At 50.1% G+C, this 70,127-nt stretch overlaps 2 protein-coding genes across 4 annotated transcripts; one reads left to right on the forward strand and one right to left on the reverse strand.

Annotated features, from left to right (window-relative positions):
- The first annotated feature begins 4,630 nt into the window (after positions 1-4,630).
- Positions 4,631-27,010, forward strand: FGD2 (FYVE, RhoGEF and PH domain containing 2). Of its 3 annotated transcripts, none has more exons than XR_006384715.1 (16): positions 4,631-4,862; positions 8,015-8,249; positions 9,806-9,886; positions 10,584-10,732; positions 12,202-12,358; positions 12,582-12,720; positions 13,242-13,300; positions 13,529-13,675; positions 14,399-14,491; positions 20,938-21,017; positions 21,102-21,132; positions 21,532-21,624; positions 22,218-22,352; positions 25,070-25,216; positions 25,776-26,183; positions 26,277-26,361. XR_006384715.1 is itself a non-coding variant. In XM_044250298.1 (16 exons), exons 1-16 carry the CDS (start codon positions 4,780-4,782, stop codon positions 26,490-26,492), a joined length of 1,992 nt encoding a protein of 663 aa, XP_044106233.1. In that variant the 5' UTR covers positions 4,631-4,779; the 3' UTR covers positions 26,493-27,010. The 3 variants fall into 3 exon arrangements, 2 of the variants coding, with proteins under 2 accessions (XP_044106233.1, XP_044106236.1); XM_044250298.1 differs by having other exon boundaries at positions 25,776-25,922; positions 26,277-27,010; XM_044250301.1 differs by having other exon boundaries at positions 22,221-22,352; positions 25,776-25,922; positions 26,277-27,010.
- A 27,982-nt stretch (positions 27,011-54,992) lies between these two features.
- Positions 54,993-55,243, reverse strand: LOC122900789 (60S ribosomal protein L39-like; the record flags this gene model as incomplete). Its single annotated transcript, XM_044239814.1, has 1 exon — positions 54,993-55,243. A coding segment is annotated over one exon (162 nt), but the record flags the coding sequence as incomplete, so codon positions are not given.
- Positions 55,244-70,127: the final 14,884 nt, after the last annotated feature.

Consider the following 70,127-nt stretch of genomic DNA (forward strand, 5'->3'; position numbering starts at 1 on the left):
ACACAATAGGGGCTCAAGAAATACTTGGTAACTGCATGGGTGCCTTAATAACGTGGGGAAGAAGACATCAAAGTAAACAGAGACGCATACCAGGTCTCTCAGGAGGAAAAGGAATGCCAGTGGTAGGTAGCAAGGAAGGCTTCCTGGAGGAAGTGAACAGGCTGTTTCCAGGGAAAAGGAAGTGATTGGTCAAGGCAGCATAGCAAAGGTCTTTGGTCAAGAGCAAGAATGTTGGGGCACCTGGGTGGCTCAGTTATCAAGCAGCTGCCTTTGGCTCAGTTCATCATCCCACGGTCCTGGGATCGAGCCCTGTATTGGGCTCCCTGCTCGGCAGGAAGCCTGCTTCTCCCTCACCAACCCCCCTGCTTGTGTTTCCTTTCTCGCTGTATCTCTCCCTGTCCAATAAATAAATAAAATCTGTTTAAAAAAAAAAGAGCAAGAATGTTTGTAGCCTTTACACATTACTCTCCCATTTAATGTGCACACCCACCATGAGAGGGTGACTCTGTCATGATCTCCATTCCACACATGAGGAAAAGTGGAACTCAGTTACTGGCCTTTGCAAAGCAAATAGGTCGGATTTGACAAAAGAAGCAGAGTAACAAGCAGTGATAGAGAGTGTGGGATTTGACCTTCTATGACAGGAAAGCTACTTAAAGAGCATTTTAAGCTCTTTAAGCCTTTCTTTTTATTTTTTGACAGAGAGTGGAGTGGGAGAAGGGCAGAGGGATAAAGAAAATCCCAGGCGGGCTCCGTGCCCAGTGGGAGCCCAACCTGGGGCTCGATCCCATGACCCTGAAATCATGACCTGAGCAGAAATCAAGAGTTGGACACTTAACCAGCTGAGCAACCCAGGCACCCCAGGGCAGCTCCTTAAATAATCCATGCCTCTGAGTGAGTCTAAGCTCCTCAGCTGGGCAGTGGGGGCGGGAGGTGGGTGTGAAATGGGGGGAGCAATAATGAACTGAACCAGTGAAAAGCTCTGGGGGTCTGCAGGAAGGGCAGGCTGCCACCTCCAAGCCACCAACCTCAATGACCCAGGTGACTTGCAGGAGCAGCCGGCACCATTGGTCCTGGAGCTAACCAGCCAGCTGTCCCGGGAACTAGACAGGTTGAGGGACCTGGGTAGAGAACCCAGACCCCCTTCAACAAGTGTGAGCTACACTGGCATGGCCTCAGGAGCGAGCACAGTGGCCGCAGCCCCTCCTGGATCCATGGTCAGCATTCTAGAACTGTGGTTCGGCTCAGTTTGGGTGACATGGCACAGAGCCACCACTCAAGGTCCCATTCCAGACCTGGATGAAATGGCTGGGAAGGTTAATCAGAGCCAGACTGGGAGGGTCTGGGAGGGTCTGCATACCAAGGAATTTGGGAATTTTTCTGGCTTGGAGTTGGCAGTGAAGGTGGGCCGTGCCTCTGGTAATGTCCTGAAGGTGCTGGGCGTCCTGAGGCTGAGGGGTGCCTCTGACCCCAGGGGTAGGTTCTGAATGGGTGGTGCGGGCGGTGTGTTGCTGAGGCCACAGGCCCTGCATGGAGCCTCGGGAGATACTGGCAGGTGAGGAACAAGCCGAGGAGGAGGAACAGCGAGGAACTGAGGAAGTGGGGGGCCAGGGATGCAGAGCCCTGGAGGATTGTTCTGGGTGCAGGCACCATGACTCTCCTTCCTGGGCCAATGCAACTCTGATGGCACCGGTGTCACGTTCAGAGTTGGCTGTCAGATGTCCCTGTGCCCTCTCCCTGCCCCACGGGAGGGGCAGGTCATGCTGCGACCTAGACTGAGCCGAGATTCTGCTCTAGAAGCCCAAGGTACTGGCAGCTGAGGGCTGAGACAAGCCTCTGTCCATTCCACAGGACTCCTGAGGCCCTTCTATGTTCCGGACCCTGGGCTGGGCTGGGGATCCAGGCCTGAGGACTTGCCCTGCCCACAGGGAGCCTGTGTACAGTCCGGTGGGAGGCCGAGGAAGCAACTGGGTCCTGCAGTCTAGGGAAGAAGAGAACCAAGAAGAGTCCTCCCCAGACCTGGGAACGTCCAGGAAAAGTGGCAGTTTGGATGGATGGATCTGAGCAAAGCCCCTAGATTGAACCACCATGGACAGGAAATCCAGGGGTCAGCCCTGCAAAGTCCTGACTGTGGGACCTGTAGGGCTAGCAACCCAGTGTCCTCTGAGTTGTATTGTGTGGGAAAACAAAAAGAGTGAAGTAAACCTGTGAGTGGGAAGGGAGTTCATAGGTGGGACATTGTAATCTGTAGACTTTATTTGAATCCTGATTTTTTTTATTAAGTTATCTCTACCCCCAACATGGGTCTCGAACTCATGACCCCCGAAATCAAGAGTCACACGTTCCACCAACTGAATCAGCCAGGGGCCCATAGCTCCAAATTAAAAAAAAAAAAAAAAAGAAAGAAAAAACACTGATGATGGATGAGTCTGATCAGGCTGCCATAACAAAATACCACAGCCCGAGAGGCTGAAAAAGAGCATGAACTTATTTCTCACGATCTGGAGGCTTGAAGTTCCAGATCAAGGCACTCGTGGTGTTCTGTTTCCGGTAAGGTCTCTCTTCCTGGTTAGCCTCCCATGGTCTCCCCTCAGAGGGTGTACAGGCTGTGGGGAGAGGTGGGCGTGAAGAGATTGCTCTTCTTTTTCTTAGAAGGCCACCAATCCTTAAAAGGACCTTCTTCATATGACCTCATTTAAGCTTAATTACTTCCTAAACGCCCTGTTTCCCAATACAGACATGCTGGGGGCTAGGGTTACCATATGAATTTTTGGGGAGGACTCAGTCCACTGGAGATGACATTTAGGAGGCAACTGGATCTTTGCTGACTCAGTTTTCGATTACATCAAGGAATCACTGGTAAATATCTCTTGGGGTATGGAAATGGTAGTACTGTCTTATGTATAGGCATATACATGTATGTAGCATATGTGTGTATGCATATAGGGAATAATATTCCCATATATGGATGTGTGCATGTAGTATGTATGTATGTGTGTATGTATATATGTATATATATATATATATATATATATATATTTCCTTATCTTTTAGATACACACCAAAACATTTATGGGAGTGATCATTTGACATTGAGTATTTGCTTCCAAATAAGGGGGAATGAATGTGGCTGCAAATAAGGCAGGACTGGCCATGAGTTGATGGTTGTTGGGTCTGGGTTATGGGTTCATGCGAGCGCATTATGTTATGCTGTCTACTTTTGCATGTGTTCTAACTTCTCCATGATAAAATGTGAAAACAGAAAGTGAAGAGTACTGGGGCACCTGGGTGGCTCTGTCCTTCTTGAGCATCTGCGACCTGATTTTGGCTCAGGTCACGATCTCATGGGCGGTGGGATTGAGTCCAGTCCCATCCTCCCCACCCCCCACTCCCACCCTTGGGCTCTGTGCTCAGCAGGAAGTCTTCGTGAAGATTCTCTCCCTCTGCCCCTGCCCTCACATGCTCTCTCTCCCTTTTTCTCTCTCAAATCAATAACTCTTTAGAAAAATGAATAAATAAATACAATCTTAAAAAAGAAAAGAAGTGGAGAGGATTGGTGAAGTTTAGGGTTGGGGGAAGTAGTCAGGCATCTGCTAGAAGAAATTGTTCAGGCGAAGCTCTGAGCCGGTGGGGCAGGTGGGTGTGTGAGCCCCCGGGGGTTTACAGGTGCTGGGGCATGAAGCTGTGCCACCCACGTCTGGGATCCAGATGACTAAGGCCCAGTCCCTAGGCTTTGAGGACAAAGATGAGTCTCAGTGGAGCGCCCTGCTTCAGGACCAGTGAGACTGGGCCCCAGTGGGAGAGCCCTGAAGGGCCAGTAAAGCTGTAAGGGGGATTAGGAGATGGGCATTTGTTGTGGAAGGGCTGGGAGACCGGGTGGTAGGGGAAGCTTCCAGCAAAGACAACCCGGCACGCTAAGAGCAGGGCAGTCTGGGGATGATGAAACAAGAATGTGGTCATCCGAATTCTCAACCAAATCTCTGCTGGAATTGTAGGCAGCTCACCTTTGCTTTGGACATCTGACTTCTTTTGTGTCCTCATTGGATGACCTTGGTCAGGTTACTTGACCTTTCTGATCTTCAGTTTTTTCTTTTGTGAAATGGAGGTAGTAATGGGGCTGCCTCATAAGGTTATTGTGGGATTAAATGAGAAAATGCTTGTAAAGCACTAAAAAGAGTGTGCGTTAGCTGTTATTATCAGAGTTTCGGGGAGGAAGCTGCTCTCCCCTGGGGCAAGGAGGTGGAGACAGTAGCCATTAAAATGAGAGCCCAGATGGGGAGGTGAGAACAGCTCTGTACTCCTCCCTGCTAGCCCTTAACAGGTTTGTGATCTATTTTTAATTTGAAAAGAGTGGTTTCCTCATAGAGTGAGCGACTGGTCAGAGGCAGAAAAGAAGTTGCTGAGAAAATCTCAAGTAAAATCCACTGGGCCTTATGAGAAATCATGACTGGTCAAGATCAGCCATGGGAGGGCTCCAGAAACTGCCTCTGGGTCCCGTTGCCCCCTTGGGAGCATAAGGTCAGACCCTGTGAGGGAGGGTGGGGCCTGAGCAGGCTCCTCCCTCCTGGAGGAAGCGTGGGCCTTTCCTCTTCGGGGCTGTGGCTCTGGGACCACTTCCTCCTTCCTTACTCTGAAGCTGGGAGCAGGCCTACTGAGCCCTCTGGAAAGACCAGAGCTCATTCCAGGATGCCTTAGCCCCTCTGTGACCCCAGGTGAGGGTGGCTGAGGGAGCTGATTGGAGGCCTCCCACCCTGTTTCAGGGCGTAGCTGAGGACCACCATGGAGGCCTGCAGAATGGAGGGAGAGAGTAAAGAGAAGCTGGCATCTGTGTCCAGTCTGGTGACCGTGTTTGAAAACAGCAGGTATGGGGTGGTGGGGGTGGCAAGGGTTGCCAGAGCCAACCGGTGGGCTCCCTGTAGTTCCATTGTCCAGCCCGGGCCCCCCTCTGCCCACCCACCACCAGGCCTGGAGCACAGGCCCTCCCTGTCTCCATGGTTAAGGATCAGTACTCGGGCCACCTTGGTCCCCCACAGTGAGCAGTTCTCTCTCTGGGCCCATGCTGGACACCTCCTCCTGTCTGGGCTGTGCCTGGATTCCTGGTAGCATGGAGGAGTGTGGTCAGGCCCCAGGAGCTGGGCAGCAGGGAGGGTGTGTGCACGGATGTGTTGGGGACAGTCCAGAGGTGTGTAGTTGAGTGAGTGTGGGTGAGCCCCACAGTGCTGGGGCTGCAGGACTCCACCCATTGCCTCTCCCTCAGAAATGATAGTGATGCTTATCAGACACTCTTTATAAGTAGGACAACCATATAATTTATCATTCCAATCAGGGCACAATTAAAACTGGAAGTGGATGCCATTAAATTTTTTTGGCGGAGGGAAGGGGGCGAAAGGAAAAGCTGAGACTGTACTGGGCGAACCTGGATGGATCAGCAGCCTACGTTTGGGACACTGTTCCAAGTGACTCGTGTGACTTTTTTCCTTTAATTATCTAACAGCCTCCCGAGGGTAAGTCTATTTGTAGTCCTACCTTCTGATGAGACTGTGGGTGTACAGAGAGGCAGGGAGGCTCAAAATGCTTCAGGTTCATGGATAGAGGCTCCCATCTGAAGGGAAAAACACTGGGCCGGATGTGTGGAGGTTACTGGTGGCCCTGGCGGGGTGTGTGTGTGTGTGTGTGTGTGTGTGTGTGCGCGTGTGTGTGTGTCTGTGTCTGTGTGACATTAATCTACTCTGCAGGCTTTTCTTTTCTTTTCTTCTTCTTTTTTCTTTTTTTGAAGATTTGATTTCTTTACTTGTCAGAGAGAGGGAGAAAGGGAGAGCACAAGCAGGGGTTGCTGCAGGCAGAGGGAGAAGTAGGCTTCCCACTGAGCAGGGAGCCCGACGCTGGAACTCCATCCCAGAACCCCGGGATTATGACCTGAGCCGGAGGCAGATGATTAACTGACTGAGCCACCCTGGGCATCCCCCTGCCGGTGTCTCTTATACCCAGCACTGTGTTAAAAACTGTTGTTGGTAGCATTCTCTGGAAATAGACTCTAAGGTAGAAATTTGCTTCAGTAGATTTACTGGGGATAGTTTTGGGGATGACACTTGTCGGTGCAGGATATAGCACTGGGAGAAGCTGCACTGTGTGTACTTGCAACAGAGGCCTCAGCCTCTCCCGAGGAGCTCTGGAGCTGAGATTTCCATCAGGTTGTTCTATTGAGGCAAAGCCAGGGGTCTTTGTACCCCCACATGGACTAGTCATTGGATATGGACTTGACCTGGGATGGCACAGCATCACCCAGGAACTGTAGTGGACACAGGAGCCATAAGAATGATCCCTGCTGGGAGGATTTCCGTCTTTGGCCATTAAGCTTATGGAATCACTGCGATGCCAGCTCACAGACAATAGATTTCCCAAGAGGAGCCTAGATTCTGTGCTGAGGGCACTCAGAGCAGAGAAAGACTTCTATGGGCTTCGCAGTGCATGTGGCACAGATGTGGGCCTAGAAGGGTAATTCATCTTCTTGAGCTCCTGACCTTTCCCCGCCTCTCCCAGAGTTCTTTGTCAAGCACATTCTAGTTCAGCACCGAGGACAGCTCTAGGCACACCCTTCCTGGCCCACCACACACCCCTTGGAGTGTGGGAAGAGAGCACCACCCAACTCAACAGGCCAGGCATGCCCAGTGGAGACCCTTGGCATCTGTGCCAGGCCCAGGCAACACTGGGCAGGAGGAGGCAGCCTACAGACCAGGATGGGGTCAGAGGAGGCCTTGTCCACAGGGTGAGAGCCACCCGTTATCGGGTGAGGAGCCCCGTGCCAGCAGCCTTGGCTTTGGCTTTCTTGTGAGGTCTCCCCAGCACCTTAGCTGATCTGACACTGAGGGGTAAAAAGGAAACAGAAGCTGGCCTGGGGCACTTGGAGGAAATGCAGAAGCTGAAACCAAATGTAGAACAGAAAGCCAGAGACCCAGCTATTTCCACGGGCTGAGGAACCAGGCACCAGGGTGCCAGACAGGAGTGGAAGAGCCCATGGGGAGCCGTGAGGACTGGTTTCCAATCCTCTCTCTACCACCAAACAGCTGAGGGACTCGGAGCAGACATGTTGACCCTCCGGACCTGCTTCTCCTTAACTCAAATGGGGAGGGGCAGTTTATGGTGAGGTCTCAGGAGCCAGCATGCCTGATCTGGATCCCATCTTTGTCACCCCTAGCTTTGTCACTAACGCTCTCTGTACCTCAGTTTTCTTAGCTGCAAAACCAGGGTCATGAAAACCTTTCTCAGAGTTTTGGAGACTTTGTACATGTCTGGTCTTTCCATCTACCAGCCTGTCTGTCTCATTGCAAGCCTTTCCATACCAAAGAAAATGGGTATAGCCCAAATCGTGGGATATATTCAGTGAGGGTGACCTCTTTTATCTAAAGAATTTAACTAGCCTGTGGACCTAGTAGTAGGATAAACACACATAAAGTTACACAAAGAGGGCATTCCTAGAGGAACAAGGAAACTGCTTCCAGATTGCCTTTCCCCTGCCACTGGAGATGTAGAGGGCACGGTTCCCATGGAAAAGTCCCAGCTTCAGCAACTCTGCCCTCCCTGTAGAGTGTTCCATGGCACCCACCTTTCTCCATATGTAAGTTTCTCAGATTTTAGGGCCTTTCCTGCCACAGAGACTAAAAACAGAGGTGAGATGTACAGGTGAGGATGATCTGGGGCCACTTAGAAAGCACTGCATACAGATGAGGGGTTCCTCACTGCATTTTAAAGAGGGAAGTATGTTGTTCTCCAGAAAACAAAACAAGTCTAAGCTGACTCATTTTGAAAACTGGAGTTCCCTCCGAGAAGATGTTGGGGAAGGAAGTGGATGTTTTACTTAGCAAATTCATTCTGAGTGCAGGGGCCACTTCATACCTGTGATTTGCATTAATCACCCATAATCCCCACCCATAATCCCTACCCATAAGGATAGAAGTGCTATCCTTCTTCCTATTTTACAGCCAGGAAACCCTCAAATCTGTTTTGTTCACCTCAGGACTCCAGGTGCAGCATCCAGAGTCTGCAAGCTGGCGATCGAACATCACTGCCCTGGGGGCAGGGCTCCCCCACCTGCAGAGCCATGGAAGGAGCCCAACCTTGGGGAGACCCTGCAGGGGTCCGAGCCCAGGATGGTTAGCAGGCGGTACCTGAGCTCCCTGAAGAACAAGCTGTCCAGTGGGGCCTGGCGGAAATCTTGCCAGCCTGGGACCGACCCTGGGCTAGGGACACAGGTGCCTAAGGGCTAGAGCATAAGTGGGGAGCTGGGGGGACCCCTTCACTGACCTCCTCCCAGAAAATTCTCTCCGAGCCAAAGCCAGCACTTTCCTAGGTGGGGGTCTTATGTCACCAGAGATCAATTGACAGCTAGATTCTCTCCTCTTAATGGCCTTTGGTTAATGCCTACAGCGCACCCCACTGTTGGCATCATTTCCCGTGCCCCTCACTGAGGGAATCTTTTAGGCAAGGACATGAAAACTCAGACAGCTTAAAGAACTTGTCCGAGGCCACGCAGCTTAGAAGGGTCTCCATTTTGTCAACTGGTACCCTTCCCAAGTGTGGCCTCAGTTTATCCACCGAAGAAGGCAACAATTCCAACTAGAAATAGAGGCTAGTGCAAATGCTGCCGTTAGACTGATCCTGGATGGGTCACCTGCCCAGTCTGGGTGTCGATTTGATTGTCTTTGAAGTTCAAGGGCTAGGGTGCATGACCCTGTACACCCTGGAGCCAGACCACCAGGGGTCATGCCCCAGCTCTTCTGCTTTCTAACTGTGTGACCTTGGGCAAAGCACTTTTAAAGTGCCTCTTTGTGCCGTTCCCTCATTTATAAAATGGGGAGGGTGATCATGTGGTGGCTGAGTACAATTTATTATTTCTCACAAATCTCTGGGTTGACTAGAAAGCTCCCTATGGTTCTTCTATTGGTCTCACTTGGGGCTTGTGTTAGCTAGCTTGGGCCTGCCATGACAAAATGCTACAAACTGGGCGATTTACTGGAAATAGATTTCCTTATGATTCTGGAGACTGGAAGTCCAAGATTAAGGTACTGGAAGGGTGGGTGTCTGGTGAAGGCTCTTGTCCTGGCTTATCAATGGCTTTTGTCTCACTGTGTCCTCATGCACATACTCTCCTGGGGTCTGTCCCTACTCTTCTAAGGACTCCGGTCCTGTTGGATGAGGACTTCACCCTTATGACTTCATTTAATTGTAATTATCACCTTCAAGGCCCTATGTCCAAATACAGTCGTATTGGGGCTTTAGATCTTCAACGTATGGATTTGGGGAGGGGGGCACAATTCAGCCCATGATAGAGTTTCTCCCATGACTGCAGTCAGATGGTGACCAGTGCTGGAATGCCCGAGACAGCTCAGTTCTCAAGCCCAGTATCTGGGTAGGGACAGTAGAAGCTGGGTTCAGCTGGGGTGCTGGCACAGCTGGGCCCTTGGCTCTCTCTCTGACTGAGGTCTTTGGGCCTCTTCTCTCAATAAGTCCTCTCCATCAGGGCAGCCAAATTTCCAGTTGTGGTGGTTCCTGGCTCCCAAAAGAGCATAAGCTTCCAAGAAGCTTCCAAACCTTTTAGGCCTTTGGACCAGGTCTGGCATAGCCCCACTTCCTGCCTCATTCTTTGTTAAAGTGATCCTGGCGCCAGCCTAGATGCACTGTGGGAGGGCATGAGTGCCGGGAAGTGGGCGTTCACTGGGACATCTTTGGAGACTATACCCAGGGTCCCCATCAGAGGAGACCAAAGCTGTCTCTCTCCTTCTCCTTCTCCCCCTTGACCCGACTGCAGGAGCCTGAGGAAAAGAGGATCGTCCAGGAGCTCCTGGAGACAGAGAAGGCCTACGTGGCCCGCCTACATCTGCTAGACCAGGTCAGGGGCCAGAATACTGCCCTGTCCTGCTCTGAGCCCCAGCACGCAGTTCTCCTCTCCCCACCTTCATTCTCCCTTATGTGTACCTCACTGGCGCTGAGAGTTAGGACCTGGCATGTGATTCGAGGAAGTTTCAGTCTTTCACCCCCATTGGCTGGAGCTGGGGCAGAAATGAGGATTTAGGGAATTGATGCCACCTGCCATTCCAGCCCTGGTGCCCAGGCCGGCACCTCGCATGTAGCCTTCCCTGCAGCGCACAGAGTCCTCATCTGTTACCCCCACACCCAACATCCTCACTGTTATTAGACTTCACACATTCTTAAGAAGCCCCAAGCCTGAGGGTTAAATATTTGTGCATTTGGAGCATGATCCTTAGCTTGGTGAAGTCCAAGACCTTGACTGACACGAGGTGGGCCCATTTCTGACATTCATCAGCGGCCAGCCCCCGGTCAAGTCCCTGAGCCTCTAGGCCTTCATTTGCCCATCTGTAAAGTGGGCAGAATACAGCCCTTTCTGTCTCTTCCTGAGGCTGTTTCGAGGATGATGGGAGGCTGAAGAGGGTGAAAGCATCCCCCAGACCACAGAAGGGCCCGGAAAGGCCCCAGGCTGTGCCTGTCTCCGCCTGGGCAGGTGTGCGGGGTGGGGGTGGGGGGCTCTTCTCAGCCATGGACCTAGTGACTGGCAGGTGCGGCTGCAGGTGTTCTTCCAGGAGCTGCTGAGGGAGGCCCGCGCCAGCAAGGCCTTCCCCGAGGACGTGGTCAGGCTCATCTTCTCCAACATCTCCTCCATCTACCAGTTCCACGCACAGTTCTTCCTCCCGGAGCTGCAGCGGCGGCTGGACGACTGGTGAGAGGTCCTCCATAAACACCCGAGCCCCCACGGCCGCAGCCCAGGCCGGGACAGGGTGCAGACCCCCGCGGCACTGGCTTTGGCCTGTTCGGACCCCTGCCCCTGCTGATGGAGACCATCAGCTCCCCTGGGCTCAGTCTGCGTTCACAGTAAGGGGCTTGGACACGCGGGTGCTAAGGGGCTGTGTGTGGGCTGTGTGTGTGTGTGTGTGTGTCCTGGGGAACGGGGTGTGTCGGTCCCCAGCAGGCTGAGGGACTTCAGAGCCAGTGGAAAGAGGCAGTGCTAACTGAGGGCTTCTGACATAGCCGGCCTTGGGTTTCACACCTATGAACTCACTGATTCTTCAAACCCATCTCCTGTGCGGTGATGCAAGGAACTGTCTTCATTTTCAGAGATGACCACTGAAGCATTTGGTGGAGGGATTACTTGCTTCATATATTTTGCTAAAGAAATGCCACAAGGACTGGGGTGTCCTTTAAAATTCTTCAGCAAAGAGAAATGTCCATAGTTGTTGAATTCAGAGTCGGATTTATAGGGCCTCATTATTATATTCTTTTTCCTTCATGACGGCTTAAAGTTTTTCATGATAAAATGTGGGTTGGTTTTTGTTATTTTTATTTTATTTTGAAGATTTAAAAAAAGATTTTATTTATTTGAGAGACAGAGAGAGTGAGTAGGAGGGAGAGGGAGGGAGAATCTGAAGCAGACTCCACTCTGAGCTCAGAGCCAGACAAAGGGCTCAATCCCATGACCCTGAGATCATGACCTGAGCTGAAACCAGGAGTCAGACACTTGACCAAATTCACCACCTAGACACCCCTGGGTGTTTTGTTGTTACTGTTTTAAAGATGACCTTATGCTTACCACCATTCCTGCTTTTTTTCCAATGGGAGAATGGAGTTACAGAGAGGCTAGAGTAAGTGGAACAGTTGGGAATCAAACTCAGGAAGGCCAGCTTGAGGGACCGTGGGGCCCCTCATCGCTGTGCTGTCACAGCCCCTGGGCTGATCTTCAGGCCCTACCACGATATGACCCTGCATATGTTCTTACCCCTCTGGGGCTGTTCCGTCATCTCTAAGATGGGCCGATGACCACCCCTCACAGAGGTGTGAGAATTAAATGGGGTGAGACCCGTGGCGTGTCTTGGACGGTGCTTGGCTTCTGGCCCTTGCTGCCATTACATCAGCTGCCTCAAGTGGTTTCGGGATGTGCGGTGGGGGCCTGACGCTATGCTGGGTCTGCGGGTGGAAGAGAGCAGCATCTGCCCTCGGGGCTCAGAGTCTGAGGGGGCTGGACCCCACACATGTGGGTGAGGGTGATGAGCCCCCATGCCTGCACCCAGAAGTGCAGCGGAAGGACTGTTTTGGGGGGTTGTGTGGTTCAGAGAGCCTGGCCTAACCTGACCCTGCCTGAAGTCAAGAGAGGAGGTCCTCGGGCTGAAGGCAGTACAGGTGGCCCTCTTCCAGGACAGCTACCCCCCGCATCGGTGACGTCATCCAGAAACTGGCCCCATTCCTGAAGATGTACAGTGAGTATGTCAAGAACTTTGAGCGAGCGGCTGAGCTGCTGGCCAGCTGGACTGACAAGTCTGCCCCCTTCCAGGAGGTGATCACCCGCATTCAGGTGAGGCTGGGCAAGGGCTGGGGCCCAGCCTGCACCGCCACCCCGGTGGGTACTGGCTCAGATTCCCCAAGGGATCTGGGGCACCTCCCGCTCAGCTGCTTGCACAGGCTTCCCACACCAGTCTGCCCCACCCACTCCCCCCCGACTCCCGGCCATCTCAGCAGCCCGCTCTGCCCTTCCCCACTCTCAACCCACACTGTTCCTCCTCCCATCCCTCCCCAAGAGCAGCGAGGCCTCCGGCAGCCTGACTCTGCAGCACCACATGCTGGAACCTGTGCAGAGAATCCCACGCTATGAGCTGCTGCTCAAGGAGTACGTCCAGAAGCTGCCAGCCCAGGCTCCAGACCTGGCCGATGCTCAGAGTGAGGACACCACCCCCGGGAATCCACGGGGCTAGGGAGGCCTGAGCCACTCCCCTTTATTGACTGAGCACCCCATCAGCTATCAACATTGATTGTTGGTACTTCCTAGACATTATCTATATCATTAGCCATTTTTTATAGCCACTAAGGCCCAGAGAGATCAAGCAACTTGCCCAAGGTCACACAGCCAGAAAGGAGCAGAGTTGGGATTTGAAGCTATGCCTATATTATACCAAAGCCCGTGCTCTTTCCACAGCACCCTCTGGGTCTGGCTTGGTTTGGGAAGGAATGAGTTGGTCACAGAAGCCCAGTGCCTAAGCCCTATCTTTCAGTGGCTTCCAGCCTCTCCAGTCTGGGTGAGAAATGGCAGCCATCACACAGTCATCTCGTGTGCTGGCCAGGCTTCACCTACACACTCATAGCAGACTCTCGGGCCCCTTTGTTAAGCCTTAAGGACTTTCTGCCTCAGCCCCCAGCCCCACATTTTCAGGAGATAATTCTGGCCCTGTGCCCTCCTTCAGAAGCACTGGACATGATCTTCTTGGCTGCTCAGCACTCCAACGCAGCCATCACTGAGATGGTGAGCAGCTGACCCTCAGGGGTGGGATCAGTAGGCATCCCCAGGGGCCCTGTACCTCCTCCCTGCAGCTCTCAGCCACCCCACCCCCCACCCCAGGTCGCTATCCACTCATCCCCTCGGCCTCTGCTGTCCTCCCCCTCACCTCCCGTCCCTGTCCACACAAGACAAACCTTCCAGAAGCAGGCGGGCCCTGCCGGTCCTTGGCTGAGGGTGCTCCCCCTGTCCCAGGAGCGGCTGCAGGACCTGTGGGACGTGTATCAGCGCCTGGGCCTCGAGGATGACATAGTGGACCCCTCCAACACCCTGCTCCGCGAAGGTCCCGTCCTCAAAATCTCCTTCCGCCGCAGTGACCCCATGGAGCGCTACCTTTTCTTGGTATGAGGATGCTCAGTGGCCCTCTCCCCCTGCCCTGGAGAGGGCGGTCCAGGGGCCACTCCCCACCAGGTCCTGCCTGCCTCGTGTCTGCCTGGCACCACAGGAGAGGCAGGGAAGAGCCTGCTTCTCTGTGCGTTATTGCTTTGGCACCCGGTGACTTTAGACAAGTCACAGGCTAGGTCTCAGGATTTCCAACTGAGGGGTTTCTCAGGTAGGCCCTAGGAAGCAACAGAGGCAGAACTGGAACCCAGTCTGTTAGGCTCCAAACTTTGCGGTATTAAACTGCTCTAGGAACTTTAAACATTAAACTTGCTCTAGGAACGCAAAGCAGGAGAGAATCAGGTTAGCTGATGAGAAGAACTACCCAGATTGGCACTCATGAAGCCGGGGGGGGGGGTTCTCCTGGAAATCTGGCAACTGGTCCTCCCTGGAGGTTTGGAGGAGGGGGCTGTAATGTCCCATGAGCCCCTGTAGCCCTGAGCCCCCATGAGAAAGGCCTTGTAAGTCTGAGGCCCACAGGCAGGGCCACTCTTCAGTGACCATCCTCGTCAGATTGGAGGCCAGATAGACAGCCCCTTCCTCATCACACCTGCGACTCCTGGGAGTTGACCTGGAGCCTGGCGAGAGGAGAGGGAAGCGCAGGGGTGCTCCGGGTCTGCCTCCCCATCCTTCCTGCCCTGCTACCTGCTACCCACTACCCTCACCATTCCTTGTCTCCGGCAGTTCAACAACATGCTACTCTACTGTATACCCAAGGTCATCCAGGTAGGCGCCCAGTTCCAGGTGAGGACCCGCATCGACGTGGCCGGAATGAAGGTGAGAGGCATCCCGGGCTTCTTCCTGAGGCTGGGATGGAGTATGGGGAATGGCAACAGGGTCTGCCGGGTTCTCAACCCAGGAACCCAAATCTGGAGATCCTGGGCTAACATGGAGGTGGGAACGTTTTGGGGTAGGAGCTCTCCCCTGTGGGGGCGCACAGGCCTGACCCACTCTTTGGGACAGTGCCCTCCCTGGACTGACCTCTCTCTGCTTTCCCTATCCACTGCCCCAGAGCTCTAACAACTTTAATATGTGCACGGGGCCCTGGGAGTCTTGCGAAAATGCAGGTCCTGATGCGGTTGGTCTGGGGCGGGACCTGAGACTCTGCATTGCTAACCAGCTCCCAGAGCTGCTACCGCTGCAGGCCACAGGCCACAGTTGGAGCAGTAAGGGTCTGTATGGTCAGCTCCACCGCTGGATGGTGTGTGTGCCCAGCCAGAGATGGCCACAAATGCGTGGGGACAGCAGCCCATAAATAGAGTCCACCAACTGGCTGGTCCCTGTGGATTGGGCCCTGCATCACCCCATCAGACTCTCATGTATCCCTATAGTGGAGGAGTTGTTATTTTCCTTTGCCTGTTTCTTTTAAAAATAACACCTTTTTACTTTAAAGCATAGATAATACACATCCCCAAATCAAATATAAAAAGCGCATACAATGAGAAGTCTCCCCCCAACTCTAGCCCCTAGTTCCCTTCCAGGAGACAGACTTTTTGCTTCTTTGAAGGCCTTCTGGAGGTAGTCTTTGCAGACACCAACTAATAATATATTTATTATTGCTTCTTTACTTACGTTTCGCATAAATAATGAAATCGTTTTCCAGAGACACTGTTCTCCACTCTGCTTTTTTCACTGTGTGCTAAGTTCACTAAGTTCACTCCAGGCTAAGTCTGGTGGTCGTTCACGTCAGGACATTAAGAATGGCCTCACCCTTTGGTGGGTAGCTGCAGGGTGTTCCCGTCTGTGCAAAGTACTATAACCCATTCAGCTAGCCCGCTACTGAGGGACAGCTAGTCGTTCCCCGTGAATAACTACAAAGGAATAAACAGGTACATGCCTGCGTGTGAGTCTATCTGTAGTTAGTCCCATCAAAATCAATCAATCAATCAATCAATCAGTCAATCTGGAAATAAACTGTGGCACATCTAGACCACAGAATATTGTTCGGTGATACAGAGAAATGAGCTACCCAGCCATGGAAAGGCAGGCAGGAAACTTCAGTGCATTTTGCTAAGTGAAAGAAGCCAATTTGAAAAAGGCTACACGCAGTGTGGTTCCAGCTGTCGGACACTCCAGAAAAGGCAAAACTATGGAGACCGTAAAAAGCTCGGTGGCTCCAGGGGTTAGTGGGGAGGGAGGGACACGCAGGTTGGGGGATTTTAAGCACGGCGAAGCTGTCTCATGCTTCACTGGAGTGATATTTGGCCAACCCCCCAGAATGTACAACACCAAGAGTGAATCCTAATGGGAACTGCGGATTCTGGGCGACCATGATGTGTCCATGGAGGTTCATCAGTCCCCACATATGTCCCCCTCTGATGGGGGATGTTGATAATGGAGAGGTTCTGAGTGTGTGGGGGCGGGGGAGGGTATATGGGAAATCTCTGTATCTTCCTCTCCATTTTGCTGTGAACCTAAAATTGATCTAAAAAAATTAAGTCTTTTTTTTTTAAATTAGTTTCAGGGGTAGAATTTAGTGATTCATTAGTTGCATATGACATCCAGTGCTCATTCCATCAAGTGTTCTCCTTAATGCCCATCCCCCAGTTACACCATCCCCCAGCCACTTCTCCAGCAACCCTGTTTGTTCCCTATAGTTAAGAGTCTCGTACAGCTTGTCTCTCCCTCTGTTTTCATCTTATTTTATTTTCCTTCTCTTCTCCTATGTTCATCTATTTTCTTTCTTAATTTTCACATGAGTGAAATCATATAATATTTGCCTTTTTCTGACTGACTTATTTTGCTTAGTATAATACCCTTTAGCTCCATCTCCGTCATTGCAAATGGCAAGATTTCATTCATTTCCATGGCTGAGTAATATTTTAATATTATATATATTCAATATATATATATCTCACATCTTCTTTATCCATTCATCTGTCGATGGACATCTGGGCTCTTTCCATAGTGTGGCTATTATGGACATTGCTGCTATAAACATCTGGGTGCATGTGCTCCCTTTGAATCACTATGTTTGTATCCTTTGGATAAATACCCAGTAGTGCAATTGCTGGGTCGTAGGGTAGAATGATCTCTAACTTCTTTTTTTTTTTTTTTTTTTTTTTTTGACAGAGAGAGAGATCACAAGTAGGCAGAGAGGCAGGCAGAGAGAGAGAGGAGGAAGCAGGCTCCCTGCTGAGCAGAGAGCCCGATGCGGGACTCGATCCCAGGACCCCGAGATCATGACCTGAGCCGAAGGCAGCGGCTTAACCCACTGAGCCACCCAGGCGCCCGATCTCTAACTTCTTGAGGAAGCTCCCTACTATTTTCCAGAGTGGCTGCCCTGGTTTGCATTCCGACCAACAGTGTAAGAGTGTTCCCCTAAAATTCTTTTGAAAGGAAACCGAGGCCCAGAAAGGTTATAATTTGCTTGGCGTCACACAGCAAATCTTGGTTTGAGCAATCATACCAGGTAAAACAGAGTCCAGAGTCCCTGAACAATCACCCTACTGGACTGTCTCCTCTTTAGGCTTCAACTCAGAGACGCAAAGCTTATGCAGAATTGCAGGCATAGTGGAGTAAGTCGGGGGGGGGAGGCGCTTTCTTGACAACTCTCTGATCCCTCCTGAGCTCCAGTGTGTCCTGAAGGTTGGGGCTGGGAGAAGTGGAGGTCAAGTCCGGCTGATCTTGGTATGCTTCCATTTCTCCCATCCGGTCTCCCTGTCACTGTCCCCCCCCCCCCGCCCAGGTTCTGCCCCAGGAGGGAGGTGCAGGTAGGAGTTGAGCCAGGACCCTCAGTCCTCTGGAGAACCCCTGGGCCTCTGAGACCCCTCAGCAGGGAGGACCTTGTCTTGCTCCTGACTGGGCTTACATGGCATTTTGGGCCCAATCAAGGGCCCAAAAGTGGGGTGCAGCTTGAGCATGATGAAGTCCAATGGGGGGAACTGAACTCTCTGTGGGGATTCTAGCCTCCTCCCCACACCTGAGCTGCCTGCAGTCTTTTATGATTGTAGCCCTTCACCCCGTGGCATCCAACTGCCCTTCCTGACTGGTCAGAATGTCCCAGCGGCGAGGGTGTGTGCAGGCTTGTAGGTCTGGGAGCCTTAGTGAGTGAGACTGAGAAAGGCAGGTTTATGGAGAGCAACAGACAGACAGAAACAGAAATGGAGACAGGCAGCCCTGTCTTAGGGCTGGCAGGGACCCAGGTGTAGAAAAAGAGAGGCGGAGATTGACAGATAGAAAAGCCAAGAATAGAGAGATCAACACAGAGTCCTAAAGAGAAAATACACAGAGACAAGACCGAGATCATCAGTGCGTGCCAAGTTCCTGGCTCCTGTCAATCCCAGTGAGCACATTTCCTGCACAGAGTGTCAAATGCTCCAGCAGCTGCCCGGCACCTTCTCCTGAAGGGCCCAGGCTGGGCCAGGGCAGAGCTATCTACCTGCCCGCCATCTGCATGGGAGCCATTTCCCAAGTCTTCAGTCTGAAGGTAGGTCTGGCCTTTGACCACCATGATGGTTCCCACTGGCCTATGACCCTCTTGGCTTCCTCCTTTCTGGATAGCAAGGAAGCCTAGTTCTCAGCAGCTGATTCTCCCAAGGTCCCAGTTGGTCCTAATGTTGTGCCATCCCGCACAAGGCCAGCCTGGGAAGAAGGAAGGGATGCAGGCACATACACACCTGGAGTTTCCATGTACAACTGTGTAGGTTGGGCACTGCACAAGCACATCTCACGTAGGATGAGCACATCTCATCCAAGCAGACATTGTGGACTGTTTACTTAAAATTCTCATTGTCCGGCAGATGGCAGTCAAGTGTCTCGTTCCAACAAAATCTGAATATTATGCAGTTTGCCAACAGATGTCAGTAAAGTGTTTCGAAGAAGGGGTGTCTCTTTCTAATTAGCACAAAAGCACTGTATGGGTTAGCAGGGCCCTTTATGGGCTCAGACGTGGGGAGTGGTCGAGACTGGGCACAGCAGACCCTGGAAATATCCTCTAGAAGCTTTCATCCTGCCCTTCTACAGAGGGGGGTTCTGGCCCCTCTGGTTCCCGTTTTTCTTTTCTTTTCTTTCTTTTTTTCTTCCTTCCTTCCTTTCTTTCTTTTTAAATACTTTATTTATTTATTTGAGAGAGAGAGAGAGAGCGAGAGAGGGAACACAAGCAGTGATAGTGCAAGAGGAAGAAGGGGGCTTCCCACCTAGCAGGGAGCCTGATATGGGGCTCGATCCCAGGGCCCTGGGATCATGACCTGAGCCAAAGGCAGAGGTTTACTGAATGAGCCACCCAGGCACCCCTGGTTCCCCCTTTTCTATTAAAAGCATCATATTTCTTTTTATCTCTGGGCTCCAAACCATAGATTTCTCTTTTCTTTCCCTCCCCCCTTTCCCTCACCAATTAGTCATGGAGTCTTGCCAGATTTCCCCATATCGTCCCCCAGAGAGAAAGCTTCTTGCTTCCCAGGTGCAGGCTGGTCTGTTCCCCCCAGATCCAGCCCTTCTCTGCCCCTTGCACACAGCCGCTAGAGTGACTTTCCTAAACACCTCTTTCCACATCACAGGAGCTTCTCTATGTATCAACCCTCAGAGCCTCCCCATTACCATGGATTCAAGTCCAAATCACATCAGGCACCTTCTAGAGGGAACAGACCAACTCTAGGGTAGAGCAGCCCTAACATGAGGAAGGACATACCCAGAGTCAGTTTCCCTGGGACACCGTGGGCCGGCCTGAGGGTGTGCAAAGGCCTGGTTGCCACAGGGCAGGGAGCCAGCAGAAAGCCTCAGGTAACAGGTAGAACAACAAGGTTCCCCACACCAGAACTCTTGTCTACGTCTTAGTTTCCCCCTTTGACTCTCCACTCTGGGAGAGGTCTACGTTTACGGGACTCTGGGATGAGGTGGAAATAGATGTTCTTCTGCCTTCCCCTGGGAGGCCCAAACCCTGATTTCAAACCCTCATACTGTCCTTTAGCTGCTGTGTGAGCTCAGGTGGGTCTCTTGCCCTCTCTGAGCCTCCATCTCCACATCTCCTAAATGAGGGTGGTAGCATCTCTCTCCCAAGATTACTGTGCAGATTTTCTTTAACTTTTTCTTATGGACAGTTGAGAGCCAAGAAAGTAGCTCAAATAACTTGTGTACACTCATCACCTGATTTCAGCTGTTGTCAACTCAAAGCCAGTCTTGTTTCCCCAGCGTCCCCCTCCTATTCCTCTTTCCACCGGATTGTTTAAGAACAAAGCTCAGACCCATAATCATTTCACCTATAAATACTTCAGTATGTGTCTGAACGAGATAAGAACTCTTTTTTTTTTTCTATAAAAGGTGACAACAGGACCATTATCACATCTAGCAAATTAATACTAATTATTTAATAATACTAAGATCCTTTGGTTTTCTTTGACGTGTAAATGCCTTCTTACAGCTGATGTGTTTGAATCATTTGGGATGTGTTTCTGACATCCCTTCTAATCCATTACACATCCCCTCCTTCTCCTTTTTTCTCATGTTTTAATTGAAGTAATCAACTCATTCTCCGGGAGCATTTCTCACGGACTGGATTTTGCTGACTGCACCCCTGAGGTGTCACTCAACATGTCCCATGGTCCCCCGCATTTCTTGTAAACTGGCAGTTAGCCTAGAGGCCTGACCAGATTCGGGTATGCGAGACCATGACTGGCTGCCACTGCCCTCAGGAGGAGTGTCGCAGCTAAGAATTAGGGTTGGTTGGCGGGTTCAGCAGTACGTGTTAACTGAGAACATGTATGGGGAGCCCTGAGCTCAGTGGCTGGCACATAGTAAGCATTTCTCACCGGCAGACTTCATGATGGCCATGGACTTGGGGTTCTCAGACAGGGGAACAGTGAAAGACAGGAAGTGGGGGGAGATGTCTGTCAGATCTCTGGATTGGGCAACCAATTTCTTCCTTCACTGTATGGGATGAAGAGTCTTATTCTAGACCTTAGGTCTGCTCTTGAAAAAACTCTGTCCCCAAACCCAATTTATGACCCAATTTCCATCTTTGGTGAATCCTTTGAGAAACTGTCACTCCTACCTCACACAGAGTCAACTTAGCTGCCGCTGAAATTCTAGGAGCCTTGACATCCTGTTTGCTCAGGTGCATTTACTTGGCTCCGCAGATTTTGGGAGGCCATGGAGAAGGTCCTCATACCTGTCCCTCAAATTCGAATTGTTCCTTGGGCACGATCCACCTCCATCCACCCCACAGTGCCTGGAGGGACGGGGTGTGACAAGTCTGAACGAGTCATCTCCCTCTCATTCCCGAGCAGGTTCGGGAGCTGACTGATGCGGAGTTCCCCCACTCCTTCCTGGTGTCAGGGAAGCAGCGCACTCTGGAGCTGCAAGCCCGGTAGGCATGGAGCTGGGGGCTGGGCCAGGCGGGAAAACCAGGAGTGGCTGCTCTCCTCAACACCTGTGTTCACTTTCCGAGCAGGTCCCAGGAGGAAATGATTTCCTGGATACAGGTACCAGAACATTCCAGGGCCCCTGGGGTTCTGAACCCAGCCTACCCACCCAGGCCAGGGAGGGGGAGGGTGTGCGCGTGTGTGCACACATGCCCAGCTGCTCCCTGTGCTTCCTCAGGGGTCGCTCCGTGTTAGTTTGGAATGAGACCTGGGTTGAGATCTTGCTGCCTTTCGCTGCCTAGCTGGGTGGCCTTGGGCAGGTCACATAATGTCCTTGAGGCTCAGTTTTCCCATCTGTAATCTGGGGCTGTTTCTCCTCCCTTGAGTCAGCTGGGTGTGTTTAGAACCCGGCACCCAGCACCCAGGAGGCCTCCAGCAGTGTCTGTTGACCGAATGGGTGGATGGACAGAGGAGTGAGCCCTCCCTGCCACTCCCTAACCGCCTCCCGTGTCCCCTTAGGCCTGCCAAGCGGCCATTGACCAGATTGAGAAGCGGAATGAAACCTTCAAGGCTGCGGTCCAGGGCCCTGAGGGAGACACCCAGGAGCAGGAAGTAAATGAAGCCTTTGCCTCCCTCGTGGGAGCCACCAGCCTCACACAGGCGCATTCCCTCTCTTGGCTCTGCCCAACCCAGCCTGGAGGGCGGGGGGAATGTCACCCACTGGGACTGATTTAAAGGGACCCAAGAAAGCCCACCCACCCCCACATCAGAGACTCCGTGCTAAAGGTTCTCCCATTAGCAAAAATTTCCTGGGAGCCTCTCTGTGCAATCCTCCCTAGGAAGGATTTCATGTCTGTGTAGCTCAGGCTGTGGGGGGAGGCAGGTTGGGGATGAAAGTGCCCGTGAAACATTAAGACCAAGGGAAGGTGGGAGGCAGGTGGGGTGGGAGAGGGAGAGTGGGGGACGTGACTTCCACTCTGAGCTCCGAACTCTGGCTTGCTGGGTGTCTTTGCTGAGTCCCTTGACATCTCTGGGCTCAGCTTCCTCACCTGTGCAAAGGGAGTCATATGAACTGATCCGTAGTATAGTGCTTGCCGGTTTGGTCGGCTTCGAGCGGAAGCCCCTGGGAAGCAGGTGGGCAGAAGGCCCCCGGGCCTCGGGGCAGGGTCAGAAGGGGGTCCTGAAGCCCCCACCTGACCGCCCAGCAGCTGCAGTCCGAGGAGCTGGGCCTCCGGGCACCACAGTGGGTCCGGGACAAGATGGTGACCATGTGCATGCGTTGCCGGGAGCCCTTCAACGCCCTGACGCGCCGCCGGCACCACTGCCGCGCCTGTGGCTACGTGAGTACTCCTGCCAGCACCTGTCCCCTCACCTGTCCCTCGTCGGCCTCCACCCTCCCAGCCCAGGGGCCCTCTGGTCTCCCCACCAACTCTGCCGGCCTGAACCCATGCCACCCAGGGGCGCTGGGTGCTAACTCAGGCCCGGATATGTGAGTGGCCTTGTTTGGATCTTACAATGTCCCCCTGCGACCCAGCGGCTTCTGTGATCCCCGTTCTGCACAAGGGCAAGTGAGGCTCGCAGGGCTTAGACGAGGTGCTTGAGACACCCTGTGAAGTGGCCCTGTGGGTTCCCCTGTTCTTACCACTGCTTCCTGAGAGCCCCACACCCAGCCCGGGGAGGTGGTCTCCCAGTCCAGGTGGGACGTGCACCCAGCAGTCCCAGCACCCCACCAGCCCCATGCCTGTCCTCCCGTCTTCTTGCGCGACCTTGGCTCTTGGGCCCCTCCTCTCTGGGAATTCCTTGGCCCTCCAGCACCTGCTCAGTTCTGCGGCTAACTGTGCCTGAGTTTCCTCACCTGGGCGGTAGGGATTATAATAACTGCCTTCAGGGTGGTAGTGAGCTCCTCCTTTCCTTCCTCAACAGTTTTGGGTGGGGCTCGCTCAGAGCCGCAGTCACCAGCTGATTGAGGAAGGAACCTGTCCCCTCCTTGTATCAGCTCAGGCCCGGTTCCTCGAGGCAGATCCTGCTTTGCTTTTCAAGCACCCGCTGCACTTGGGCTGTTCTCTGTGGACCCAACAACCCCCCTCGGTTTACTCTGCAAACAGAGAAGCCCTTTATGGCCTCAGTCTTTAATGACCTCCAGGAGACAGGAGACCAGCTGGGCAGGGAGGTGTCCCCAAAATGCACTCCATGGCAGTTGGGGCACAGAGTAAATTTCAAGGACTGGGAACACACCTGTGTTCAGACCTAAGTGAGGCGTTCTATCAGAGCCAAATAGAAAGGATCCGGGGATTAGCCACTGTTCTTGGTGATTCACGTCTGCAAATAAGGGTTGAGTCCATTCATGATTGTAATTTGGTAAGTAGTTCCCTAAAACATTATTTAAAATAGTTAAGAAATACAAAAAGGTGCATAGAGTAACGATACCTGTGACCTTCAAGGTACAGGGAGGAAATATAACATTTTGACAACTGAATGAAATGTATGATCTTTGATTGAATCGTGGATGGGAAAAACAAAACCAGCCGCAGAGGCCCTTATTGGGAACTTTGGGGAAAATTTGATCACAAGCAGTAATCCTAGATGGATGTTAAATTTCCCAAGTGTGATCATGACATAATGAGCAGGCAGGAAAATGCCCTTGTTCTTACGCGACACCAGCTATTTATTTGAGGGTATGGTGTCACAATCACTGTAATTTATACTCAAATTGTTCAGAAAAAAAGTACATTGATATATAGAGAGCAAATGTGGCAAAAATGTTAAAAAAGTTAAAAAACTTAACTTTTTTGCCAAACTTAACCAAATGTTAAGTTTGGTGGGGACAGTATCATTGCAGTGTTCTTTTGACTTGTCCGTAGGTTTGAAATTTTTCAGACTAAAAAGCTGGGGGAGGAGAAAATAAATATACACTAGCAAGATAAAAAAAATTTAAAGCTCAATAAAATGAAATATTCCCAAGGTAGTTAAAGCCCCCTGTGTAGGGCTCTGTGAGATACCCCTGGCCCAATTTCAGGATTTCTCATGCCTGCACCGACCTTTGTATTCTGTGAGTCATCTTTTCAGTCATTTGGGTGCCCAGTTCCTGTCTCCCCACCTGCCAGACCGGAATCCTGGTGAGGGTGGGGCTGGCCAGGCCTTCTCCAGTGGGGCCCTCCCACATGCTGTGTTGGCCACCCAGAGGAGCCCCCTCGTCTCTGTGTCTTGCCCCCCATTTCCAACCCCACATCCTAGACTCACGGTGACACCCCAGTCTCCCTGGAGGTTACAGCCTACACCCCGCCCCCCATGCTTCTCTCCGAGTCTTGCCAGGCCTCTTTCTCCTGGCTTCCTGGCATGATCCGTGTTGGTCTGCCTGGGGGCTTTCTCCTCGCTGGGCCAGCAGGGGGAGGGTGGGGGGCATTCCCCCCAATGCACATGACAGATCTTCCTGGCAAAAACAACCCGCCCTTCATTTTTATATTAGAACACGCTTGACTCTAGGATTGCATGAATCTTAAAGCTAAACCATGGAACTTTAAATACCTGTCTTGTCCCAGGGAGGGCCAGCTGCTGCCTGTGAGTGGAGGGGCCCTAGGGAAGTCACTGACCCCCTTGCGGAACATGGAAGGGCCAGCGCTGTCCACCTGGTGGGGAGGCTGGGACAATCAGAGGAGATGGCAGAGGGGAGAGAGAGCTTGGAGAAGTGAATTAGAGGCAGGGGTATGTGCAGGGAAGCCCCTGGGATTAAGAGCTGCTCTCACAAAAGGGGAATCAAGACACACCTGTGGGGGGGGGGTGTGGATTGCAGCTGGGGGGAGCTCTTGAGCTCCCAGCTAGGGGAGCGCAGGGCCTGAGCTCTCCCCTGAAGCCATGGCCTCCAGGCTGGGCCTCTGCCAGCACAGGGGACCACCTGTCTCTGCCTCCATTCCTCTCCTGAAGTTTGCTTTGTCTTCCTCCTGTCCCCAGGGGCTCTCATGCCCCCCACCATCTCCCAGGTGCCAGTGCCAAGGCACCAGTGCAGCCCTCCTCTGCCTCACCTCAGGCCCCAAGCCCCTCCTTCCCCCTCCTCACCTAGGTGGTGTGCGCCAAGTGCTCTGACTACCGGGCTGAGCTCAAATATGATGGCAACAGGCCCAACCGCGTGTGCTTCCACTGCTACACCTTCCTCACTGGAAATGTGCTCCGCGAGGACAAAGAGGACAAGAAGCGGGGCATCCTAGAGGTGAGCACAGAGGGCCTCCACTCAGCAAGTGCTGGCCCTGTCCTTGGTGCTCAGGACCAAGCCTGCCGAGGTCACGCTTGCCATCCTTCTCTCTGCCTGTGGTCCTGGGGAGGTGGGGAAAGACCCCCCATGCCTTCCAGCTGAACACAGCTTCCAGGGTTCACGGCTGTGCCCCTCCACGGACCTCTGCCCACTTTCCAGTCTTCCCCGTTCCCTGCTCACACCTTCCCCACCCAGGAGGCCACATAGCCCTCTCCCTGCTCGGGTCCCAGGTCTGTTCCTGGGGCAACTCACAGGTGATCAGCCCTCCCAGCACTACCCCAAGCTCAGGCTGGCTGGGGCTTGACCACAGCTCTGCCACCCACCAACTATGTGACAATAGGGCCCTGATGGGACCTCTCTGAGGCTCAGGGACAAATGACCTCTCCTTGTAGGGTTGCTGCAAGGACTAGAAATGGTGATTGTCAAGCCCCCGGTCCAGTGTCTGACACAGGGTGGGTGCTGCATCCCCCAACAGCCCAACAGTCAGTCTCTCTCTCTCTCTCTCTCTGGTTTTTAGAAAGGGTCCACGACAGGGTCCGAGCAAAGCATCATGTGCGGCTTCCTGCAGCTGGTTGGGGACAAGTGGGGCAAGAGTGGGCCCCGGGGCTGGTGTGTGATCCCCCGGGACGACCCCCTCGTCCTCTATGTCTATGCTGCCCCTCAGGTAATGCCACCCCCTGGATCCCAGACCTTGGCCTTCTCATGGTATGTGTGTGTATGGGGGGTATTTTTGGCCCCATATGCTAGAGGAGGAAACTGAGACCCAGGGAGGATGTGGTTCCCTCCAGTCAGAGGGTTAGTGGCTCTCAGAGCTGGGCCTAGACTCCAGGTCACAACAGCTTTGCCCAGCGGGCAGCCAGTCCTCCTCCATCATGATGCCCTCCCACCAGTCCATCCTGCTTCCTGGGTGTTTGGGGAGCAAGAGGTGGGTATGTGGCTTTTACCTTCAAATTGGCTGTCCCACGTGCTGGGGCTGAGCAGAAAGACAGTGGCCCATGGCTCTCTCCTTCCCTCCTAGGACATGCGGGCTCACACCTCCGTCCCCCTGCTGGGCTACCAGGTGACTGCGGGGACCCAGGCTGACCCTCGGGTCTTCCAGCTGCAACAGTCAGGCCAGTTTTACACCTTCAAGGCTGAAACCGAGGAGCTGAGGGACCGCTGGATGAAGGCCATGGAGCGGGCTGCCAGTGGCTGGAGCCCAAGGGGGCCCAATGATGGAGACCTGTCCGACTGACCCCCAGCCGACCACTCTCCCCTTCAGAGCCCGACTCCTGCCTGGGGCTGACCCTGTGGCATCTGTGATCCACTATTCCACGTTGAGCTTTCAAATAACCAATTTCCAGGGGCACCTGGCTGGCTCAGTCTGTAGAGCATACAACTCTTAATCTTGGGGCCATAAGTTTGAGCCTGCGTTGGGTATAGAGATTACTTAAAAAAAAAAAAAAAATTAACTTTAAAAAACAAACAATTTCTAGTCATTGGCGCCCAGACGGTGTATCTTGATCTGGGATTCAGAAAATGTGGGTCTGTTCCTTTGGGGAGGGGGTGACCAAGTATCCCTGTTTGCCCAGGGCTGAGGGGTTTCCTGGGGTGTAGGACTTACAGTGCTAATACCTGAAAAGTCCCAGATAACCCAGGACTGTTGGTCACCAGTATGGTTCGCCACTGGGCTCTACATTAGCATCACCTGGGAAATTTCAAAAAAAAAAAACTAAAACAAAACAACGAAGGGGTGCCTGGGTGGCTCAGTTGGTTAAGCGTCTGCCTTCAGCTCCGGTCATGATCCCAGGGTCCTGGGATCGAGCCCCACGTCAGGCTCCCTGCTTAGTGGGGAGTCTGCTTCTCCCTCTCCCTCTGCCCCTCCCCGCCCCACTCATGCATGCTTTCTCTCTGTCTCAGATAAATTAAAAAAAAAAAAAAATCTTAAAAAAAAAAGATTTTAAAAAACTCTAAAAATTTAAAAAATACCAATGCCCATATCCATTACAAAGATTGTGGATTTCATTGGTCTGGGGTGAGGGAAGCACAGGAATGCTTTAGGAGTACCATCCTGAGTCTCAGCTTGGACTACCCAGATGAAGAAGAGAGCAAGCAAATCGGCAATGGTTGAGCACCTGTTGGGTGCCAGAGGTGATAATAATCAGAATAAAAAATAATAAACATCTACTGGGCCAGGCACTGCACTGGGTGTGGGACCGTCTCATTTCACTCTCAGGAGTTACAATCCCCATTTTCCAGATGAGGAGACTGAGTCCCAAAGAGGTTTAGTTATTGGCTCCAGGTCCTATGGCTGGTGGGTGCCAGAGCCACGTCAAAGCTCTTTCCATCAGGCAAGCAGAGAGGGGAGGAGAGCGGGAAAGAGGGGAAAAGCGGGGAGGAGGAGGAGAGGGCAGGAACAGCTTGTCCTGCCCAGGGCTCGCAGGTGAGGCTGCTTTTCCCAGAGGGACCACTAGGGGGTAGCAGTGATCCCAGCGTGGGCCCTGACACCCTGAGCCCTTTCCATCAGGCCCGCCAGCTGGGCTCTGCCCTTAAATAAGGCAAAACAGGGGGGTCCTCTGGGTGGCTCAGTGGGTTAGGTGTTTGGCTCAAGTCATGATCTTAGGGTCCTGGGATCCGCCCGGCATCAGGCTCTGAGCTCAGGGAGCAGTCTGCTAACATTTCTCTTTTCCTCTGCCCCTCCCCATGCTCTCTCTCTCTCTCTCAAATAAATAAAACTTAAAAAAAAAAAAAAAAAAAAAAAGGCAAAATGGATGAGCCATAGATCTTTGCTCCATTCCTGGCCCAACAGTTTGCCTGCGCCCAACCTGAGGCTACCTCCCTGCTGTAAGGTATTTTAAAAAGCCCAAGAAAACCTCATTGGCACAGTCTCTCTGGAACCAGCCCAGCCATGAGTTCGTTCTTTCATTCCACAAATACTTGTTGAGTGTCTTGATAGGAGCCAAATGCAATTCCTGTACTGTGGAGATAGCAGTGAATGAGACCGACAAAAATGTCTGCCTTCATGGAGTTTATATTCTTATACAACAAAATAAATACATCATCAGATGTGATGAGTGCTTAAATAGAGTGACAAATCATCCCAGACTTTCCTAGTTTTAAAACTGAAAGTTCTTAGGGACGCTTGCCTGACTCAGTTCGTGGAGCATCCAACTCTTGATCTCAGGGTCATGAGTTCAAGCCGCATGTTAGGTGTAAAGATCACTTAAATAAATAAAACTTAAACAAAACAAAACACCGAAAGTTCTCAGGTTCCAGGAAACGCCTTGGTTCCAGGCAAACCAGAATAGTTGGTCACCCTAGTGGAAGAAAAGAACAAGACAGAAAACAGAATGGGTGTGTGTGTGTGTGTGTGTCTGTGTTTACATTTGTATGTTTAAAGGAAAATTAAGGAAGTCCTCACTGAGAAGATATTTGAACAATATCCTAAATGACCTTTAAGAAAGGGGCACCTGGGTGGCTCAGTGGGTTAAGCCTCTGCCTTTGGCTCATGTCGTCATCTCAGGGTCCTAGGAGTGAGTCCCACATTGGGTTCTCTGCTCAGTGGGGAGCCTGCTTCCCCCTGTCTCTCTGCCTGCTTGTGATCTCTCTCTGTCAAATAAATAAATAAAATCTTTTTAAAAAAAAAATAATCTTAAGGAAAGAAGTAAGAAAGGAAGCCACACAGATACCAGAGGGAAGAGGGTTCTGGGAGGAGGGAACAGTAAGTGCAAAGGTCCTGAGGTGGAATCCTAGCTGGCACATGTGAAGAACCATGAGTGTGGCTGGAGCAGTATGGGCAGGAAAGAGATAAGAGAAGACATCAGATAATCGCTAAACTTGGGGTGAGGTCGGGGAAGACAGGTGTTGGCCCCGCTGAGGGTTGAGTGAGATGGAGAGTCACTGGGGTGGAGGGGGGCATCTGATTTGTTTTGACAGACTCATTCCTGCTGCTTGTTGCATTAGACCAAACGAGGTGAGGGTAGAAGCAGTTTTGAAGCTGTTGTGGCAATCCAGGTGAGAGAGGTGATGAGAAGGGACTGGATTCTGGACTTATTCTAAAGGTAGAACAGAGATTCCCTTGCAGAGTGAACACAGTGAGACAGTAGGAAGGAACCAAAGACGACACCGAGTGAGGCCTCTGACCTGAGAGCATGGAGGACAGAGCTGCTGCTGACCCAGATGAGGAAGCCCTGGGAGGGGCAGCTTGGGGAGCAGCAACACATCGGGTCTCTGCCAGGGACAAGTGACAGATGAGGCGCCTGCTCACGGCCCTATCCGGTAAGTAGTTAGGCATCTGAGCCCCAACACCTGGTCTGGGCTGGGGATGTAGACATGGGAGCCATCATCCCCGAGATGGGTTTCAACGCATGCATGAAACAGAAGGAGACCCAAGTACTGAGCCCTGCAAATCCCCAATTCTTTAACCGTGCACATGCCAGAATTCTGAACCTGCCCACCCCAGCATGCTAACCTCTTGACCCACAGTTACCAGTGTGAAAAGATTCCTGGACATCATTTATAATAGTTCCCCCAAGTTGAGAACTACATCTGTCTGAATGAGGAGATCGAGGCCTGTAAACTTACACTCACGCAGAGAGACTCATAGACAAACTGCTGAGTCCTTGCAGGGGGAACGGCATGGCTGCTGGACGAGAAGGCTTGAATCTTAGTGTGCTGCCTTGGGAAGATGGCCGTGAGGTGTTCAGTGAGGAATAACAGCAGAAGGAGATAACACTTCTTTTTTTTTTTTTTTTTTTTAGATTTTATTTATTTGAGAGAGAGAGCGAGACCACATGTGGTGGGGGGGGGGAGAGGGACATGCAGACTCCCCACTGAGCACAGAATCCAGCCTCGGGGCTCTATCCCAGGACCCTGGGATCATGATCTGAGCCGAAGTCAGAAGCTTAACTGACTGAGTCACCCAGGCGCCCCAGGAGCTAACATTTCTATGTTCTCACTGTGTGCCAAGCCCTGTACCACGGTCTTGGAGGAGATTATTTCATTTGATTCCTTAATAACCTTAGAAGTAGATAGAATATTCGGATCCCCATTCTACAGATGAGGAAACTGAGGCACTCTTGGTTGAGTAACTTGTTTGTAGTCACAGAACACGGGAGAGAAGGGGCAGTATCCCAAGCCACTGTGTGGTGGAACATTCCAGTCCTGCTTGGGTGAAGACAGCCATATCTGCACCATCTAAGGGGCTACCCAACATACTTTAGGAGTGGTTGGTTTGCTTTCTTCTTTAGATGTTTCTGCGGTATTTGGATTTTTTTCCCCTCAATAACATATATTACTTCTATAATCCCAAGAACAAAGACACTTTCCCATGTTAAGGGGAAAATAAGGGAAGGAGCAAAGGAAGACTCATCTGTTCTGTCCTACTGAGCAGGGTCGCTAAGAGGTCAGTGCTGGAGCCCAGAGGCTGCAAGCCCCAGAGGCCATGGGGAAATGCTACCTGGAAACACCCAGTGGGAGTAGGGTCACTTGTTAGTCCATGAATGAGCGTGGAGACATGGAAACGTGTAGTGACCAAGGAGTGGGGGGGTGGGGCCTGTGCTTACTTGGCAGAACTTGGGGTCCCATCATGGAGAGGGTGCCATCCTTGAGGATCTTCTCCTGGTAGCTCAAATGGTCCAGTGGGACTCAGGGGAGCCCCTGATCTCTCCTGGCACCTTCTCACCCTGGACTCACTTGCTCACTGACACTGTGTGTCCCAGGCTCTGGCTGTACGGCAGCAAAGACTCTAAGGGCTTTGGATTTCTTCTATGAGCGGTCCCTACCTATAAAAAGCTGGAGGCTCCCCTAACAGTCTGGCAGCTCTTGTGCCCATGCACCCCCACCCTGTGGGGGAGGAACTCAGGAGGGAGGAGGGGTGGCTGACCAATGCCAGGGTGGAGGCATCTCTGGAGGGCGGAGTGGACCCAGGCACCCCTCATTTATTCATTTCTTGCTGTATCAGTGCTGGAGTATTTCATGATGCAGTGAACACTTGGCACCCATCATCTCATTTCATTCCGTAACCGCCTGTTGACGTCATTTCAAGCAACCACGTTTTGCAGATGAGGAAGGTGAAGCAGAGCAAGGCCAACGCTAAATAACTTGTTCACGGTCACCCAGCCTGTGAGCCAGGAATGAATGCAAATTAAAACCCAGGCCCATCGGATTGCACAGTCTGACCCCAGCTGGCACTAGGGGGCAGTATTTCCCAGAGGTTAGCGGGTCCGGGCCGCCGCACAGCTCCGCCACTTACTGGCTCTGTGGTCTTGGGCAAGGGTTCACTACTCCGTATGGGGGTTTCTCCACCTGCCAAAGAGGGATAACCATGATCCTATCTCTCTAGGGGCTAGGATGTAACTGAATGAATGTGTGTCCAGCACTCAGCGCCGTGGTGGCCACACGTGATTATTATAGGCTTTCACGGCCATTGGCTCTTTCCCGCATGCCCTGCAATGCACGTTATTATGGAGGACCCGGGGATATCAAATCGAAAAAAATCACAGCTCCTGCTCTAAGGGAGCTCTGTGTCTAGGTCATTAACATCACTTGGGAAGCTTTCCGCAATAGTTCCAATGTCCAGACTGCACCCCAAACCCAAGTAAGAACCCTTGAATTTGGCTGGGGCCGTGGCGTCAGAATTTTTGAGCTTTCTGGTGATTCCCATTGACAGCCCCCTCCGAAAAGACAGGAGTTCTTGAGCCTGTGAGCTCTGGCTCTGGTCTCTAAGGGGTTAGGGGTGGGGCTGTGGGGGGGGGGAGGCGGGGGTTAGGCTGAATGGGGGTGTGGGAAGTGGCCTTCCTGTGGCGCTAAATGAGTTAGATTTATTGAGGTATAATTTACATACAGTAAAATCCACCCCTCATCATATCGTTTTATGAGTTTTGACAGAAGTACAGTCCTGTAACTACCACCATGACGAAAACAGAACAACAGCTCCAATGCCCCAGAAGTTCCCCAGTGCTGCCCCTTCGGAGTCACCCCTTCCCCTCACACCCAGTCCCTGGCAACCACTGACCTATAGTTCCCTTTTTCAGAATGGCGCATAGACGAGACCACACGCTATGTAGACTTTTGGGTCTGGCTTCTTTTCAGAACCATGTATTTGAGCCTCATTCCTGCTGCTGCGTGAATCAGCCGTACTCCCCTTCAGTTTGTTTACACAGTCACCGGCTGCGGGACTTTTGGGTTATTTCCAGTTATTCCGGCAATTAGGAATAACGCTGCTGGGAGCTAGACACATTCACGCTCAGGCTTTTTTGCGTGAGCACACATTTTTTACCTCTGGGGTAAATATCTACAATTGGATCATGGGGGGCGCCTGGGTGGCTCAGGTGGTTAAGTTTCTGCGTTTGGCTCAGATCATGATTCCAGGGTCCTGGGATCAAGCCTCATGTCCTGGGGCACCTGCTCAGTGGGGAGCCTGCTTCTCCCTCTGCCCCTCCCCCTGCTCATGCTCATTCCCTCTCTCTCAAATAAATAAAAACTTTTAAAAAATAAAAATAAAAATGAAATTGGATCACTGGGCCACAGGGTAAACAAATGATTAACTTTCTCAGAACGCACCAGCCTGTTTTTGAGGGTGACTGTACCATTTTGCATTCCCATCACCAGTGATGAGGGCCCCGCCTTACTCGAACCTGTCCCAGCATTTGGCACAGTCGGGGTTTTGTTTGTTTTTAATTTTAGCCACTCGCGGGTGTGTGGCGTGCTTACAATCTTTTTAAAGTTTATGAATGTATCAAAAATATCACATTTTACACCTTTTTAATTTTTTTAAGGGAGCTCTTCACCCAACCTGGAGCTTGTACTCACAACCCTGAGATCAAGAGTCACATGCTCCACCAACTGAGCCAGCCAGGCGCCCCGTGTTATAGACCTTAAATCTATATAATTTTTATTTGTCAATTATACCTCAATAAAGCTGGAGGTGAGTTTATGCATCTAAAAGAAAAAAAAAGAGCATTAATAGCAAACATTTTGCAAACTCATAATCATTTAAGCCCCTACTATGTGTCAGGTAGTATCCCAATCCTTCCGATTAAAATCCCAGGAGCAGCTGGTAGGATGGAAAGGGTACCCAGAAGGGTGTGAAAGACTGAAATGTGGGCTCTGTTGTGGGCTTGCTGTGGGAGGTTGGGCACATCACTCAACCTCTCTGAGCCTCCATCTGTTTATAACAACTGGATTGATCAATGGCCTCTTGCAGAGTTGCTGTGAAAACTAAAGGAGAGAAAGTAAGGAAACTCCTGGATCACAGGAGGATTCCAATAGCCGGGAGTTGTTACAAGCTTTGTTCTTTATGTAGCTAAATACACGCAATTTTATTCCAGCAGCAAATCTGGTTGCTTCTACCTTCATATTCTAAATGAGCCCCTCCTCACACGTCACACCACCACTCTGGTCCAAGTCTAGGCCTTCTCTCTGGGGGAGCAAGTCCCAAAACCTGCTCTCCTTGCTCCTACACTTGTTCCTGGTGGTCCTCCTCCAAACAGCGACAAAGGAGTTCTTCAAAATCTGACTCCCCACCCCAACCCCTACTCTGTCCAGGGTCCCGGTCCCTGCCCTCTAGTGGTGTCATGAATGGAAGTCAGTCTGCTGCCTCCCTCCCATTGTCCACCAGGAGAAATCTCCTGCCCTGGAAACTCTCCCCCCGGGATATCTGCATGCCACATCGCCTTACTTCACTCAGGTGCCTGCGTCATGGGATGGCTCCTGTCCCTGTCTTACCTAGAGCACCTTGTCACTGCCTCACTCTCTCAGTCATGCTGCCATTACACTGCTCCATCTGGTTTGCAGTAAGACTAGTATTTATCTCCATCACTAAAAATGTGGTGCCTGGATGGCTCAGTCGGTTAAGCATCTGCCTTCGGCTCAGGTCAAGATCCCGGGGTTCTGGGATTGAGCCCTGCGTTGGGCTCCCTGCTCTGCTGCAGTCACATTGGCTCCATCAGGCCACAAACAGGGCGGGTGCTGCTTTTCTTCCATTGAGGTGAGTAGAGGTCAAAGAGGTGAAGCTGTTTGTTCTGGGTCATGTCCCACTTCTGCGGACTTTCTTGGGGACCAGGATGAGGAGCCCCTAACTCTGACTGTGGTCTCACACCTTGGCCTTTTCCTACTGCTGCCTGCCTCTCCCCCATGGCTGGACCGCCGGACCCCACTTCTTATCAAAACTGGTCATGGCGAGGGATGCCTGGGTGTCTCAGTTGGTTGGACGACTGCTTTCAGCTCAGGTCATGATCCCAGAGTCCCGGGATCGAGTTCCACATTGGGGTCCCAGCTCCATGGGGAGTCTGCTTCTCCCTCTGACCTCCCCTCTCATGCTCTTTCTCACTGCCTCTCTCTCAAATAAGTAAATATCTTAAAAAAAAAAAAAAAAAAACTGGTCATGGCGAGCATATTCACACTATGGAAACTGACAAATCAGCCCTTCTTAAAAATGAACAACTCAGAGATGCCTGGGTGGCTCAGTTGGTGAAGAATCTGCCTTTGGCTCAGGTCGTGATCCTGGGGTTCTGGGATCGATCTGCACATCAGGCTCCTTGCTCAATGGGGAACATGCTTCTGCCTCTGCCTGCTGCTCCCCCTGCTTGTGCACTCGCCCTCTCTCTGTCAAATAAATAAATAAAATCTTTTCTAAAAAATGAACAATAAACATTTTTACCATTGGACACCCAGTCTGGCATCCGGAGAAGATGAGTGAAGCCATTTGTCTGTGACTGGAGCTTACAGCCCTCTGGGTGGCCCAGATGCCTGAGCCCTCTGTTTTCTCCCTGGCCTGGCCTCGCACTCTCTCCCGGGCTGGCTGCCAGCTGGAAACAGAGAGCATCTGGAACAGTGAGCCTCTGCAGGTTGAAGGCCAAGGTGGGGGTGAAGGCACCTTCCCCTGGCTCTCCTGACCTGACCCTGGCCTCTGCCTGGCCACCTGCCTCCTGCTCTCATTGTCTGAGCCGTGGGAGAACATGCTGTGGCTGTTCTGCCTCTGAGTTTTTTTCTCACCCTCTTCTCTCCACAATTCTCTTATTTCTCATCTTTGCCATTCTCCTCATTTATCTGTATCTTTGGGAATAAAAGTAAAAGCTAAAATAAGAGCTAACTCTTTTTTTTTTAAGGTTTTGTTTATTTATTTATTTGAGAAAGAGAGAGCATGAGCAGTGGGGAAGGAGTGAGGGGAGAGGGAGAAGAGCCAGACTCCTGGCTGAGGGCAGAGCCCAACGTGGGGCTCCATCCCACGACCCTGAGATCATGACCTGAGCCTGAACCAAGAGTCGGAAGCTCAACTGACTGAGCCACCCAAGCACCCAAGAGCTAACTTTTTTTTTTTAATTTATTTATTTGACAGACAAAGATCATAAGTAGGCAGAGAGGCAGGCAGAGAGAGAGGGGGAAGCAGGCTCCCTGCTGAGCAGAGAGCCCGATGTGGGGCTCGATCCCAGGACTCTGGGATCATGACCTGAGCCGAAGGCAGAGGCTTTAACCCGCTGAGCCACCTAGGCGCCCCCCCAAGAGCTAACTTTTAAAGAGCACTTACATGTGCTTTCCCTGCATCAGCTCACGTAATCCTCACACCAACTCCATCGTACAGATACGAATAAGGAGGCTCAGAGAAATTCAGCAACTTGCCCCACATCACAGAGCAGGGAAGCAGAGCTGCCCCAAGATGCTCTGTGACTTCTCTGGGAAGCAGCAGTAAGCGCATCAGATTTAGAATTTTAAAAACATGGTGTTGAGGAGCACTTGGGTGGCTCAATCGGGTGCTCAAGCGTGCAACGTTGGCTCAGATCACCATCTCATTGTCATAGGATCGAGCCCCATGACACTCTCTGCACAGAGTCTGCTTATCCCTTTGCCCCTCTCCGTGCTCGTGTCCTCTCTGTCTCTCTCAGGTGAATAAATAAATCTTTAAAATAAGGGGGGGAGGCGCGTCTGCCTTTGGCTCAGGGTGTCATCCCAGGGTCCTGGAATCGGGGCTCTCTGCGGAACAAGAGTGTGCTTCTCCACCCCCCGCCCCCGCGCCTCTCCTTGCTCATGTTCTCTCTCTCTCTCTATCTCTCTTAAATAAATACAATCTTAAAAAAAAAACAACAGCAACAATAACAACCAAAAATAACCGGGCACCTGGGTGGCTCAGTGGGTTAAAGCCTCTGCCTTTGACTCAGGTCATGATCCCAGGGTTCTGGGGTCCAGCCCTGCATCGGGCTCTCTGCTCAGCAGGGAGCCTGCTTCCTCCTCTCTCTCTACCTGCCTCTCTGACTACTTGTGATCTTTGTCTGTCAAATAAATAAATAAAATCTTAAAAAAAAAAAAAACCAAACCATGGTGTTGGGTCCTGGTTCTGTCACTCCCTTGTGACTTCAGTCTAGAGGCCCCGGCTTCCTTCCTCATTCATAAAATGGGATGACCAGCACGTGCCCCATCCATTCATAGGCTTGTTTCAGGGTCAAAGGATACGTGGGTGTAAAAGGGCTTCAAAACAGTAAAATGCTGAGTACATGAGTGGGTGATTAGCATATAGTTCTGTTTTCCAATTTTCCTTTTCTCTTGCCTCTCAGAAGGCTTCTCTGCCTTAGTTGTGCCAGTGCGTCTGGTGCCTGGGTAGAGTCCTTCCCAGATATGGAGGCACTCAGGGAGGTGCGACTTCTCTTCCTCTCTTCTCCACTGGGCTCCTATTTCCTAAGTTTTTCAGGGACACTCCCACCTGTCCCCTTCCCCCATTACCATCAAGCACACACTCAGAGGGTAGATGGTTCCCCCTAGCAGACATCTTTCTATTTTTTAAAGTATTTTATTTATTTATTTGAGAGAGAGAGCGCGCGAGCAGGGGACAGGGTCGAGGGAGAAGCAGGGAGCTGAGCAGGGAGTCCAAAGCAGGGCTCGTTCCCAGGACCCCAAGGTCACAAACTGAGCTGAAGGCAGATGCTTAACCAACTGAGCCACCCAGATGCCCCACCCTCGAAGACTTCTGATGCTCGGATCCTGACCAGCACTGGAATTAAGTCCGCGAGTACGTCTTAGACATTATAGTCTGAACCAGTCGGAAATTATGCTTCATTTTTTAAAAACTGGAATAAAGACACTTTCCAGAAACACATCTACTTTTATGGAGCAAGGTAATAAATCCCAGTCTGACTTGACTTGTCTTTTTACAAAATATATTTTGATTTTTTTTCATGAAAAGACATCACTCTTTTGGAAATACAGCTTAAAGAAAAGTGCACAGATCTTAAGAAGGGTGGGTGACTTTCCATATTTGCTCCATATTGCTTTCCACATCACCACTACTTAGATCAAGACCCAGGACATTTCCAGCACCCTGGAAGGCTGCCTCCTGCCCCCCACATCAGGCAATATACGCTCCCACGGTATTGATTTATTTTGGTACAAAGTTCAAAAGGGACAAAGGAAAAGCAGAAAAACCTCCTTCCCATCCTGCTGTCAGACACCCAGTTTTTTCTCCAAAGAGTCAATACTGCTGGTTTCTTATAAATCCTTCCAAAGAAAAGAGACAGATGCACCCACACACAAACATACGAAGTTATGTTATCTTGTATATGTTCTCTCCTTTTTATACACAAAGTACTTAATGATGCAATTGTTGTGTGCCTTGTGTTTCTTGTGGTTTTGTTTTTTGTTTTTTTAACTTAGCAATATACTTAAAACTCTAGAATCATTTTAGAGATTCTCTGTGGCTCAGTTGGTTAAGTATCAGCCTTTACCTCAGGTCAGGATCCCAGGGTTGATCAATCCCTGAGCCCTGAGTGAGGCTTTCCACTCAGTGAGGAGCCTACTTTCCCTCTGCTTATTGTTCCCCCTGCTTGTGCTCTCTCTCTCTGTTTCTCTGACAAATAAATAATAAAATCTTAAAAAAGAAAAACCACTAGAATCATTTTAATAATAGCAAATTAATGTCTTTACCAAAAAGCTGCCCCCTTAAAAAGCCAGGTTTATATAAAATCCAAACTTTTATTACCAAATATTTCTATGCTCTACCTTCCAGCCCTGTGAGGGTCCTTGGGCGGCAAGTCCTGTTACTACATCAAAAAATACAATTCAGGTAGGCAAAGATGATTCATGGAACTTTTTTTTTAAGATTTTATTTATATATTTGACAGAGAGATAGAGAGCACAAGTTAGCAGAGCAGCAGGCAGAGGAGAAAGAGAAGCAGGCTCTCTGCCAAGCAGGGATCCTGATGTGGGGCTCGATCCCAGGACCCTGGAATCATGACCCAAGCCGAAAGCAGCTGCCTAACCAACTGTGCCACCCAAGCGCCCCAATTCATGGAACTTTTCACAGCCCACCCTACAAACCATCTTGGGAGGTTCTGTCGTATTGTTATTAGCTTTCCCTTTCATAGTCCTTATCGATAACAATATCATGAGTTTACAGTCTCAAGAACTTACCAGCTCTAAAGGACCTGTGTGAAAGACCAAACAAATAAATAAAGTGACTAAAATTTGGAACATAAACTGTAGAATATCTCAAAGGCCTGAATTAATAGAGTTCATTAGTTTGGGATTAATAAGAGGGAAAAGAAATATTTTGTATTTTCAGATGCATTAAGCAGTTTTCTTGGGAAATTGGTTAAGAGAATCCACTGGCGATGTAGGAACTTCCCCAGAGGGGAGGGCAAGTCAGCCCTGCCAGAGGGCAGCTGAGGGGGCTGGGCTGGGCTATGAGTTCCAGGAAGCAAAGTAGGGTGCAGTCAGGAGCGGGAAATCTAGAAGATAATCCAAATCAAAGTCTTCAGACGCATCAGCAAGGCCAAAGAGCACGAACGGGGCCCCAAACCAAGACACAGCCAACGCGCAAAGCTTCAGAGTGGGACGGACTGTGAATGGAGTTAGGAACACAGGAAGGCACCAGGTTGTTGCCAAGAGTGAGGCCAAAGTTCCCAGCCCTCTGGATGCACATGTGGAGTGTGTGGCTCCCCAGCATGGCCTTCCTGGAGCAGTGTTACAAGAATGGCCCCTAACAGAATTAGCCCCACCCCTGTGCGCATGTCCCTTTGCAACCTGACTGCTCTGTTTCTGCTGTCCCAGGTGCAATCCGCTTCTCCTCCCCCTGGGTCAGGGTTGGCCTCGCGACTTGACTTTGATCAATAGGATGTGGCAGGATTGATGGTGTACAACATCTGAGGCAGGGTCCTGCTTTCTATTTTTTGGAATGTTTCTTTTCTTTTCTTTTTTTTTTTTTTAGATTTATTTATTCATATGAGAGAGGGAGAGAGTAAACAGAGAGAAAAAGGGAGAAGCAGACTCGCCGCTGAGCAGGAAGTTCAACTTGGGGTGGGATCCCAGGACCCTGAGATCATGACCTGAGCTGAAGGCAGGTGCTTAACGAATTGAGCCACCCAGGTGCCCCACGGAGAGAAAGGCTAGGCATCCCGACTGTTCTAGACTGCCCAAGTGAACTGAGCAGTCAGCCGACTGCAACTGCATGAATAAGACAGCAGAGGAACCACTCCAGCCAACTCACAGACCCACAAGAAATAATCAAGATCGTTGTTTTAAGTCATCACATTTGGGGATGGTTTGTTCCACAGCAACAGATAACTTATAGAGCCCTTCACCGTTGCACGGTTACTACGTGAATCTACAAAGGGTCTCTGTGTTAGGCAAGCTCAGAATGACAAGACCCAGAAATACATATATCTTATGTGTGAATAATTATATTCTCTGAATCCCTTCACATGTAATTTAATGTCCTGACAATCCAGCGAGGAAGAGGAGTGTGGCCTATCTCTGTTAAACATACAAGGAAAAGGTGGCATGGAAAGATTATATGATAGTCCCAGGGTCACTGAGCAAGTTAGTAGAAGTACTATTATGGACTGACATGTGTCCCTCCCCACCTCAGATTCCTATGTTGAAACCCTAACCTCCCATGTGACTGTATTTGGAAACAGGGCCTCCAAAAGAGGTAATTAAAGTTAAATGAGGTCGTAAGAGTGAGTCCCAATCCGATAGAACTTGTAAAAAGGGGCACAAGGGATGTAGACACATGGAGAATAGGTCATGGGGGACACAGCAAGAAGGTGCCTGCAAGTCAAGGATGGAGGCCTCAAAAGGAGCCAAGCCTTTCTGACACCTTGATTGTGGACCCCCCAGGCTCCAGAATGAGGAGAAAATAAATTTATGTGGTTTAAGCAACATGGTTTGTGGTATTGTATTATGGCCCCACAAATAGTGATACTCAAATTCAGGTCTTCTACTTGTTTAGTAGGAATTTTTTTACAAGAGTAAGAAACCATTTCTTGCGTATCAAACTGGCCAAGATTTTTTAAAAGATAAACTTAATTGTAGTAAGGATGTGGAGAAATGGATTTTTCAAACACCACTGGCGGGAGTCTAAATTGGTACAACTTTCTAGAAGGAATCTAGTAACAGATTATCAGAGGTCTTTAAGATGAAGTTTTCATAGCAAAATATTGGAAATGGCGAAATGGCGTATGGCAGATTAAATTTTCTTTCTTTCTTTCTTTTTTTTAAGATTTTATTTATTTATTTGTCAGAGAGAGTAGAGAGCGAGCACAAACAGAGGAAGCAGCAGGCAGAGGGAGAAGCAGGCTCCCTGCTCGATCCCAGGACTCTGGGATCATGACCTGAGTCGAAGGCTCAGGTTAACGACTGAGCCACTCACCTGTCCCCAGTTTAAATTTTCTAAATGGAAGCACTGGGGCGCCTGGGTGGCTCAGTCGTTAACCGTCTGCCTTTGACTTGGGTCATGATCCCAGGGTCCTGGGATTGAGTCTCATGTCAGGCTCCCTGCTCAGTGGGAAGCCTGCTTCTTCCACTGCCTCTGCCTCTCCCCCGACCCCGCTCATGCTCATTCTCTCTCTCTCTAAGAAATAAACAAAACAAATCTTCTATAAAATAATATAGAAAGATGGAAGCACTGATATAACTCATTTCCCATGCTCTTGTTACAATGGGATGTTAGCACTCCTCCACTGAAGGGCAGGGTCTCTTCCCTCCCCTTGAACCTGACAAACCTATGTAGTTGCCACAACTAACAGAATACAGTGCAAGTGAACATGTGTGACCAGGCAGAGAGGAACTGAGGCTGCCAGCCTTCCGTCAGCACCGCCTTAACAGTTACGTGAGTGAGTAACCTTGTAAGTGGATCCTCTGGCCCCAGCTGAGTCTTCAGATGACGGTAGCCCCAGCCAGCATCTGAGTGTGGCCTCATGAGAGACCCCAGTGAGGACCATCCAGCTCAGTCCTCAAATTTCTGATCAACAGAAAACCTAGGAGAAGATAAATTTTTTAAAAAGATTTTTTATTTATTTATCGGAGAGAGAGAGGGGGAGACAGAATGGCAGGCAGAGGCAGAGGGAGAAGCGGGCTCCCCGCTGAGCAAGGAGCCCGACGTGGGACTCGATCCCAGGACGCTGGGATCATGACCTGAGCCGAAGGCAGCCGCCCAACCAACTGAGCCACCCAGGCGTACCAAGAAGATAAATTTTTATTTTTATTTTTTATTTTTATTTTTTTTGGTCAGTGGGTTTTGGAGTCATTTGTTCTACAGCCATATAGAATTAATACACAACCTAGATGTCCATCAACAGGGGACTATTTAAATATATTACAGTATATTTAAATATATTACAGTACACATTTATCATGAAACACCACTCAGCTATTAAAAAAAATGAGGAGACTCTTTATGTACTGACTTGGAAAGTTCTCCAAGATTATTCGTGAGGTGAAAAAAGCAAAGTGCGAAATCATATATAGAAGATGCTACCATTTGTGAAAAAAATTATGTATATAGATATATGCATAGAGAGAAATGTATATATATGTACATATGCCTATATCATAGAGAATACACCTGTATTTTTAAAAAAAGATTTTATTTATTTAGTTATTTGAGAGAGAGAAAGTGAACGAGAGAGCAGGAGCGGGGGCTGAGAGGCAGACAGAGAGGGAGAAGCAGGTTACCCACTGAACAGGGAGCCAGACATGGGGCTCAATCCCAGGACCCTGGGATCATGACCTGAGTCAAAGGTCATGACTGAGCCACCCAGGCACCCCGAGTACACACCTGTATTTTATACTTGTGTGTATATATATATATACACATCCACACATATTATCTATCTATCTATAATTTATATATATGCAAAATATCTCTGGGAAGAACATAATACTTTAGTAATAGTGATTGTCTGTGGGTGGGGAGGAGTTGGGTGATTTGAGAAGAGAGGTGGGGAGATGCTTTTGAAATTTTGAACCTTGTGAATTTATTAAAAAATCAATAAAGCGTAAAATTTTTAAATTGTGCTATTCTCTGCAACTCAGAAATTCCACTTCTTAGTAAATAATCATGGCAAAGATTTTAGCTAAGAGGATGTTGTCACTGCTTAATTTAATATCAAAATGGGAGAGGCGCCTAGCTCATTCAGCTGGAGGAGTGTGTGACTCTTGGTCTTGAGGTCGTGAGTTCGAGCCCCACGTGTAGAGATCGCTTGAATAAGTAAATAAATAAACTTTAATGGTGTGAAAATGGTAAACCACCCAAGTATTCAGCAATAGGAAGTTTGTGGAATGGCTTACGCCACTCTCATAATCTGCCACCATCGAAAATGATGCCAGAGAGAACAAGTCAGGGCCACAGTGAAGGGATCATGATATTGTAATTGACAAGAAGTTATGAAATGGTATGGCTTAATCTTATCTTTAAATTTAAGTAAATCTTATCTTTAATGTAAATTTAAAGGTAGATGGAGATCAAGATACTTGGATAGCTACAGATGGAGAAACTAAAATGTTAACAGTGATTATCTCTGGGAGGTCTGATTCTGGTTAATTTTGTTTTTCTCCTGTTTCATCTGTGTTTTCAACAATAAACATGTGCCAAGGTTATAAAAACACAAAGGCTAAAAGTTTATGTGTGTGTGTCTCTCTTTTTTTAAGATTCATGGATGATTCTATAAATAGCAGCTCTGGGTAGAGAATTTGAAACTTTGTTTTTAAAAAGGGCAGTTCTTCAAGAGGAAAGGTCACTAGACTTTCATCATTGGGTAGAGAGATCGGCCCACTGTGTTAAGAAGTTCTAGCATTTTGGCTACACCACTGACCTCCTCCCAACTCACTGGCCAGTGGGAGCCACGTCCAGCTGCTCTGTCCCCAGCCACCCCTGATCAAAAGTGGTAGGTAGGGGAGGCTCCAGAATTTCTAAAGGAAGGTGGCTATCCCTGAGGAGTGATCATGGGATGAGTCTCCAACCTACATTGCCAAAGTCAGAACACTGTTTTCAATTCATTTGTAGGTTAAAAATGACCAAGCGTAGGGCTGAATGGTGTCCTCCCCATCCCAAAATTTGCATGTTGAAATTCTAAACCCCTAATACCTCAAAATATGACTATATATGAAGATAGGTCTTTACGGAGGTAATTAAGAGGGCTTCTGACTCTTGTTTTCAGCTCAGGTCCTGATCTCAGAGTCATGAGATCAAGCCCCACATTAGGCTCTGAGCTCAGCATGGAGTCGGCTAGAGATTCTCTCTCTCCCTCTCCCTCTGCCCCTCCCCTGCTTGCATGCATGCTCTAAATAAATAAATGATCTTTAAAATTTTAAAATAAATAAATTCTTTTAATAAATAAGCAAATAGATAGGTAATTAAGGTAAAATAAGGTCATATGGGTGGGCCCCAATCCAATATGACAGGTATACTTAGAAGAAGAGGAGAGACGCCTGGTTAAGCACCTGCCTTCTGCTCAGGTCATGATGCCAGGGTCCCAAGATCGAGTCCCGCATCGGGCTCCTTGCTTCTCCCTCTGCCAGCTGCTTCCCCTGCTTGTACGCTCTCTCTCTCTGACAAATATTAGGATAAAAAGAAGAAGAAGAAGAAGGAGGAGGAGGAGGAGGAGAAGAAGAGGAGATGAGGACACAGACGGGCACAAAGGGAGGACTGTCTGACAACCCAGGGAGGAGAAGAGAGGCCTCAGTAGAAACCAGCTCTGCTATTACCTTGATCTAAGACTTCAAGCCTCAGGGTGGTAAGAAAATTCATGTCTATTGTTTAAATCACCCTGGCGGTGGTTCTTTGTTATGGCAGCCTTGGCAAACTAATACACCAAGTTTCCTACAGATACATGTTTACGTAAGGTTGAGAAAATGCCCATTGTCCATAGTGAAGACTATGATCTTTGCTAGTAACTCTGAGGTACAGAGCTGATGGTGATTATTGGGGCCCCCCTTGCCCCTTAGTGCCACCTCTGCTGGCTACACGTTGGCATCCCTGGCCTTTCCAGCAGGCAGAGGCCCAGAAATAATCCTGGCATCCATCCAGCCTGGGGGTTCAAGATGCGGCCTCCATTTCCCTGCCAAGGCTGCAGCCCTACGTGGAGGGGCAGCCCGGCCCTTAGTCCCCGGCAGGATCTTGCCAGTCCCCTCTCCAGGGACCATGTGGGACCCAGACACTCCTCCCAGAGGGAGCCTTCCTGGACCAGTCCACCACCTCCACCCCAGAGGGCCTGTCTGCAGAAGTTCATCCCATACCACCATCAGATCCTGGAGTACAGTGGCTGGTCTGGAGGGAACATGGCGTCCCAGGGACTGCCCTTCGTGGGGCTGTAAAGGCCCTGGGCATTCTTGGGGCGCCTGGGTGGCTCAGTCAGTTCAGTGCCTGACTCTTGATTCTGGCTCAGGTCATGATCTCAGGGTTGTGGGATCAAGCCCCGCATTAAGCTCTGTGCTCAGCGCAGTCTGATTCTCTCCCTCTTTCTCCGCCCCTCCCACTGCTCTCACAGCCTCTCTCTCATTCAAACAGATAAATGAATCTTAAAAAAACAAACAAACAAACAAAACAAAACAAAACCACCCAAAATAATAGTAAAGGCCCTGGGCCTTCTTACTCTCAAAGCCCACATCCCTCAAATGCATTCAAATGCATTCACGTGTCCCATTACACATAATTTGCATAAACTGTAGAAGCTGGGTTGCAATTATCTAGTTAACATTTTGTAGACATTTAATCATTTCTTCTTTATAATATGCTTTTCTCGTTTTGGTGCCGGTAACAATCCTCACTGTGGCTCAGGTGTTTCCATGAATGTTTGAAAAGTTGGCTGGTCCTGGGCACCACAGCAATGGACACATTTGTTGGCGGTCCCCAGGACCCCTTCCAAGGAGGTCCAGTGTGCACTGGGTGTACCTGACCCAAGAGGAGCCCCCCAGGAACCCAGTGTCCAGTTGCAATGCCCCAACCCCCTTTCGGAGTTGGAGGGCAAGAGGCCTGCCCATTTTCCCAGCAGAGCTGGCCTCTTCCTCCTCCTTAAACTTGCTCCTTGGTGACCTTGTGCTTTCTCTTGCTTCCAGCAGATTTGCCCTGGGCTGGAAAAGCCAAGGGCTAGGAAGTCCTTAGCCATCATAGAACCCAAATCTATCCCCATTACAGAGATGAGGAAACAGGAGTCCAGAGAAAGGTCAGTCCTCTTCAGGAGCACTCCTATATTTTTGTGGAATTTGAACACAGAACTCTGCCCTAGGCTAAGATTGAGATTTTGCAATTACTCAGGAGGAATCCTTAAAGCAGGGTCTTTCTACCCTTCTCTGACCATTGCAAGTCCCGGCTTTGCTGTCATCCCAGGCCAGTGGTTTTCTCCCAGCTGTGCTGTCTCTTATTCTCAACAGCACCCCCTGGGACCTCAGGGATGGCGGGGACTTTGCCCCAGGTGCTGCGTGTCAGATACAAAACAGGATGCCCAGTTACACTTGAATTTCAGATCAACAACATTTTTTTTTTTTTAGTATAAGGATATCCCAAATGTTGTTGTTGATCTGAAAATCGAATATAACTGGGCATCCTGTATTTTTATTTACTAAGCCTGGCCACCCTCTGAGCATCCTCTTTTCGTTTGGGTCAGGCCCTTCCGACCAGCGGTGCGAATTTCCTTGCCACCTCACCAGTGTGTGTGTGAGTCACGCAGCAGCGGACCTCCAGGCAAATGTTTTTGAATGGAACAGCATCGCGGTTTGGGGGAATTCCCCCCACTGTCCCCATAACGCATGTGCTGGCAAAGAATGATGCCCGTGAGAGGAAAATAAAAGAGGGCCACAGGAGTTCCTCCCACCTTGGGGACAGTCCCCAGCCACGCTAGCGCTGGGAAGGCGTCTCTCATTCAGTGGCTTGCGCCTCACCTCTCAGAGAGGCACGGCTGCTGGGAGAATCATTGGGATATCGGCCATGGGATCTTTCCAGCCAACCCTCTGAGGGCCTGATAGCCTTCCTTCCCCGCCTTTCTGAGAAGAGGTCTACCAGGAAGAATGGGCTGGTGGGCTGTGAGCTGGGCAGGTGGCTTGACCTCAGGGATTGCGACGGTATCTTCATCAGGGGGTCACTGTGGGTAATACAGGAGGAAATTAATACCGAATGCTTGACTTCCCATCAACGGTGGCTATTGTTTGAATACTGTGAGGGCTTTTGCTTTACCCCCCAAGCCAGTGGTTCTTCCTGAGAAGGCTTCTCTCAGTTCTCTGGGCTCCCACAGTTTGACCTCATGAAGCTTTGGGCCTCTAAAATGGGCATATCCCCTGGACCAGAGTCGGCATTCAGCTGACGTCATCTGTCAGTTCATGGGGGCTAGATTTTTCAGTTGCCCAGCAGAGCCCTGAGGAAGCAGGACTCAGAAGAGGTTGGCTTGGAGGGTTGAGGAGATAAATTTCCTATGCTGGTGTCCCTGAGGGAAGGCAGGCCACATTTGTGCCTGTCAGGGGGAGCTGGGAGGGAGCCTGGGGTTGCGTCCCTGAGGAGGCGTGGGAAAGGGCCTGCAAAACACACATCCTCACTTTCCTCTTCTGGAGCTTCCGATATCAGGCCAACAAATGAGCATTGGTTGGAACTGAAGTGGGAAAGCTCCTAAAGTCGAAAGGTCTCTCCCTTTAACATCTGGCTCTGCCAAGGGCCCTCGGGTTGGGACACTCCAGCTTCTTAGAAAGAAACTGAAAGCCCTTAGGAGAAACTCCACCACTTCCCCTTCCTCAGTAAGAGGAACTTGGAGTTGCCCTGACAGGAAAGCCTTGGTGGGGTTTCTCGGAAGCTGCCACTGCTTCTCTACTGAGGAAAACCGCAGGCGGGGGGGCCAGGCTGGGGGCCAGGCCAGGGGGCCAGGCTGGGGGCCAGGCCGGGGGCCAGGCCAAGGGCCACTCTGGTGGAAAACAAGCCATTGACAAAGTCATGGCCTTTGGTTAGGCTCCTGAGCAGGACTGGGGAGCTGCCACATTTTCTCTCCAGCACCAACCACCACCCCTTCCCAGGGATCTTCACGCTGTTCCCCTCCCTCTCAGCTGCCAGGTTCCCTCCCCACTGCCCGCCCCCTCCCCAGCCTCTTAACCATCGCCCTTATGTCTGTGCTCTAGGCCCCCTACTATATTCACCACCTTTCAAAACTCATCCATCTAGTTCCCACCCCTCAAAGAAGCACTGACCCTCCAGTAAGAGCCTTGGGGGTAACCAGTGAGCACAGGGAGTGACATTCTGGAAGAGACCAGACCCTCTGTGCTATCTCAGATGACCTACTGAGTAGAGAAAGGGCAGGTAGTGGTCACACAGAGATGCCTGACTTAACAGTAACTTCTGTTTGCCCCATTCATTTCTAGACTGGACACAGACTTCTCTCTGGAGACTGGGGTGCCTCTCCCCCTCTCAGACATACCCAGGGGGAGCTGCTACAGTAACACGAAACAGTACGCAGGCACAGATCACGTCCAGGGCCCAGCCCCAGGAGAAGCTGAGACAGCCTCAGGTCCTAAGCTTTCGTACAAATGCGTCCATATGATACCGCACCAGAATTTGGCCAGAAGGCCCCTGATGAAAACCTCGTACATCTTCCCGCTGCCTGGAGGACAGAGTCCAGGCTCGGTGGCCTGTGTGTAAGATTCTTTGCCAAGGGCCCCAGCTGTCCTCTCCAGCTCCTCTGAGCTCTGATCCGATGAGCCCCTGCCTCCGTCACCCAGCTATCTCCAGCTCACGTAAGACCTAGCAGGGCATGAATTTCTTAGGGAAGTCTTCCCTGCTCCCCATCCCAGTTCAAATGGTCTAGGGGCCACCCTTGGGACCTCACTGGCTGCACCACAACACCTTGTGATCTCTATTCTCTTGACCATCACCCAGCCTGTAGGATCCTAAGGGACAGCATATGGGGGCTTGGCGTATCTCAGGAAAGGTTCTGGGAGGGAATAAGTGAATAAACGAGAGAATTTAGTGTTAGCTGCCAGGCCGTGTGGCTGAGAGCCCCACGTGCCCACAGGCCCAGACATCCACGTGTGGATGTGGACGCCCACGTGCAGTGGGAGGAGGCACGTGCATGCCTGTCATGGTGTCCCCGAGAGGTGTGTCTGTGGGTCCCTGCGTGCATACGCCAGCATCAATGACGGTGCGCTTTGGGCCAGCAGGTGGCGCTGCGCCCTTCCGCTGCAGGGTCTGTCGTCCCTGACCGGCCCCGGCTGTCATCACAGAGGGGCCCGCAGCAGGCACCCAGAGCAGCCTCCTTTATCCCACGGTCAGGGGCGTGGGGGCGGGGACCAGGGCTGCTGGGTCTCACGGGGAATCAGTCTGGTCTTCCGGCTGAGCAGCCAGGGCCCTGACTCCACAGCGCCCAAACTCCGATTGCTCAGGGCCGCAGCCCTCTGTAGGCCTCATGCCAAGCCGGACCTCACAGGAGAGCCTGAAGTCCAAGCAGCTGCAAGGCAGAAAGGTTAAGATAAAAGCATGGGCTGAAAGTTCCAGCTCAGCTTCTGGCTGGCTGTGTGACCTTGGGCAAATCCCCCATCCTCTCTGAACTCATTTCTTCGTGAAGTGGGAATCGTGCCAATTTGTGAATGAGAGAATCAGTGTAAAACATAGGCCACAGTGGGGTTGTGCCGCAAGGCCGCGGTTCTGAAAGTAACCTTGGAAGGTTAAAACCCACATAGTGGGGTGCCTGGGTGGCTCAGTGGGTTAAGCCTCTGCCTTCAGCTTAGGTCATGGTCTCAGAGTCCTGGGATCGAGCCCCACATCGGGCTCTCTGCTCAGCAGGGAGCCTGCTTTCCTCTCTCTCTCTCTCTCTCTCTCTCTGCCTACTTGTGATCTCTCTCTCTGTCAAATAAATGAATAAAATCTTTAAAAAAAAACAAAAAACAAAAAAACACATGGCTTGGGTGCTCCTCTTCGAGGGTCAGATTCAGCAGGTCTAAGGTGGGGCTTCTGAGTTTGCAATGCTAACAGGCTGCTGCCGCTGTCTGGAGACCACACTCTGGGATCCCCCTGGGTCCGGGATGCTCCCAGGTTATGGGCTACAGGGGCCCCAGGGAGGGAGGAGGGTGACCTGGTCAGTAAGAAGAGGTTGGTTGGGTGGGGGGCTCTGGACCTGGCTCCGTTCCCTCCTCCAGCGCTGAGCAGTCACCCTGGAGGAGGTAAGACCCGGGGCCCACCTGCCAGATGTGAGGACGGCCAAGTGCCACATGGCCACTACCTCTCTCCCTTGAAGGGATGGGTCAATTGGTTCTCTGCTCCTGGCTTGGCTGTCGCTATGCTTCCTGGGCTTCTGAGAACTCACATTTCCTTTCTGTCTTTTTTTAATACTGCTTTTGAGTCAAATTATCATAAAGGTGATGCACGTCCATCTGAGAATATCAGTACAATGCAGAAAGGCATAAAGAAGAGATGGGAATTGTGATCCAAGATCCGGTCACTCAGAGACCATCACTGCCAACTGATTACTTCTTCATGTTTCCACGCTTCATGTGCGATACTGTGTCTGCCTTGATGTAGCAGTCATCTTGTCCTTTCCCATGAAAGCGCTTAGGAAACATGAATTTAAGGACAGGGCAACAGTCTCAGTGGAAGTCTTTTTTTTTTTTCAAGATTTTATTTACTTTTGACACAGAGAGAGAGATAGAGAGGGAACACAAGCAAGAGCAGCAGCTGGCAAAGGGAGAAGCAGGCTCCCTGCTGAGCAGGGAGTCCCATGCGGAGCTTGATCCCAGGACAATCCCAGGACACTAGGATCATGACCTGAGCTACCGACTGAGCCACCAGGCGCCCCTATTAGAAATACTTTTAGGGGCACCTCGGTGGCTCAGTGGGTTAAAAGCCTCTGCCTTCGGCTCAGGTCATGATCCTGGGGTCCTGGGCTCGAGCCCCGCATCAGGCTCTCTGCTCTGCAAACAGCCTGTTTCCCTTCCTGCCTCTCTGCCTACTTGTGATCTCTGTCTGTCAAATAAATAAATAAAATCTTTAAAAAAAAAAGAAAAGAAAAGAAAAAAGAAATACTTTTAGGGGCGCCTGGGTGGCTCAGTGGGTTAAGCCGCTGCCTTCGGCTCAGGTCATGATCACAGGGTCCTGGGATCGAGTCCCGCATCAGGCTCTCTGCTCAGCAGGAAGCCTGCTTCCTCCTCTCTCTCTCTGCCTGCCTCTCTGCCTACTTGTGATCTCTCTCTGTCAAATAAATAAATAAAATCTTTAAAAAAAAAAAAAAAGAAAGAAATACTTTTAGAATGTCCTGAATGTGACCCTTTCTCCCCACTCCACTGCTACCAACCTGGCCCATCTCTGCCTGGGTGACCACAGCAGTCCTGTCACTGTCTCCCTGCTCACTCCTTGCTCTTGCCTCATTGGAGTCTCTTCCCCACAGCAGCCAGACAGATCTTTTTAATCATTTTATTTTTTTTTAAGATTTTTTTTTTTTTAATTTGACAGACAGAGATCACAAGCAGGCAAAGAGGCAGACAGAGTGAGAGAGCACGGGAAGCAGGATCCCCGCGGAGCAGAGAGCCCAGTGCAGGGCTCAATCTCAGGACCCTGGGATCATGACCTGAGCCAAAGGCAGAGGCTTTAACCCGCCGAGTCACCCAGGTGCTCCCAGACAGATCTTTTTAAAACCTAGCCCAAACATGTTTGACCCTCAGCTCAAACCACCTCACTGGCTCCTATGTCACCGGGGGTAAAAGCAAAGACCTTAACTTACTATGACCCATAGAGGCCTTTAAGGATCTGTGCCTCCTCCACTCCCATGGTCTCCTTGACCTCACTCCCTATCACTCCCCCCCTTACCTACTTGGCTTCGTGGTGCTCCTCAGAACACCTCATGCACACTCCTGCCTCAGGGCCTTTGCACTTGCTGTTCTCTCTGCCCAGCACATTTCCTCAGATACCCTCAGGGCTCCTCTGTTCAAATGTCATCTCGGAAAACAACCATAAGCAAATATGACTTATTTTGGAAAGGCCTGCCCTGACCACATGGCCCCAAATAGCACCCTGGCCGCTCTTTGTTGCCTTACCCCATGTCATTTTCCTTTCGGAGTACCACTCACTTACCTGATTATTGTCTGCTTGCTGCCTCCCCAACGCCAGCTTGTGGACAGAGCCCCGCACATAGTAAGACCCTGTGCAACGTTGCCACCCAAATGAATGCGTGAGGAGAGGAAGAAATTCGGGACGGGGCACAAGAGACCTCTGCATGGGAGCTAGGAAACTGGAATTCAAGATGAGCCCTTGCCTCTCAGAATCACTGAGGCCTTGAGCAAGTCAATTCACCTCTTCGGACCTTGGTTTTGTCATCCATAAAATGGGCAGGATGATGGCAGCGAGGCCGGCATCCCACGGCTGAGGATTACACGACAAATGTGGGTCAGCAAAGCACAAGGCAGCCATGTGCAGCCTGTCCCTCCCCTGCGAGCTCTGCCCAACACTGAGCCTCTCCCTCCCCAGAGCACTGGTGGATCCCTCCACGGAGATGTGTGGGAATGAGTGTCCTGCTGGCATGTGTGAGCACGGTGTACCGAGCGGACTGCTGGCCCCCCGCCCGGTGTGCCCCCATATCTGCACTTACTTACCTGCCCCGTGTCCAGCCGCCAACTAGTGCCCCTTGGACATCTGGTAGCTGACCAATAAATACATCGTTGAAGCTCTAGATGCTTCACTGTGAAGCGAAGGAATGAGGGTGGAGCTTTCAGACCTAGACACAGGCTGGGGCCAGGTTCTCTGGGCTCTGGGGCAGGGGGGCATGCTGGTGCCTTAAAGACCCTGACCTGAGAGGAAGGGAGGGACTGAGGGACAGGCTGCCTTCTCCCTGGGATAGGGCCCGGGCAGCTTTGGCCCCAGACATCTGCCACACCAGCCACATCTTCTGGGCTGCTGGGCGGAGGCCTGGCTCCCCACCTGCATTCCTCGCTCTGTCTCCCCATGATCTCATCCTGGCCCTGCAGCCGCCCACAGGCCAGGAGGCTTTGCCCCACTTTACAGATGAGGAAATGGAGGCTTGTGGAGATCGATGCCCTGCACTGGGGCAGTCTCCTTGCCTGGGCTCAGGGAGGCACGCTGGTGGGCGCACGGCTCTGCGGGGGGGCGTGGGGGTGCAGGTGGGATGCGGTCAGGAGGACCACTTCACACTCTCCAGTCAGATATGAAAAGCCCCCATAGATCCCACCCCCGTGCTTAATCAGCTCTGGACAGTTGGGTTGTTGACCCACTGGTCAGGCGGCAGGGGCGTCCAGCCAGGCCCAGCTGCCTTTCTTCTGCAGGCTCAGTGACCCAGACAGGGCTAACTGACAAACAGGCCCGACCCAGGAGGGGTGTGGGACGCAAGGAGCGAAACTCCTTTTAGGAAGGAAATCTTGGAGCCAAGGTTGAGAAACTAGCGTCTGGCCCCGGCCTACGGGTGGGGGAGCCCAGGTGAGCCGACTCAGTCCTCAGGAATGGGTGGGGTCTCAAGGGGAGGCGGGTACTTCCTCCAGCCCCAGCCCAGGGTCCTGTTCAATCCTTATTAAGGAGTTTCCTGGCGACAGGCAGTGACCTGTCGGCCGCCCGTGTGGGAAGCAGCTTGGCGTGGCCCTCACCATCTCATTAGTGGTGACTCACCCAGGACTCACCTGGCTGTCAGGGACCTGTCCCACTGCCCGCCAGAACCAGCTCGGCCGGCCCCCTCGCAGGGGCAGAGACCTCGTTCCATCAGCCCGCTGTCCTCCATGAGGCAGAGCCTGCCTGGCACACAGTCAGAGCTCAGAATTCATTCATTCAACCAACAGATATTGATTGAGGACCTACTGTATGCCAGGCGCAGTGCCAGGTGCTGGGAATATGGAGTGAACCAGGCAGACCCAAATCCCTGCCCTTCTGGAAGCCACAGTCTTGTGGGGAAAGACAGACGGTAAACAAATAAATAAATGAATCACATGAGTTCTTGAAGATGGTGAGTGCTAGGGAGAAAAGGCAGGAAAGAGTAAGAGATGGAGGTTGCAGTTTTAAACAGGGGATTCTGGGGAAACTCTCTGAGAAGGTGATATTCCAGCAAAATCTGGTGAAGATGAAGATAAGGAAGGGGAAAAGGTATACCAGGAACAGCAAGTACAAAGGACCTGGGGTAGGAATGTGGGGGTGGGGGACTTCTTGAGAGAACAGCAAGGATACCAGCCTAGCTGAAGCAGTTGGCCAAGGTGAGAGTGGTGGAAGACAGGGTCAAAGAGGTAGGGGCAGTTCAGACTGTGCAGGGTTTTGTAGGCCTTTAAAAGAACTTTGGCTTTTACTCAACTGAATTCTGTAAAAATGCTCCAACTCCCCACCCTCACCCTCCTGCCAGTGGAACCCAAGACCAGCTCCCCAGAGCAAAGTGAAGGGTCAGAGATGGTTTTCCCTGGGAAAGTTCTGGAAGGGTGAGTTTGCTGAGCTGAGCATTGCTGCCTGTGGAGGATGTGTGAAGAGGAAGATGCTTGTTTGGGAAATAAATACCTACTGAAGAGGGATGTTGTGGGGAAAGGAAGAAAAGGGAGCAGAGGCCAAGCAAGAAAGGGAAGGCCAACCTTGCCCAGCTGTCTGCCCCAAAAGTCTGTCTTTCTGTACTAATCTGGAACATACCCCATCTGACACTCTGCTACAACACCTCTCTCACCTCTGGGCCTTTGCACATGTTGTTCTCTCTGCCTGGGAAGCCTTGCCATCCTTTGCCTGGTGAACTCCCACTCATCCTCCATGAAGTGGTCCCTGAGATCCCAGAGTAGATGCTCCTCCTCCCATGGGCCCACACGCCCCTGATGAAGCGTTTTCACACTCCGTCATATCTGACTGAGGGATCTTTCCTCCCCATGAGACCATGGCCATGGCCCGTGCTGGGGTTTGCTCACCTTTATATCCTCTGAGCCCAACAGAGTAGGTGTTGAAACAGAAGAGTGAATGAACAAATGCTCACCAGGGTTTGGATCCCTTAGAGGTTTTGGAACAGAGTGACAAGATTAGATTCACATTTTTGGAAGATGACACTGACTCAGTTTGTGTTGAGTGTGGGGGGAATTGGAGGAGGGTGATAGCTTACAGGCTACTGCAATAGTCCAAGCAGGTGCAAGAGAGAGGTGAGGAAGGACAAAACCAGGATGTTAGACGCTGGGAATGAGAGGAGGATTAAGATCCAGGAGTTTTTCTTCTTTTCTTTTCTTTTTTTTTTAGATTTTATTTTTTTATTTCAGAGGGAGACAGAGAGCATGAGTGGAGTGAGGGGCAGAGGGAGAGAGAGAAGCAGACTCCACTATGAGCAGGGAGCCCAATGCGGGGCTCGATTCTGGGACCCCAGGATCATGACCTGAGCCGAAGGCAGATGCTTAACAGACTGAGCCACCCAGGCATTCCTAGGAGAAGGATTTAAAAGGGACATCAACACTGGCCCTGGACTGATGAGGAGGAAGGAGTAGAGGGTAAACTCCTTTTTCCCTCTTTTTTGTGTCCTTCTGTCTGTCCACCCATGGACACCTACTACTTCCTCAGATGCAATATAGCACAGTGGTTATGAGCCTGACTCTGGGTTCATGATCCTCAAGTAGCTTAATTAAATACGTGGTGCCAATTAGGTGTGTCATCGCGTGATGTGGGACACCTTAGAGACCCAGCTTGGTTCTCCTCCAGTGCCTCCTCTTGGAGTTGTACCTGATTTTATTACCAGTTTTCATCCGAATCCACTGGGGAATGGGACGATTCTGCTTTTGTTTCTTGGCCAGGAATCGCTTGATCCTGAAAGTCCTGTGAGAAGAAATGGTCAATTAACACCGCGCAGCACACAGCAGGATGGCAGCAAAAGAGAGAAAGCCTGACTCTGGGTTCAAATCCCACTTCCACCACATACTTGCTATGTGACATCAGGGCAGGCTGGCTCAACCTCTCTGTTACTCAGTTTACCTACCTGTAAAGCAAGGATGACAGCTAAGAATTAGTTACTGTATTTCATTAATTCTAAGATTCCTATTTTAACATTTCTGGAATCAGGGAATCAAAGACATGACATGGAGTAATTACCAGCATCATTATTTTTAAGATTTTATTTTTAAGTAATCTCTACGTCTAACATGGGGCTCGAACTCACAACTCCAAGACCGAGAGTCACACACTCCACTGACTGAGCCAGCCAGGTGCCCCTAACTGGCAGCATTCTTTAGTGGTAGGTGCATCAATAATGGTGAATTTGAAGACCGATGAAACCTTAAATATGATGGAACACAAAAATACATGGAGAGATTAGGACCTGGCATGTTATAGGAGCTAAATAAAGGTTAGCTGTTGTTATTACTATCATAATTTGCTTTCAGGAGTATTGTTCACAGCAGTGACAAAAGCTCCATCAGGGTAAAGAGAACTCATAAGTAGATGTAAAGGTGAAAATTTTTTAGTAATTTCCCCCAAAAAAACACCCAAGTTCTAACACTTCCTCTGAAAGATCCCACAGAATTCTGCCAAAGTTCCAGAGAAAACTTCAGAAATTCCTCCTGTACAATGGGGACCAGAACTCCTGGCTCCCTGACCGGCAGGGGGAACCAGGGCATGTCCCCAGATGACTTCGGGGGTGTTCCCTGTGTCCTTGTGAATTTTCCTGAGTCACCATAACTCACTGCCCACATTCAGGGCTCTGCTACTTTCGGACCAGGAGACCGATGCCCTGGGATCAAGAGCCGTCCTCAAATAAAAGTGTGATTACAGAGCGTTCTGCACGGGCCGGGAACTGTCTGCCACTCAGGAGCGCGGGGTGACCCTCACCGGTGTCTTATTTTTGGCTTCCCGGGTTGGGTTCCTGCCTACTGACTTGGCAAATCCTGGGTGACTCGCCTTGTTTTCTCTCCTCACTTAAATACATGTCTGGAAAAAGCCTCCACCCCCACAGACACTGCTGCGTGTGGAAACGGTGACAGGCCTAGTGGAGGAGGAGAAACCAGGCGGCTGAGTCTTGGAGCCTCCCTCTCAATGAGGGGGAGAACGGCTGGCCCAGCTGCTGGCGTTAGTGACACTCCGAGGCCTGTCTCCTGCCCCTTTGGGCTCAGCCAGGGCCCCCCATCCCAAGCTCTGATTCTCTCCTCTTCTGTCTGGGTTGACAAGAGAACTTCTCAGCCACAGACACTGTGTCAGGCTCACGTGTCAAGTCTCTGGTTTGCACCCCAGGTCAGGAAGCTGTCAGCCTGAGAACACAGGAACCTGGGGACCCATGGGCTCTGTGCATGTGCTGGGCCTCGAGGGGGTGGGTGAAAGGCTCCTGGCTCCTGCTAGCTCTCAGCCAGTTGGGAGGCGGGACACTCCTCCAAAGAAAACAAGGCACCAAGCCATGGGTGGTGGGTCTCTCTGGAGGCCCTTTGAAAAGCCAGGACGACTGCCTTCCCTCCTGACACCCAGACGCCAGGCCAACCATCTTCCAATATCACAGCCCACCACTGCTACCCTCACGCTGATGGCATCTTCATTCCAGAATGCTAACTCCCCAGCAGATCTGTCCATTCCCAAGTTCTAGGGAACCTCTTCTCTGGGCTGGAACAGGCACTGGGCTGGTTTCAAAGCCTCGTACTCCCTCCTATTTATACTGGGAAGCTGGAATGGACAGAGGAGAATGCAGGGCTCCTCCCATGCCCAAAAGTCCAGCCGGAGTCCAGAAGAACAGGTAGCATTGGAACGGGGCTGGAAGTAATGTCCCCTCTTCATCAGCTCTGCCGTGCTTTGATCAGAAACGTCTTTATTTTACCTAAAGGTGCTTTGCAAATCCCAATCCTCTCCACTCCAGATCAGTATTGAAATGAGCTGTTTCCTTGTCTGTTTTGTCCATTAAAGTCTAACTTTCTGAAGGCAGGGTGGTGTCTGATCCACCCTTGATCACCTGTCCCCAGCACAGTGCTGGCACACAGTAGGCATGTCACGAACACGTTGAAAGAAAACACCTGTGTGCGGTGCCCAGCTCTGTGCAATCCCTCCCTGATGCCTATATCAGCCTGGAGAGACAAGCATTATCATTGCCACTTGTCATCCCCATTTTAAAGATGAGTAGAGGGGCACCTGGGTGGCTCAGTTGCCTTTGGCTCAGGTAATGATCTTGGGGTTCTTGCTTCGGTGAAGCAGCTGCCTTCGGCTCAGGTAATGATCTTGGGGTTCTGAGATCGAGCCCCGCATCGGGCTCCCTGCTCAGCAGGGAGCCTGCTTCTCCCCCTCCCTCTGCCCCTCCTCCAGCCTGTGCTCTCTCTCTCTTGCTCACTCGAATAAATAAATAAATACCCTTTAAAAAAAAAAAGAAAATAAATACAGATGACTAGACTGGGACTCAGGGAACTAAACAGCCTTGTCTGTGGTCTCACGGTTAACAGGTAACAGATCTGGGCTTTTAACCAACGTCTGTCAAACCCCAGAGCTTTCACTCTTTTTTTTTTTTTTTAAGATTTTATTTATTTATTTGGCAGAGAGAGTGAGAGCATAAGCAGGAGGAATAAGAGAGGAGAAGCAGGGAGGGAGCCCGTCACTGAGCTTGATCCCAGGACCCTGAGATCATGACCTGAGCCGAAAGCAGACACTTAACCGACTGAGCTACCCAGGTGCTCCAAATTGTTCCATTCTAAAGATAAGGAAACTGAGATTCAGAGAAGTTCCATAACTTGCCCAAGACCGCACATTGAGTAAGTGGTGGAGCTGGTCGTGTTTGAATCCTGATCTTATCTCACTTTCCAAGCCATGCACTGACCGCTGCAGACGCCATCTCTTTTTGGGAGACACCGCTGACCCAGCTCAGCTGCACAACCAGCTTACGTTCTCTTTCGGCAGGGCCCCTATCTGGAATTTTCTCTTGTTTATCTCTTCTGGGCAGCACCCAAACTTTCCATCCAGCTTCCCAAGCATAGGCTCCTCCTGCTCAGCACCCCAAGGCAGGCCACCTCTTTACTTGGCCCTCAGTCATGCCTTGAGGCCCCACAAAGCTCCTTCAACAAAGCCAAACAGCCCCGGCTCTGAACTTGTCAACAATTTCCTCACCAAATTTCTTCATCTTGAGAGAGATGTCAGGAGTACAGTGGTGAGAGGCCATTGAGAAAGGTGACAGGGGCCACATGAGGGGATGTGGCCCCCTGAGAGGACTTTGTTTCTTTTGTGGCATCTTTTGAGCCAAAGCAAAGATAGCGGTAGGCTTGGCCTGCCTTCATGGCTCACGTGTGTACCTCTAAAGCCACAGGCCACTGGTGACAGCAGCTCTCAGCAGGTCAACAACATTGGTGTCCTGGCCCCACTTTGCTTGGTTCTCCAAGGATGACAAAGAAAACACACTCCCTTGACCAATACTGGGTCAATCTTGTAACCGGACTCAATAGGAGTCTTGTTGGAGCGGTGAGAAGAAATTATAATAGTTTATAAAAAGGGTACCTGTTACTCACACCCATTAGGATGGCTACTCTTAAAAAAAGAAGAACATCACAAGCATCAGCAAGGATATGGAGAGAGTGGAACCATGGTGCACCGTTGGCAGGATTGTGAAATGGGGCAACCACTAGGGATAACAGTCTGGAGGGTCCTCAGACAATGAAAAAACAGAACTACCGTATGATCCAGCAATCCTACTTCTGGATATCTGTTTAAAGGAATTGAAAGCAGGGTCTCAAAGAGGTATTTGCATACCCATGGTTTTTCAGTGTTATCCTCAATTCCACCAAGAGGGTAAGGTAATCCAAATGTCCACCACGGATGATTGGATAAACAAAAAGCAGTCCATGTATACAATGAAATATTCCCTAGCCTTCAAAAGCAAGGGAATCCTGTCACCTCCTGCAGCATGGATGAACCTTGAGGACATTAAGCTAAGTGAAGTAAGCCAGACACAAAGAGGCAAACACTCCGTGATAACACTCCACTTACAGAAGGTAGCTAAGGTGGTCAAGTTCACAGAAACAGAAAGTAGAATGGTGGTTAGCAGGGACTGCGGGGAGGAGGGGAAATGGGGAATTGTTGTTGAATGGGTATAGAGTTTCAGTTTCATAAGATAAAAAAGTTCTAGATATTTATTGCACAATAACATGAATATACTTAACACTACTGAACTGTATACCTACAATGCTGAAGATGGTAAATTTTACGTGTTTGGTTTGTGTGAGTGTTTGTGTGTGTGTGTGTGTTTTAACCATAATTAAAAATAAATTAGGAGTACATGGGGGGCTCAGTCAGTTGAGCATCTGACTCTTGGGTTCAGCTCCGGTCATGATCCCAGTGTTGTGATATCAAGTCCTGCATGGGGGGGGTGGTCCACGCTCAGCAGGGAGTCTGCTTGTGATTCACTGTCTCCCTCTCCCTCTGCCCTTGCCTCGACCCCGAGCACTCATGCTCTCTCTCAAATAAATAAATAAATCTTTAAAAATAAGTAAAGTTTATAAAAATAAGCTAAAAGCAGGGGGGAATCTTGCTAATTTCCTCACTTTGGAGATATTTATTATACTGACTATGCTAGGCCCTCTAAGTGCGTTATTTTCACCCTTACCCTGACTTAATGTGGCAGGCATTTCTTTTTCACAGCCTAGGAAATTGCAGCCCAGTGAAAGAAATGGACTTATCCACAGTCTCTTGGAATTTATTGAGGTGAAGAAATCCATTTGTGCTCGGGTTTGTCTACCTTCAAACTGGGGCTCGCGCTGCCCCATGCTCATGACTGGGGAAGTGTCTCCAGATTTAAGTGGTCGGTCACTGACAGAAAGAAGACAGACTTTTCAGAACCTCTGGGTGGCTCAGTCAGTTAAGCGTCTGCTTTCAGCTCAGGTCATGATCCCAGAGTACCAGGATCTCATCCAGCTCCCTGCTCAGTGGGGAGTCTGCTTCTCCTTTTGCCCTTCACCTCACACATGTGCTCTCTCAAATAAATAAATAAAATCTTAAAAAAAAAAAAAAAGACTTTTCATGTGAGTGTTCCATTTCCCCAAATTGTGCAGAAGTTCCTTGCTGAGAAGCTACAGAGATCTTCTATTTCTTGTCCTGCTAGGGGAATTAAGTCAAGTACTGAGCACACATAGTGGGGAACCAACACTTGAGAACTAGCTGAGTTTTTCAAACTTCTCAAAGCGCCAGAAGGGGTCTTCACAGAAAATACGATTTAAGCACTTTAGCTCGCAAAGCATTTTCACGTACTTCAATCTCTTTACTCCCAAAAGAATCCCTGGGCAAAAGAGATCTCTATCATCTCCATTTTACAGAGGAGGAGGGAAGCACAGCTCAGACAGAAACGTTCAAGGTCCCACAACTGGGATTGCAATTACTGGAGGCATGACTTAACAGGTGTCTTAGGACCCTGAAATCTGTGATGCTTCTGCCGCAGCCTTGTAAACTTAGGGCCAGGTGCCCTATCTCGCTCACGGCTCTCTGTTGATCGAGTGCAGCACTCACCTGCTGACCCAGAGGGCGGGCCTTGACCTCCAAGGCCAAATAAACTCTGGACAGACCACGTGAAGGTTGGACGTGCCTTTCTTGAGACTGTAGCTGCAGCATCAATACTTAGCCAAGTACCATGTGCCAGTGAGTGAGAGGCCGGGGTTATTCCCAGCCCCAGGAAAGTGCTGGTCAGAAGGGGTGTGGCCAGAGTCCAGCTAAGCAGGGAGGCTCAGCTGCTGGCTCAGAGCAGGGAGCGCAGAAGAGGTTAAGCTTGGGGAGATAGCTGAGGCCATCATATCGATGGGAGACGACTGGGTCTGCTCCCCAGGGGTCAGAGATTCGTCCAGAGGGGCTGGAGTGAGCAGAGCAGAGGACCAGTGCTTCTTTTTTGTTCTCCACTCTATTTCCCACCCTCTCACCAAGTGTAAGCAGCTGCCAGCCCAAGCATCCTGGCCCTCCAGGGAGGGCAGGCAGTGGCCTGCAGGTGGGGGCAGTGACCAGCCACATCTGTTTGGTCCTCTCATTATGACATGTTTTCCCTGATTTGAAAGCATCTCTTGTTCACGACAAAAAAAAATTTGAGGACTACCAAAAAAAACCCCACATATGCGCAAAATAAAAATCACCTGTGATGCTCTTTTTTTAACTGTTAAAAAGGACAAAAATTAAAGAGCAAATACCCTTGTGGTGGTAGTGTCAGTAGAGCTTCCGACTCCTGGTTTCTGCTCAGGTCCTGATCTCAGGGTCCTGAGACGGAGCCCCATATTAGGCTCCCAGCTCAGCACTGAGTCTACTTGAGATTCTCTCCCTCCCGCTGCCCCTCCCCGCTTCAAAAAAAAAAAAAAATCAAATGCCCTCTTCTCTCCCCCAACTGTCCCCTCCCCCACATACCCAAGGTCATCAGTGCTGGCTGCCTGATAGCCTTTGTTAAGGCTCCTTCTCTCCTCTTCCCTTTGGAGGAAGGGATTTTCCCAAGAAGGAAAGCAAAAACTCTGTCACTGTTGTCAATAATGATGTAAACATCCATTTTATTCTAACGCTAGTAACAAGGTACCCTGCCTAGGAAGTGTCCTGACTGTCCACTCTGGATTCTTCTTCCTCCGCCACCTCTAGCCACCCTTACAACCTCCCCTGCGAGGAAAACCAGAGGAGGACGCCTCTGGGGTTTGACTTCAAGGCAGCCAGGAGGCTTTACTGTCCTCCAAACACCTATGAGATCACTGGCACTGGACATTCCACTGTTAGGATGTCATAACTTCAATAGAAAGCTTCATTTTCCCTGAAACTATAACTCCCTCATGGGAACTATGAATCTTTTAAACGCGTGGAATAGACAATGTGTTGTAAGTTTTTTTTTTTCTGAGGACACAGTTTAGGGTTTTGCCAAGTTGGGGTGGGGGGGTTAATGATAGTTATGTTGGTTATTGTGGTTAATGATAGTTATGTTTTCTTTTCCTAATTACAAAATAACACATTTGTTGTAAAAATGTAGAAAAAGAGAAGAGCATAAATAAGAAAACAAAACAAAATTTGCTCATATACCCTGAAAATAACCACCACTACTATTTTTTCTTTAAAAAACTTCTAGTTTTTGCCCATATAAATTATATATGTGTAGATAAATGTACACAAACACATTTGCATACACACATATAAATAAGCCAAATCAGCATTTAAAAAAACATTTTACCACGTCATTAAATATTCTTTGTTTGCCTAACTCTTAATGTATACCAGCTCACTGTCTCATAAATAGACCCAAATACAGCCCAGTGAGCTAGTCCCCGCACCGCTTAACAGAGGAGCTGGTTCTAATTTTTCTCTGCTCTATCCAGCGCGGCGGATCCATCCTCGCGGGAAATACTGCGAGCAGGTTTCAATGGCAGGATCAGGGAGCGTACGCAGCAATGCCAGCGGCCGGGGCCGGGGCCGGGGGCCACGGAGAAGAGAGTGTCGTGCACCCGGGAAACTTGCAGATCGCAGACAGAGGGCACGACCACCTTCCCGGAATGCGCAGCTCGGCCCGCGGCTGGCGGTCACTGGGTGGCACGTGAGACATGACAGGCAGGTCCTGTTTGCTGGCCAGCTGACATACCTTAGCGCTGTCCTCCTTCTATAAAAATAGCTTGCATTCTCCGATGGACCGTCTGCACTGTTCTCTCTGAGGGCAAGCCACAGCCGCAGCCCCCACAGGCGCAACCTCCCGCAGCCGGGCTGCAGGAGCCCACACCCTGGCCACCATGGTCCCCGCCAAGATTTGGCCTGACACAAAGCTGCCATTTACAGGCTGGATGTGCAGGAGGGGCCTGTGGGCGGGGCAGCTCAGCATTCAAATTATGCCTGGGGAGGCATATTCTAGATTGGACAATGGCTTCCCAAGCCGGCTCCCCCTCCCAGGGATGCTTAAAAAAACCAGGAACTGCTAAGTGGGCAGAAGGTGAGGTCTACTTGAGGAGAAGGCAGTGGACAGGAGCCAAGAGGTGGAAGCCAGGAGGCAGCAGGAGACATTAGGTAGAGCGTCCATGACCATGTTTGGTAGAAGCGTCCAAGGATTCCAGAAGGAGGACCCAGTTGTACCAGAGGGCTACTTTCTGTCTGATGAGAATTCCTCCTGGGCTCCTTACCTTCTCCGCACAACTTTATTATAAAGCCTCATGAGGCGCCTGAGGGGCTCAGCCTGTTAAGCATCCAACTCTTGGTTTCGGCCCAGGTCATGAAGTCATGGGTTGTGGGATCAAGCCCCACATCAGGCTTCCTGCTTGGCTTGGAATCTGTTTGGGATTCTGTCTCTCCACAGCCCTGCTCATGCACTCTCTCTCTCAAATAAAGAAATCTTTTAAAAAAAGAAAGAAGGGGCGCCTGAGTGGCTCAGTGGGATAAAGCCTCTGCCTTCAGCTCAGGTCATGATCCCAGGGTCCTGTGATCAAGCCCCGCACTGGGCTTTCTGCTCGGCAGGGAACCTGCTTCCTCCTCTCTCTCTGCCCGCCTCTCTGCCTACTTGTGATCTCTGTCAAATAAATAAATAAAATCTTTAAAAAAGAAAGAAACTAAGAAAGAAAGAAAAGGAACGCCTAGGTAGCTCAGTCGGATAAGCCGCTGCCTTCAGCTCAGGTCATGATTCCAGGGTCCTGGGATGGAGTCTCACATCGGGCTCCCTGCTGAGCAGGGAGTCTTCTTCTCTTTCTGCCTCTGCCTGCCACTCTGCCTGCCTGTGCTCTCTCTTCCTCTCTCTCTCTCTGACAAATAAATAAATCTTTAAAAATAAATAAAATAAAAGTTTTTAAAAAAAGGAAATTTTAATAATACCTCATCCCTGGAAGTAACCATGAGCAGCTTGTGTCCCCTGCAGCCTGCAAGGCCCGTGTCCACTGCACACGCCTGGACAGCAGCTTAAAGTTTACAGGGTGCCTTCCCAGCCATTCTGTCATCACGATGACCCGGAGAGGGAGAGCGGCTTATCCCCATTTCACAGATGAGGAAACTGAGGGGATCTGAGTCTGCTGGCAGGTCAGGGAGCAGATACTCAGAGCCAAGGCTGCTGACTCCACATCCAAGCTTTTCTCACCACACCAAGGGGCATCTCCCCCCCCCCCAGATGTTCTCAGATGCTGCCGGAGTGCTATCACCAGCCCTCTCTGCTGGAAAGTGAACTAACCTCAGCTGACTCCATGTGTTTCAACTTGTCTGTTCATCTCGATGTTTTAACACATGAGGACTGGGCTCACGGGTTTTCTCGTCCATAGTGCCCAGCGCATGGAGGATACAGCAGGTGCTTCATAGCAGCTGATGGTTCCCAAAAGCAGTAGAACACACATCCACCTGAGAGTCCAGAATGGACTTCTCAGCAGCTTTGAAAAATTCCCCTGGGAGTCTGATTACATTCCAGTTTGAAAATCAGATACACAGGCGGCTTATCCAGTCCACTCAACTCTCAAAGACACATCTATGAACCAGGAAATAAGCAAAAAATATGTAAATAAGTAACCAAACCGAATCTCATAAATTCCATGCACAAAAGCTAAAGCATGTTTGCCTTTAAAACAAAAGGCAAAACAGAACAAAAAACTGCATATGCCTCACTCTGTGCCTATATGCCCTTACTTTACACGTAATTCTAATGAGGCTGGTCACTTGGATTCTCAACCCAGTATATTAGAAGCGTGCAAAGGAACAGGAATGAGAAACTGAAAGCTGATAGTTTGAGAAAGGAAGTTTCAAACAGTTACAAACATCAGTAATCATAATTGTGCCCTTTATCAAGAGCATTTATCAAGACAAGGTTCATTTATGTACAACAGGAGGATACACAATCCATTTCAGAAAGAACTTCTAAAGAGAATGGTTTGGGTGTCTAAAGCAAAGACAGCCAGGGACATCTGGCTGCTTTAGTCCATGGAGCAGTGTGACTCTTGGTCTCGGGGTTTGTGAGTTCGAGCCCCATGTTGGCTGTAGAAATTGCTTAAAAATAAAATCTTTTAAAAATATATTTTAGGGGCGCCTGGGTGGTTCAGTGGGTTGAGCCCCTGCCTTCGGCTCAGGTCATGGTCTCAGGGTCCTGGGATCCAGCCCTTGCTCAGCAGGGAGCCTGCTTCCCCATCTCCCTCTGCTTGCCTCTCCGCCTACTTGTAATCTCTATCTCTCTGTCAAATAAATAAATAAAATCTTTTGAAAAACAAACAAATAAATAAATAAATAAATACTGTATTTTAAGGGGAAGAGTTCCAGTTGTCCTGAAGATTCACCACCTGTGAAGAAGGAACCCAGTCCTCCCTTTTTGCTTCATTGTTGTCAGTTCTGCCCAGAACGATGGCTTCATTGCACTGCACTGAGAAGGTCCATCTCTCCAAAGTGTGTGTTGTACAGTAATTAACAGCAAGCATGAGGTCTGGAACCAGATTCACAGGGTTCAAATCCTGGCTCTGTCACTTCTAAGCTGTATAACCTTGGGCAATTTAGTTAATCTCTCTGTGCTTGTTTCCTCAGCCATCAAATGAGGATAATAATAGTACCCCCTGCCCCGGACCTGATGTCCTGATCAGGTACATATAGAGAGCTCTTGTGTATGAGCGTATTGAGAGCAGGGACTGAGTCTTACTCAGCTCTGTATCCCCACCTGTTCCCTAGCCCCTTACTCCTCAAAGTGAGGTCCAACAGCAACTGGGAGGTGTTAGGAATGCAGAATATCACACCCAGCCCTATTAAATCAGAACCAGCATCTTAAAGATTTTTGTGTGCACATTAAGGTGTGAGAAGCTCTCAACGAATACTGCCAAGTGAACAAACAAAATTTGGCATTATTTTATATAGAAGTCCCAGAAGCATCCAAGGGACAGAGATGAGGGAGGCGTGGGGGTGGGGGCAGGGAGCTCCAGGGGAAAGAAGAGGAACTCAGTAAGGAGAAAGTGGGGGAGGCTGGGCACTCGGAAGGACTTGGTTCAGTCACTTTCCCAGCTCTGTAACCTTGGGCCTCAGTATCCCCATTTGTGAGATGGAAGGGCTAATGCCCACTTTAGAGATTGTGACCAGAAGTCATAAGTACATAAAACACCTGTGTCGGGGGGGGGGGCAGGCTGTCATTATTCACAGCCCTCCACCTGAAACCCTAAGGTCAGACTCGTGTGGGTTTTTAGAGCTTTCCAGATGGCTGAAGGGTCAAGTGACGCCCATGCTGACGCTACGTTACACCCCAGCAGGGTCTGGGGCAGTACCTTCAATTAAACCCAGCAAAGTTTCCGTGGTGAAATGTATGAGCAGTAAGAGACATAATAAAGACTTTAAATAACCTCATGGCAGGCAGACCAGATTTGCAGCCAAATCAGTTTATATCAGGCTCATTTTTTTTCAAAGTCTGGTTTCTAGAGCTTGCAGATTTCAGAAGTGCAGAAGAGGGAGTGTGAACCTAGATGACAAAGGAGGAGGGGCAGCCCCAGTGGGGACTATGGGGAGAGCCTGTCTGTCTTGAAGTGGGGTGCAGGGAAGGACTGAGCAGTTGTCTGCTTGTAGGGGTGAGGAGAGGGCAGAAAGCAAGCCAGTCGTTGCTTTGGAGATGGGAGGGAACCTGACACATGGACTGTAGGAAATTGTCAAGGCTAGGGTCTGAGCAAGAGTGTGACCCTGTCAAAGACAGAGCAAGAGATTGATCAAACTTGTCAACAAACAGGAAGAGGGCATCCTGGAGTCACCTCTTGGCCTCACTCAAATTTCCCAGCCTAGAAGGAAAACCCCAGCATGCTCCACCCCTTTCAAAAGCACACAGGGAAAAGATTTTAATTTTTTTTTTTTTTAGATTTTAATATTCTATTAGACCACAAGGGACAGCCCATAGGGTCTTATCAATTACATAGGTACACATAAAATTATCATAATGTAAACAAAAAATAAGCATAGTCAGAGTTTCACTGTGTGCCTGGTGTCATCAACAAGTTAGATATGAATTATTGTTCCATTTTACAGAGGAGAACACTGAGGCTAAGATCTAAGAAAGTTCAGCGTCACATGGTTTGTTCATCTAATGCCAATGCCTGAATGACTTCCATTAAACCACATGCTCAGGGAACCATTCTGGCCAAAGAAAAGAAAGGGACAAGTCAGAGGGCTGAGGTCTGAGAGAGGGATCATCCCCCTCCTGCAGCCTCTGAGACCCCCCCCCCAACTTCAGACTGGTTTCCTTCACCTTTCTGAGTCCTTCTGATGTTTTGGATGTATCTCTTATAAGCCCCAGATGGTTTGTCCTCTTTCCATTCTGACAATCTGTATCTTTTTTGGGGAGCAATAAGTCCATTTATATTTAATGTAATGATTAATGTATATTTGGGATTAAATCTACTCTGTGCTTTCCATTGGTTCTGCCTGTTCTGTGGGGCTTTTTTTTTTTCCCTTCTATTTTTTTTCCTTCTCTGGATTTATTATTATTATTATTATTATTATTATTATTTGCCATTGAATGTTTCCCTCTATTAGTTTGGAGGTTATTCCTCTTTCTCTATTTGGCCCCACCCTCAATGTTTTGAGGATTAGATTAGACAGATTTGAGGTGGATAGATAGATAGATATAGACAGATAGATATGAAACTGTTTTGTATCTCTAGTAGGATAGCTTGTGATGATCTTGTAAAAACAAGAACTTTGGAGTTAGGCAGGCCTGGGCTGGAATCCTGGCTCTAGCACTTTCTATTTGTGTGCTCCTTTCTAGCTGCCTTTCCCCAAGTCTCAGTTTCTCTGGCTGTAAAGTGTGTAAAATGTCACAGAGCTCATTGTGACACTTTAGTGAGCTAAGGGATGCCAAGTGTGCTACCCAGGATTTGGCACAGAGAAGAGGCTTGATATTCCCCTGTCCTCTCTGGGTTTTGCTTCTCTGCATCCCGGAAGAACTGGCCCTGGAAGGGAGCTGCTTAAGAGCCTGGCTGCACAGCTGGGCTTGACCATAGGAACGCTTCCCAGAAGGAGTCCCTCTGCTGCGAGATGTTCCCAGGGTGCAGCCAGTTTGCAGCATCATCGATGACGGACAGCACCGCCTCAGTCTGGGAAGTGGGAGGCTGTTGGGAAATTCTGCTAAAACGCAAAAGGGGGATGGGTTGTATTGATCAGCGTCCCAGGGGAGCCCTGGGAAGGGGGAGGGCTCCCCAACAGTGCGTATGTCTCCAGCCTGGCCAGGGAAGGAGGCCTGACCGGTGAGCCAAAGCCTTCCCTCCTGGGAGGCAGGTGTGTCCTCTTGGAGAGCAGAGCGGTGACTCACCAGACTGCCACAGCTTGTTATAAATATCCCCCGAGACACCTAACTCCCTCGGCCCTGGTTCTATATTAGCACAAGCATCACTCCATAATTCCATAATTAATAAGGTTTCCTAGGCACCCCAAGACTGGGAGAGGGTGCCCCAACCTGTGGACACAAATATTACAAACTATATGTGAACTGAAAAATAAGTTTGCTTTCTCTCTTTTCTATTTGCTTATTTCCAAATCAGCATCATGGACATTTTGAGAAGTGAGGGCCAGCCAGATTTCCCCTACTTGAATAATGTGAAAATGTTCTGCTGGACCCAGTAGCCCAAATCAATTTCCCTTAACCCATTTGGGGAAACCGAGGTGCAGGGGGGTGGGGAGAGCACCTAGATGGAAGAATATGGCAAACAGTGGCTGAGTAGGAACTCAGGGTTCCTGCCTCCCCCTTGCTTCAGCTCTCAGACTCTTAGATGTCTCACCTGTGAATAGAGGCACCAGTTCCTGCTCTGACCACTGCCAGGACACTGAAGGCAAGAGAGGGTGAAAGTGTCCGGGTTGTGGGAATCCAGCCCATGGAGGGGCTAAAGAACACAGGGTCCCTTTGTCTGGTCCCTCCTCTTCATTTTCTCTTTCCGGACCAGTATCTCTCTCTGTTTCCTTCTATGACACCTGGCGGTCAGTCACTGGGCACAAAAGTCCTGATAACATGATTAGAGATTGCACTTTGCCAGAAACAACTCTAGGCTTTAATAATAGTAGATGTTATTGACTGTATATACACTATGTGCTAGGCACTGTTTTTCATTCAGTACCTCATTTAACCCTTTAAATCTGAGCTGTCCAATATCATAGTCACAGCCATATGTGGCTATTGAGCACTTGAAAAGTGCCTAGGGCCACTAAAGAACTCTCTCTCTCTCTCTCTCATATATATATACTTTTTAAAAAGTAGTTTCCACAACTAACATGGAGCCCAACTTGGGTCTTGAACTCACAACCCTGAGATCCAGACCTGAGCTGACATCAAGAATCAGATGCCTAACTGACAGAGCTACCCAGTTGCCGCAAGGAGCTACATTTTTAATTTAATTTGATAAAATTTTAAATTTAAAAATTGATAATTCACTTCTCAGAAAACTTCTAAGTATGTTTACAGCCATTTGGGTATGTTAGTCTACTATTTCGACTGTAAATTTTGTCGAAGTCTAACTACAGATTAAGTATTTCCTTTTTTTAAAAGATTTATTTATTTGAGAGAGAGAGAAAGGTGGGGTGGGGGAGGGACAGAGGGAGAGAGAGAACCCCAAGCAGACTCCCCACTGATCATGGAGCCTGATGTGGGGCTCTATCTCACAACTCAAGGATCTGATGCTCAACCAACTGAGCTACCCAGTGGCACCCAGGTCAGATATTTTCAGTGAAAATTTAGTGTCCAAATTGAGCTGTGCTATCGGATGTACAATCCACACTGATTTCAAAGATTAATATAAAAAACATGTAGAATACCTCAATAACAGCTTTTATATTGATGAACGTTTATATGACAATATTTGGCATATATTG

Source organism: Neovison vison, chromosome 1, assembly GCF_020171115.1.
Source record: "Neovison vison isolate M4711 chromosome 1, ASM_NN_V1, whole genome shotgun sequence".
NCBI classification, from domain to species: Eukaryota; Metazoa; Chordata; class Mammalia; order Carnivora; family Mustelidae; genus Neogale; species Neogale vison.

What these genes read in the sequence shown, in the direction of transcription:
- FGD2 (XM_044250298.1), top strand. Translation starts at nt 4,780, where the DNA reads ATGGAGGCCTGCAGAATGGAGGGAGAGAGTAAAGAGAAGCTGGCATCT. An exon ending in TCGACGTGGCCGGAATGAAG is followed by an intron (nt 14,492 to 20,937) that starts GTGAGAGGCATC and finishes ATTCCCGAGCAG; the next exon opens with GTTCGGGAGCTGACTGATGC. An exon ending in AGAAGCGGGGCATCCTAGAG is followed by an intron (nt 25,217 to 25,775) that starts GTGAGCACAGAG and finishes TCTGGTTTTTAG; the next exon opens with AAAGGGTCCACGACAGGGTC.